Genomic DNA, 72,089 nt, shown 5'->3' on the forward strand with positions numbered 1-72,089 from the left:
CAGAGAATGCCAATGTAAACTTTGGAAAATACTAGTTTACCAGTTATTGAGCAGTGCCAACAATCACATTCTGAAAGCTAATTGCCCAGCTCACATAGCTCATAACGCCTGCAAGAAAGCCTGTGATCAGCTGTCAGTGGATATTGAGACAATTGTTCTACAGCCACTTCTCAATATCTGCTTCCCAAAGAGAGGAACTGCGTTTATTGCTGTTGTCGTTGGGGCCTAGCACCGTGGAGCGGCCTCCAGCCGGAACAACCTGGGGGCTCCAGTCATGGAGCCTGCGGACTTAGCATCATGGGGCTGGCCGGCCTCGGAGCGTGGGGAGCTGTGGTGGCGCGCGGCTGCGACCAGACTTCGGGGCTTTGGAGGATCCAGCTGCAGGCCTGTGGACGGTGACGTCGGGAGCTTGAGGGTCCCTGGAGGGTGGGAGCTCCCGTGGCGGCAGCTTCTCCCGCCTGAGTTGCGAGGCTGAGGGGGACCCGGAGAGGGGCCTGACATCGCCCGGCATGGCTATAATGGCCGCGGGACTTGCCATCGCCCGCCAGGGGCTCCAATGTTAAGACCCGGAGCAGGGCTTGAAATCGCCCGGCACGGCTTTAACGGCCGCGGGACTTACCATCGCTAGCCGGGGGCTTTAACTTCGGGAGAGGATGGAGAGCAGGGGAGAGACAATACTTTGCCTTTCATCGCAGTGAGAAGTAGATTCACTGTGATGGATGTATGTGTGAATTGAGTTGATTGTGTGGCTAGTAAAATTGTTTATTTTTGTTGTATGGCTGCAGAAACCAAAGTTCCTAACGGAAAAATAAAGTTCATTGAATTGAATTGAATTGAATTGATTTCAAAAGTCAAGAGTCAAGCAAATCTTATTATCATGTGTCCCAGATAGGACAATGAAATTCTTGCTTGCTGCAGCACAACAGAATATGTAAACATAATACAGAACAGGAGATAAAAGTTCAGTGTGTCTATATACCATAGACCATATATATACACAATAAATAAACAGATAAAGTGCAATAGACTCTAAATGTTCAGAGTTTGTTTGATGTTGTATTTAGGAGCCTGATGGCTGTGGGGAAGAAGCTGTTCTTGAACCTGGATGTCCCAGATTTCAGGCTCCTGTACCTTCTTCCTGATGGCAATAGAGAGATGTGTGTGTGGCCAGGATAGTGTGGGTCTTTGATAATGCTGGCTGCCTTTTTGAGGCAGCGACTGCGATAGATCCCTTCGATGGTGGGGAGGTCAGAGCCGATGATGGACTGGGCAGTGGTCCCAAATTTCTACGTTCTTTTCCGTTCCTGGACATTCAAGTTGCCGAACCAAGCCACGATGCAGCCAGTCAGAATGCTGTCTACTGTGCACCTGTAGAAGTTCGAGAGAATCCTCCTTGACATACCGACTCTCCGTAATCTTCTCAGGGTGTGTCGAAGCGTTACTTTAAAATTGCATCAGTGTGCTGGGACCAGGAAAGATCTTCGGAAATATGCACGCCCAGGAATTTAAAGTTTTTGATCCTTTCCACCATCGTCCCGTTGATATAAACGGGATTGTGGGTCCGTATCCTACCCCTTCCAAAGTCCACAATCAGTTCCTTGGTTTTGCTGGTGTTGTGAGCCAGGTTGTTGTGCTGGCACCATTTGGTCAATCGGTCGATCTCACTTCTATACTCATCACCATCAGTGATTCGTCCCACAACAGTGGTGTCGTCGGCGAACTTGATGATGGAGTTTGAACTATGTCCGGCTACACAGTCATGAGTATAGAGTGAGTACAGCAGGAGGGTGAGCACGCAGCCTTGAGGTGCTCCCGTGCTGATTGTTATCAAGAATGACACATTTCCACCAATACGGACAGACTGTGGTCTGTGGATGAGGAAGTCGAGGATCCAATTGCAGAGGGATGCGCAGAGACCCAGATCCTTGAGCTTGGTAACCAGCTTGGAGGGGATGATGGTATTAAACGCTGAGCTGTAGTCTATGAACAACAGCCTGACATATGCGTTTTTGTTGTCCAGGTGGTCCAGAGCGGAGTGGAGAGCCAGTGAGATCGCGGTGAGCAAACTGCAGTAGGTCGAGGTTCTTGTCGAGGTAGGAGTTGATATGCGCCATAAGAGAGTGGTGAATCTCTGGACTCTCTGCCCACAGAGGGTAGTTAAGGCAAATTGGCTGCAGTTAGATGGGTCGAGGTTCTTGATCAGAGGGTAGGAGAGAAGGCAGGTACGATATGGATGATCCATATCATCAGGCTCGACCGAATCTCAATTTCTATGTTCACTTTCTATAATCAACCACAGCACTTCATCACCACAGACGTTAGTATCATTTTTTGCCTTTGTTGACATTGAGTGGCGTGAAATTCTGCGTCATGTTTGCACACGATGGCTCTCTCTTCATCCCGCCGTCGAACGTCTCCTACAAAGCTGGCCAGCTCTTCCGTCATACTTTAGGTCCCTTGAGACCTGTCCTGTGGCAATGAAGAGGATTTTTGAGGACGAAGAAAAAACTGGAGCTACTGAAATTCATCTGTGCTTTTTCCACGACATGGGGTGTATTTTTGACCAACTCGTAAAAAAGCTAGAGGAAACAAAGCCCTGCATCACATATGTTTACGAGGAAGTCCGAAAGTTCAAAATGAAGATGCTTCAGCGGAAACAGGACAGCTTTTTTTGGATCCCAGACCAAGCAGCTGATGGACAAACAAGTGCCAACACAAAGGTCCAAACAGCAACAGGACTTTGTGAGGTTCTATCACTCTGTCATTACATACATTGACAAGTGGGTTGATTTCTCACCAGAAAATGTAATGATGAAACTGAAACCGATTGCCCTCTATGAGGAGCTCTCTTTCACTGAGCTGGAGCTGGTGATGGCTGCCCTCGGAGACAATCAATAGGACCAACTCTATGAAGAGTTTTGCGCTAACTGGGAGGAAATACAGAAAACCAGACAGGATACCACAAAATCCACCAGTGAGAAGTGGGTGGCAGTTTTCCAAAACATAGGGAAAGCCAACTTGATTGACATGTTCAGGATTGTATCATTGGTCCTCAGCGGGCCAGCCTCGAATGCCTTTGTACAGAGGATGATCTTCTCTCTGATGACCATTAAATGGTCAGACTCAAGAAACGGATGCAGCACAGAGCTGATCAAAAATTTACTTCAAATATCTGTGAACTGTGACTTGTCATGTAAGGACCTCTCTGGCTGTGCAAAGGACAAAGGACTGCTTGACTCAGTCAAGAGCAGCAAGAAATATCCATGGAAAAAGTAGACTTGGTGAGTTCCCCCCTCCCTCTTTTCCACTTTTGCTGTAATTATATGTCTACTCTCATAGGCACACATAGAGTGGGTTATTTGGTGTTATTTCATGTCTGACTGATCGTCAAATTATGCTCTGTATTATGCTTTGTTATAATTTGGTGTTACATTTCATATATAACACTGAAGATATGTATACATGGTTCATATATTGGATTTGTTTACCTATTCAGGGTTGTTGGGTTTTTTTTCTCTCTCTCTTTTGAGGAAGGTCCCTGTTACCACCTGCTAGCTGCCAGCCCCCTCAGTCACTTCATCCCGGCCCTGCACCATATGCACATCGCCACGGCACGACACCTTTTGTCCCTTGTGTTTAAGAAGGAACTGCAGATGCTGGAAAATCGAAGGTACACAAAAATGCTGGAGAAATTCAGTGGGTGCAGCAGCATATATGGAGTGAAGGAGATAGGCAACGGTTCGGGCCAAAACCCTTCTTCAGACCTTTTGTCCCTTATTTAGGAGTGAGAACGTTGGCAACTCTACCTGTGATGGAGACAGAGAGATAAAGAACTGGGAGAGAGGTGACCAAGATAATCCACGTGAATTTCACAGCAGGATGACAAATAAATGTATCTTGTATCTTGTAATAGTTTATAGTAAAATTGATGAAAATACAGAGAACTGCACACGTGCAGTGGGCAGCACCAATGCAGTTGTCGATGTAGCAGACAAAGAGTTGGGGAATGGTGCTGGGACACAGTTCGAACAAGGACTGTTGAAATGCAACCACTGCTAGTTGCATTTTCAAATGCTGCAGAATGACTTCTTGTTCTTAAATCTTTCCATGATGCTGCCCCTCCCGATCGTTGGCATTCTCCAACCTTACAAGGTTTCCACTGTTTTCCAAATTTTGTTTGACCATACAACATTGATAAAATGCAGTTGGCTCCACAGATGCTGCCTCACCCGCTGAGTTTCTCTGGCATTTTTATCTACCTTTGACTTTGTTGACGATAGTTTGGAAAAAAAAAGTTGTGGCTTTGAATGTCGTTTACGTCAATAAGACTTAGCTCGCCGTTCATTTCAAAGACTCACAGAGCTGGCTGATAAAGCACCACCCACATACCAGGAAGTGTGCACGGTATGGGTCGGCTCAAATTACATGCTGCAAGGCAAGGGTGTGTGCTTTATTTCCAATCAATTCCCTGTCTCCCCTGGACATTTGCAGCATTTGAATGCTGCTTGACAACAATTCTGCGAAGACTTGGACATGGCAAGATTAACAAAGATCGTCATTTTAGCAATCTCAGTTGGCATTTTAGCAGTGTTATGGAGAGATACATTTGAACCTGGTAAGGACTTTTAACATTGTTTGAAACACTTTTACACTTAAAACGTTTGCTCTTAAAGAAATTAGGAGGAACTCAATGAATTATGCAACTCACTTCTATTAGGTTTCTTCCTGGTAAAACACGGCTATGTGTTCTCACATCACTGGTTTGGTTGTTAGTAAAAGATTTTTCATTCAGCCTTTTATTAGCTTCTCATAAATGTACACAGCCTGATAAGAAGCATTATTATCAATATTTATTGACATCTACTGAAACGCAATACTCCACTTTTGGATGGTGTTTTAACAAGGTCTCTGATTGCGTGCAATTTCTTACAACTGACATTTATTGCACTTGTGTCATTTACCGGAACAAGATATTATCTTGAGGAACAGCAGTCGGTGCACAATCTGTGCTGTCAGGCAGTCTGAAGAAGGGTTTCGGCCCGAAATGTCGCCTATTTCCTTCGCTCCATAGATGCTGCTGCACCCGCTGAGTTTCTCCAGCAATTTTGTGTACCTTCGATCTTCCAGCATCTGCAGTTCCTTCTTGAGTGCTTGTCAGGGCTTTGATTGTCCGGGGATAGAGAAGGGTGATTTCACGAAAGGTCACTGGATCATAGATCCTCACCCACCTGGACGCAAAATTTAACTGGGGTACAAACACTTCCGGTACATGTTATTGATGCTAGAAACGTGTACTTTCACACCCGTTAAAAACCCAGAAAACGGCCCGTTTTTGAGCTGTAAATAACTGCCAGTCGGGGTGACCGCGAGGCACAGTTATCTTACTTTACAGTCCAGAAGATAAAGAAAAACGAAGGTAAAGACAAGAGGGAGCTGAAGGGGCAACAACAGCGGAAGTGTTTAGCGGACATTCGCCGTGGAGATATAAAGATAGAAAATATCGGGAATTATCGCGTTTGCTCACTGCATTTCATCAAAAGAAAGGCATTATGTTTTATCTTTATTCATTTGTTATATAAAAAGTTTTAAAAGTGAAAAATCCATCATTAAAATTGCAAAATCTTCCATGGTTCTCAGGTGGGTTTTAACATGCAAAAAGAAAATGCTTCTGAAGCTCCATTTACCATTTAAATAATCGTAAACCATAAATGCGTTTTGAAATGAATTTTACTCAGATGCAAGCTAAGGAATGGGATAATTGTCAGCTGTTAATTGGACAAAATCAGGACATTTTATTATTATTATCCAATTAACAGCCCATGTTCAGAACAAATCAGTGCCGGTACCGACGACCAAGGAAAGGTGGAGCCCACAATGATCCATTGTTGGCTGCGGAAGAGGTGATAAGGAAGGGATTATATGGATGCGACCAGTGGAAGTGGCATTGGAACAGTAGACCAGTAGCAGGACAACTAGGGTGGGGGAGGGAAAGCAAGGATGGCCTGGAAAACTGCAAAGGGGTGGTGTTTAAGAGCCTTTCGGATAAGCGCACTGAATGATATAGTATAGAATGATATGGTACTTTATTTCTCACATGAGGCCACGGGCATATTGGAGGAACAGCATCTCATATTTCGCTCGGGCAGCTTACACCCCAGTGGTATGAACATTCACTTCTCTCCGCCCCTCCCCCACCTCTGTGAACCTCTGCCTCACCTGGACGGAGTCGAGGGGGGAGGTATAGGGACAGGTGTTGCATCTCTTGCAGTTGCAGGGGAAAGTAAATAGGTAGGGGTGGCTTGAGCGGTAAGGGACGAGTTGACCAGGGAGTTGCAGAGGGAACGGTCTCTGCGGAAAGGGGTGGAGATGGGAAGATGTGGCTGGTGGTGGGATCCCGTTGGAGGTGGCGGAAATGTCGGAGGATTACGTGCTGTATGTGACGGCTGATGGGGTGGAAGGTGAGGACTCTGTCCCTGTCATGACTGGAGGAAGGGGGAGCAAGAGAGGAACTGCGGGATATCGAGGTGACCCTAGTGAGAGCCTCTTCTGTAATGGAAGAAGGGAAAGGAGGATCTCCGATGACCTGATATGGATCATTTTATCTTGGGCACAGATGCGGCGTAGACGGAGGAATTGGGAGTAGGGGATCGGGTCTTTACAGGAAGCAGGGTAGTCTAGATAGCTGTGGGAGTCGGTGGGTTTTTATTTGATGTCAGTTGATAGCCTGTCTCCTGTGATGGAGACGGTGAGATCAAGAAACGGTAGGGAGATGTCGGAGATGGTCCAAGTGAATTTGAGTGCAGGATGGAAATTAGTAGTAAAGTTGATGAAGTCAGTGAGTTCTGCATGGGTGCAGGTGGTAGCACCACTGCAGCTAGCGGGATAAGGGATAGAGGGATATGGATCATGTACAGGCAGATGAGATCAGTTTAACTTGACGTCGTGTTTGTCACAAACATGGTGGGCTGAAGGGCTCGATCCTGTGCTGTACAGTTTTACATTCTAATTCTAAAAGCAAGTCTAGCTCTTGCTATCTGGTTGTTGACTTTGTCATCTGTGTAACATGCAGGGGTTAATATCTAATGGTTAAGACGCTTAAGTTAATGTCTAATGCTTTCTTTGTACAATGCTAACATTTCTGCAGGCACTGACAAGTTTGTCTTAAGCATTCCTGCACAGACATTAGCAGTGACAAGGTCCCTTAAGGGCTATTAAGTGGCATATTCAAGAGCAGCCATGGTGGCACAGGAGTAGAGTTGCTGCTTTACAGAGCCAGAGACCCGGGTCCGATCCTGACTACGGGTGCCTGTCTGCAAGGAGTTTGCACGTTCTCCCCGTGTGTTTTCTCTGGGACCTTCGGTTTCCTCCCACACTCCAAAGACGTACTGGTTCATGGGCTAATTGGCTTGGTATAATTGTATAATTGTTAATTGTCCCTAGTGTGTGTAGGATAGTGTTGGTGTGCGGGGATCGCTGGTCGGCGTGGACTCGGTGTACCGAAGGGCCTGTTTCCATGCTGTATAACTAAACTAAAATATGTTTTTTCTTAAATTGTGCAGGAAGGAACTGCAGATGCCGGTTTATGCAAAGTGCTGGAGTGACTCAGCGTGTCAGGCAGCATCTCTGGAGGGAATGGATGGGTGCCATTTCTGGTCAGGACCCTTCCTCAGAATGAAAGTAGAGGGGAGGGAAACTGGAGATAAGGCGAGAACAAAGCAGGGCTGGCAATAGATGACCAAGTATTGTTGGTTGGGGAAGCGGAGATAACAACGGGATACAAGGATACGAACAGTGGAGGGTTAGGGTGGTGGTGGGGGAGGGAGGAGGACGCGAATGCAAGGGTTACTTGAAATTAGAGAAATCAATTTACACCCCAGGGGTAGGAATATTGATTTCTCTAATCTCACGTAACCCCTGCATTCCCTCTTTCCCCCTCCTCCCCCACCCTTGTCATTTTACTAGTTCCACTGTTCGCATTCTTGAATCCTTTAGTCATCACCTCTACTCCAGCCAACAATGGACCATTGTGGGCTCCACCCTTCCCTGGTCATCTAATGCTTGGTTCTGGCCTTTTCTTACCTCCAGTCCCCTCCCCTCTACCCTCAGTCCGTAGAAGGGTCCCGACCAAAGATCCTATTGCAGTCCCGACCTGAAACGCCACCCATCACTTTCCTCCGGAGATACTGCCCGACCCGCTGAGTTACTCCAGCACTTTGTGTCTATCTTCTTCTGCATTGTTTTTTTTACTTCATGAATACATGCCCCTTTATGACACTTTGGTAGCCAATTCAGAATACTGGTGGGGAATGACTGACTGCATTGAATTTGTTCTGCTATTTATGAATAGAAAATTGCTGCACCACTTTCCATACTGCTGGGCGTGTGCCAGTATTATAGCTCAACGAACACAAAGTGACTGCCAGGTCCGGAGCAAGTCCTGAGCATGTTGTTCAACCCATTGGATTTTGCCGTATCCGCTGTTACTTTACATCATGTGAACGGAATCCTGTAAACAGGCAGCCCTGAGGGACAATCCACATGTGGTTTCTGGATTAGAATAGGGCACAAACACTCCAGTGTGTCTTTCATGCAGTTTTTCCGTTCCGCCATCTGCAATGATAATGTTTTGAAATGCTATCTGTCAAGAACTGTTAAATATGGGATTACACTGACAGAGAAAGCATCTATTCGCACAATGATGGTGGCATAGAAGACTGGACACAATATAAACATGGGGGGAAAAAAGGGGCTATGAATTAATTAATAAAACGGAAAATTAATGCTATGCAGATACAGAGCAAGTTCGTCAACTTCCTGGGCCAGGAATGCCCTGAGCCGTGGAGATTCAACAGGACGCAAAATCTCTGATACATTTTTCAAACTAGTACAGGGGTGGCACAATGACACAGTCATAGGGCTGCTGCCTCACAGCGCCAGAGACTCAAGTCCGATCCTCACTATGGGTGCTGTCTGTACGGAGTTTGCACGTTCTTCCTGTGACCGTGTGGGTTTTCTCCGCTCTGGTTTCCTCCAACACTCCAAAGACGTACAGATTTGTTGGTTAATTGCCTTTGTCACAATTATAATAAATCATCCCTAGTGTGTAGGATAGTGCTCGTGTACGGGGTGATCGCTGGTCGGCGCGGACTCATTGGGCCAAAGAGCCTGTTTCTGCTCTGTCTCTCTAAGTCTAAGAGTCCCGATCCTATCCATGTTCTCCAGCGATGCTGCCTGTCCCAAGTCCCACTTGGGCGTCATTTGGGCGACATCCTAAAAAGAAGTTGTCGCTTCGTGACGCGGGCGTGACGCGTGGTGAGGCGAGGTGACGCATGCAGTGACGCGCGGTAACGAACGGTGCTTCCCTGTCGCCCCAGGATTTTGGAATGTTCAAAATCCTGGGGCGGCATTTGGGTATCTCATCATATCATGTGCCCTGTCACACGCTGACGTATGCTATCCTGTGGGTGACGCCCGGTTAGGGTTAGGGTTACGGTTGGGGAAAGGGACCACAGATGGGGTGTAAAATATTCTTCCTTCAATGCATGGATTTTAAACATCAATATATTAAAATTAATACAATAAAATCAATTGTGCAAATGAAAAGTCTGAGTCATTCAGTTTTATTTATAGATGTATTGGTCCGCTTCCAGATCCGATCACTGTCTCTATAACTTTTCACAGGGATGGATTCAGTGTGTGTAGACTGTCCCCTCTACCCCCCCTCCCGCCCCATCCCTCCTCCCATTATCCCCCTACCCCCTCTCTCCCCCCCTCCCCTCTGCCACCCCCTCCCCTCTCCCACCCCCTCCCCATCCTCATCCTCTTTCCCCTTCCCCCCGTGCACTCTTCTCCCCCTTATCCACTACCCCCTCCCCCCCTCACATCCCCTTCTCCCCCTCTCCCCACCCTTCTCCCATTCCACCCCCCCCCCCCCACTTACTTTCCCCGAGGCCCCCCGATTTGTGGACCCAGCCCTGACACCAGCGATCCCCCGCACACTATCCCTCACATGCTACGGACAATTTATACAAAACTGTGCGCCTTTTGAGTGAGGGGGGAAACCCAAACCCTAACCCTAGCCCTAACCCTAACCCTAACCCTAACCCTAACCCTAGCCCCAACCCTAACCCTAACCCTAGCTCTAACCCTAACCCTAGCTCTACCCTAGCTTCTGCCTGCTCTTCATGGGAACTAAACTGTTGGCCACGAGTTGTTAGTGGGATCTAGCTGTCACAGGCTGGGTCCACAAATGGGTGCCTCCCCCCTCTCCTCCCTTCTCCCCGCTCCACTCTTCTCCCCCTTATCCACTACCTCCCTCCCCTCACATCCCCTTCTCCCCCTCTCCTTCCCCTTCTCCCGTTCTCCAACACCCCCCCCCCCCCCCCCCCCACTTTCCCCGATGCCCCCCATTTGTGGACCCAACCTGTGACAGCTCAATCCCACTAATAGTACTGCACAAAGGCCACATCATCTGTTTTAGTAACATTGACTATGGGATAAATGCAGACTTTGGGAACAACCCCCCCCCCCCCCCCCCTTACCTTGCTTCACAATGGGTGGTGGGTATTTAGACTCAGTGGACGGAGCCGGTGGGTGGCACTGGTACATTGCCAACATTGCCTGTACCCAGTTGAAAAGCCCGCTGCATCTGGGGGTTTGGAGAGACCATTGGAAGAGAGATCTGCCTCTGGGCCAACTCGTGGCCAACAGTTTAATTCCCATGAGGAGCAGACAGAACATTGGGGGTTTGAGTCCAAGCCCTGGGGCCCCTGTTTCACATTTAGTTCAGAGATACAGTGCCCTTAGACTCACCGAGTCTGCACCAACAAGCGATCCCCGCACACTATCCCACACACGCTAGGGACAATTTATACTTATAACAAGCCTATCAACCTATAGTTAGGGTTAGGGCAAGGTCTGGGGTTAGGGTTAGGGTTTGGGTTTCCTTCTGCACTCCAAAGGCGCACAGGTTTGTATAAATTGTCCCTAGCGTGTGTGGGATACTTTGTGGGGGATCACAAATGGAGGGGCACTGGGAAAAGTGGGGGGGAGAGGGGGTGGTGATTGGGAGAATGGAGGGAGAGGAGAAGGGGATGTGAGGGGAGTGGGTCGTGGATAAGGGGGAGAAGAATGGAGCGGGGAGAAGGGAGGCAGGGAAGAGGGGGGGGAGAGGGAAGGGAGAAGTGTAGGGGGGAGTGTAGAAGGAGGGATGGGGGCGGGAAGAGGGGAGAAGGGAGTTCAGTCTACACTCACTGAATCCATCCCTGTGAAAAGTTATAGAGACAGTGATCGGATCTGGAAGCGGACCAATACATCTATAAATAAAACTGAATGACTCAGACATCTTTTCACTTGCACTATTGATTTCATTGTATTAAATTTCATATATTAATGCTTAAAATCCAAGCATTGAAGGAAGAATATTTTACAGCCTCAAACCTAAACGGGCGTCACCCACATGACAGCAAACGTCAGCGTGTATGTCGTGCAACTTGACGGGTGTCAGTCACTGACGCTCCACAGTTGCCCAAATGTCGCCCAAGTTGGACAGGCCCATTGCTCCAGCATTTCATATATTTTTAATAATAATAATAGTAAAATGTTTGCTTGTTTTCATTAATGAGTAGTGTTAGGGTGAATATTCTCACCCTGTCCTACAAGGTGAACAGTCACACCCTGGCCACTCCCTCTTCTCCCTGCTCCCTTCAGGCAAGAGGTACAGAAGTGTGAAAATGCACACCTCCAGATTCAGGGACAACTTCTTCCCAGCTATTGTCAGGCAACTGAATTATCATGTCAACAACTAGATTGCAGTCCTGAGCTACTGTCGACCTCACTGGAGACCCTTGGACTATCTTTAATTGGACTTCACTGGACTTTATCTTGCACTAAACGTCATTGCCTTCATCCTGTATATATGTACACTGTGGATGGCTTGATTGTAACCATGTATATCTTATCCACTGACTGGTTAGCACACAACAAAAGCTTTTCACTCTACCTCGGTCAGTGGCGTAGCGTGGTGGGGGCCAGAGGGGCGGTTGCTAAATTTTTAGGGGTGCAAAAGAATTGTTGGATAACATTTTTTTATAAAATTAAGAGGCCCGGGGAGCCGTTGGAGTGAGGTTACCTGGAGCTGTGAGTATAAAAACAGCGCGAGCCAGGCTGCCGCCGCCCCAGCTCTGTGGCCAGGCCGCCTCTGTCGCTGCTGCTGCTGCCGCCGTCCCAGCCACTGCCGGCGCCGTCCCAGCTCTGATGCCGGGCGGCCGCTGTCGCTGTCCCCGCTCCGAGGCCAGGCCACCGCTGTCGCTGTCCCCGCTCCGAGTTCTGGTCACCGCTGCAGCTGTCCCAGCCGCCGCTGCCTCTGCCCCAGCTCCGAGGCCACCAGCTCCGCCATTAGGCCTCGGCACAGGGGGAGACGGGGGATACGACAAAAGAAGTCGCATCCCCCGAAGGAAGAGACCAAAAACGTGTTCCTTGCTCTTCCCCTTTCCCTTCCACTTCCCCTTCCCCTTCCCCTTTCCCCTTTCCCCTTCCTCTTTCCTCTCCGAGTTCCCTTCCCTGGTTTCCCCTTTCCCCCCTTCCCCTTCCCCTTCCCCTTTCCCTTCCCTTCCCCTCTGCCCCAGCTCCCCTCCTCACCAGCTTTCCTCTTTCCTCGGCCTTCCCCTTCCGGGGATACCTTTCTCTTCCTTTTTCCCGACCCCTTTCCCCTTTTCCCCTCTCTTTCCTCTTCCCCTTTCCCCTTTCCCCCTTCCCCTTTCCTCTTTCCCTTCCCCCTTTCCCCTTTCCCCTTCCCCCTTCCCCTTTCCCCTTTCCCCTTACCCCTTCCCCTTCCCCCTTTCCTCTTTCCCTCTTTCCCCTTCCCCTTTCCCTCTTTCCCCTTTCCCCTTTCCCTTTTCCCCTTTCCCTTTCCTCTTTCCTTTTCCCCTTTCCCCTTTCCTCTTTCCCTTTCCCCCTTTTTCCCCTTTTTCCCCCTTCCCCTTTCCCCTTTCCCCTTTCCCCTTCCTCCTTGTTTCCTCTTTCCCCCTTTCCCTTTCCCCTTTCCTTTCCTCTTTCCCCTTTCCCCTTTCCCCTTTCCCCTTCCTCTTTCCTCTTTCCCCTTCCCCTTTCCCCTTTCCCCTTTCCCCTTTCCCCTTTCCTCTTTCCCCTTTCCTCTTTCCCCTTTTCCCCTTCCTCTTTCCTCTTTCCTCTTCTTTTCCCCCTTCCCCCCCCCCTTCCTCTTTCCCCTTTCCCCTTCCTCTTTCCTCTTTCCCCTTTCCTCTTTCCCCTTCCCTCTTTCCCCTTTCCTCTTTCCCCTTCCCTTTCCTCTTTCCCCTTTCCCCTCTTTCCTCTTTCCCCTTTCCCTTCCCCTTTCCCCTTTCCCTTTCCCCTTTCCCCCTTTCCTCTTTCCTTTTCCCCCCTTCCCCTTTCCCCTTTCCCCTTCCCCTCCCCTCCCCTTTCCCTTTCCCCTTTCCTCTTTCCTCCTCTTTCCCCTTCCCCTTCCCCCCCCTTCCCCTTCCCCTTCCCTCTTTCCTTTCCTCTTTCCTCTTTCCTCTTTCCTCTTTCCCTTTCCCTTTTCCCTCTTTCCCTTTCCCCTTTCCCTTCCCCCTTCCCCTTTCCCCTTTCCCTTTTCCTCTTTCCTCTTTCCTTTTCCCCTTTCCCCTCCCCTTCCCCTTGCCCCTTTCCCTTTCCCCTCCCCTTTCCCCTTCCCTTCCCCTTCCCCTTCTTTCCCTCCCTTTTCCCCTTTCCTCTTTCCTTCCCCTTTTTCCCCCTTCCCCTTCCCCTTCCCCTTCCCCTTCCCCTTCCCCTTTCCCTTTCCCTATCCCCTCCCCCTTCCCTTTCCCTTTCCCTTCCCCTTTCCTCTTCCCTTTCCTCTTTCCTCTTTCCTCTTTCCTCTTTCCTCTTTCCCCTTCCCCTTTCCTCTTTCCCCTTCCCCTTTCCCTCCCCCTTCCCCTCCCCCTTTCCTTTCCTCTTTCCTCTTTCCTCCTTCCCCCTTCCCCTTCCCTTTCCCCTTCTCCCCTTCTCCCCCTCTCCCCGGCTAATGAGGAGGCGCAAAACTTTAAACTGCCCCGGGCGCTCAAAACCCACCCTACGCCACTGACCTCGGTACATGCTGAGGGTGGATGGGGAGTGGGTGCTTCGTTTTGTGGAATAATCTAGAAGTGGGATTTACGATTACAAGTGAAGGGTTGTCAAATTTAAGATAGAGAATGAGGTAATTTTGTTTCTGTGGGGGAGTGGGAGGTCTCTGGAAATCTCTTTGAAATTTTGATGGAAAAGAGAACTTTGAATATTTTTAAGGCAGACACTTGAAGAACAAGGGAGGAAAAGGAAAACATTGCCGCAGCTAGACAGGAATGTGGGTTTCAGGTTACTGTGCAGAGCAGCCATGATATTATTGAAAGGGAGGGCAGGTTTGAGGAGCTGAGCTCTGAATTTGTCTGTTCCTAAATCCAGGCAGGATTCAGTTCATCCACGACCAAGTAACATTGCACATTCCACAATTTCAACTCCAGTAAAATGCGTTACGTTGAAAGCTGCATAATCTCCACATGGAGTTTCCCTGTACTGTAAATGTGTCTCCCATTCACCATGTCCTGTCATTATTATCAGTGTAGGCGTGGTTGCATTTGTGATTATGGAATTGCACCTGTTAGGCACACTGTTCCCTATTCTCAACACTTTTCATGCAAAAAGGGTCTGAAGAAGGGGTTCGGCACGAAACGTTGCCTATTTCCTTCGCTCCATAGATGCTGCCGCACCCCCGCTGAGTTTCTCCAGCATTTTTCTCTACTTTTCATGCAAGCTGTACAATTGGGTAGATTACAGAGAATAAAATTGCAATACTGGATGGTAGACCGGTCTTCCTGAGGGTGAACCTGCAGAAAGCAACTAGCCGGGACGGAGAACCTGGCCGTGTACTTAGGAACTGCACAGACCGATTAGCGGGAGTCTACACCATCATCTTTAATCTCTCCCTGCTCCATTCTGAGGTGCTCACCTGCTTCAAGAAGACCACTATCATCCCTGCATCGAAGAAAGACAAGATCTCCAGCCTTAATGATACCGGCCAGTGGATCTGGCATTCACCATCATGAAGTGCTTTGAGAGACTGGTCATGGAACGCATTAAATCCAGCCTGCCAAGCAACCTTGATCCACTGCAGTTTGCCCAGAGGTCCATGGCTGATGCCATTTTCCTGGCCCTATACTCATCCCTGGAACACCTGGAAATGAGAGACACCTACATTAGACTACATTCATGGACTATTTCATGGGCTCTGCTTTCAATACCGTTATCCCATCCAAGCTCATCTCAAAACATGTGGAATTTGGAGTCAGCACTCATCTCTGCAACTGGATCTGTGACTTTCTGACCAACAGACCCCAATCAGTGAGGATAGATGACAATAATCTCAACACTGGTGCTCCGCAAGGATATGTTCTCAGCCCCCTTCTTTATTCCTTGTAGACCTACTACTGTGCAAGCCAAGTACAAATCCAATTCAAGTTACAAATTCGAGGATGGCACCACAGTAGATAGAACAATGATGTGACGGAGTACAGGAAGGAGATTGAGAACCTCGTAACCTGGTGTCAAGACACCAACCTTTCTCTCAATGTCAGCAAGACAAAATAGACTGATTCTTGATCAGCAAGGGTGTCAGGGATTACGGGAAGATGGCAGGAGAATGGAATTGAGAGGGAACGATCGATCTGCAATAATTGAATGGTGGAGTAGACTTGATGGGCCAAATGGCCAAATTCTGCTCCTATGACATGAACATATGAAGAGTTGCAAGAGCTCAGAGATCTCGAGAAGATCGTGGTTGGAGGCAATTACAGAGGTGGAAAGAGATGAGGCTTTGGAGAGGTTTGAGTCATGGATTCATTGAAACATAGAAAATAGGTGCAGTAGTAGGCCATTCAACCCTTCGAGCCAGCACTGCCATTCAATATGATCGCAGCTGATCATCCAAAATCAATAACCCGTTCCTGCTTTTTCCCCATATCCCCTGATTTCAATTTTAAAACATGAGATGTTGCTAGAGATGGGATCGATGTCGGTCGGCAAGAACAGGTATGGGACTTGTTGTGGATTAGAACCTGGAACAGCAGAACCTCAGGTGTCAAGTGATGAGAACGGGGAAGGCTTGTTCTGAATAATGAAGACTACAATTAACAAAGGCTTGCATCATACTATCAACACCACATTCACTAAGTTGAACTTAGTGCCTAGTTCTTCTCGAAAAAACGACGAGCGAACGGGAAATTTTTAACATATTCTGGTCGAGATTTACCCCCTAGAGTCTGAAATCAGCTTACCTGAAAATTTTGTGCGTTATTTCTTGAGTTATTAATAAAAATGTTCACAAATCCGATCAAACTTTGAAATCAAAACGCCTGTTTTTCGCTGATGACGTGACAATGGATCTGCCTGCCTGGCGTATGCTCGCGCTGCGACTGACATCACGTCCCACCTTAGTATTCTCCACACTGATGTCACTGACTGATCTGTCTCCTCCATATCCTTCTCCTTGGTAAAAAACAGATGCAAAGTACTCGTCTAGTACCGATCCTACAGAGCATTCACAAGCCTACAGAACATAATGTGTGCACAGAGTCAGCGTAATCGGGTAACATGGTCAACTATTGTCAATAATTGGCAGAGATTCAATAGTCAAGATCCCAGGTTCTGAACATTAGACTGTTCCTAAATCCAGGGAGGATTCAGTTCATCCACAACCAACTAACATTGCACATTCCACAATTTCAACTCCAGTAAAATGCATTACGTTGAAAGCTGCATAATCTCCACATGGAGTTTCCCTGTACTGTAAATGTGTCTCCCATTCACCATGTCCTGTCATTATTATCAGTGTAGGCGTGGTTGCATTTGTGATTCTGGAATTGCACCTGTTAGGCACACTGTTCCCTATTCTCAACAGTTTTCATGCAAAAAGGGTCTGAAGAAGGGTTTCGGCACGAAACGTTGCCTATTTCCTTCGCTCCATAGATGCTGCCGCACCCGCTGAGTTTCTCCAGCATTTTTCTCTATGGGGCAGCACCGTGGCACAGCAGGAGAGTCGTTGCCTTACAGTGCCAACTCCTCCTCACACCTTGCCTCTTGCAAGGACAACACCCCCGTGCTCTCAATTTCTCTGTCTACCTCACATCATAAGGCGGCACGGTGGCGCAGCAGTAGAGTTGTTGCCTTAGAGCCCCAGAGACCAGTGTTCGACCCTGACTACAGGTGTTGTCTTTACGGAGACTGTTCGTTCACCCCTTGACCTGCATGGGTTTTCTAGGGGTGCTCCAGTTTCATCCCACACTCCAAAGACATAAAGGTTTGAAGGTTAATTGGCTTTGGTAAAGATTATAACTTGTGCCTGGTGTGTGTATGATTGCGTGAGTGTGCGGGGATCGCTGGTTGGTGAGGACTCGGTTGGCCGAAGAGCTTGTTTCCACGCTGTATCTTTAAACTAACCTAAACTTTGTATTCGGTTAGATTCAAACCCTCTTCCTGGCAATTGTCTAAAACTAAACCAGATTGTTTGTAATCTTGGCATTATGCCTGACTGTGAATAAGTTTCAGATCAAGTTGCTAAGATCATCTATTTCTGCCGTTGTTTCCGACACATGACCTTTGCTCCACTTTACGATACGATATGATATGATGGAAAGTTATTAATCCCTGGAGGGAAATTGGTCATAAAACCCAAGATACATGAAACATGAAGTGATGAGTAGAGTCCAGGATTGGGGATGTGCAAAGGTTGGCGGTGAGGGGGAGGGGGGGGAGGAGGTAAGGGGAAGGGGAGTCAGTCTACCCCACAACATAAATCCAGTTTCTGTGTGGTACGTTCTATTGCATTTATGTGAGAAATACCGTTCCCCAACAAAATACTGATTTTCAGACTAGATTCAGATTCAGATTCAAACTTTATTGTTCTGGCCACGAGGGACTTCGAGCTTCGTGCTAGTGATGTGTGCTTGTGTGCTGCGTGCATATTATTTCACAAAAAATTGTTGTAATCCTGTCATGCCACCTCCCCTTTTTGAAAAGCTTCGTACGGGCCTGTCTTGTGGTCGAAAGCCATAACTCCCTGAAAGTAGCAGAACAAGTAGATAGCGTGGTATGCTTAGTTTAGAGATGCAGCACGGAAACAGGCCCTTTGGAATAGGAATAGGAGGAATTTATTGTCACGTTACTAAGCACAGTGAGATTCTTTGCTTGCATTCACAATGTACACATATAGCAGCCACCTACAGCGTTGACAAGGTTACAGAGCACGCCGGCTCCCCCTTTCATCCCCCCGCCCCCCCAACCACAGCGGTTCCCCATGCCGGGTCCGCATTGACCCTTGTCCCCCCCCTGTTGTTCATTGTTCTTCCCCTCTCCCCGCACGGCAGTTCCCCCATGCCCGGTTCTCCATTGTTTTTGCCCTCCCCTCCCCCCTCTTGGTGGTTCTCCACGTTCTCATCAACCGCGGGTCGACAGGGCTCGAAATTAGCAGTTGCCCGGGTGCCACTGACCACCCAAAGTGCCGCCGGCCAACCTAAACGGCGAGTCATTTTGCCCGGCTTGGCAACTTGGTTTATACCGAAGATTGACACAAAAAACTGGAGTAACTCCGCTAACGGCGCTTTCAAAACAAACCCTCCCGCACGCCGAGGCCTCCCCCTCCCTCTCCCCTCCCTGCCTCAGCGTGCGGGACCCGAGGGTTTGTTTTGAAAGCGCCGTTAGCGGATTTGCAAGCAGCGGCCGCTATCAGAGAGGAGGAGGAGATGGAGCCGCTATCGCGGCCGCTGCTGCCACTGTGCAGGACCCGTCATTCGCTCCGACCCTTCTGAAGCAGCTGCACCATAGATCCTATAGCTATAGAATCTTTGAGCTGCACCGCTTGGCCCCGCACCTTGCTGTTGGCTGGCGGAGGAGGGAGGCCTGTTCAGATTGTTCCCCCCGGCTGGGCCCCGACCCGGGCTTCTACGCGGTGAATCGGGAGGCATCAATATCGCGGCGCCTCGAAAAAGGCCTCCAGCCACATTCCCAGTCCACAGGCGCGGCCCGTCGGGAAGCCAACTGAGTCCCAGCACATTTACAGGATCATACACACACTTGGGACAATGTACAATTATACCAAGCCAATTGACCTACAAACCTGTATATCTTTGGAGTGTGGGAGAAATCTGGAACTCCTGGAGAAATCCCATGCAGTTCACAGGGAGAACGTACAAACTCCGCACAGACAAGCACTCATAGTCAGGATTGAACCTGGGTCTCTGGTAGAGCAGTACCGTTGCACCACCATAGCATTCATGTACAGAGCGATCTTGGGGTCTAAAGCCATAACTCCTGAAATTGTCAAAGCAAATAGATAGTGGTATGTTTGTCTTCAAGTGTCAGTGCCTTGAGTATAAAGGTCAGGAAGCCATGATGCAAGTTTATAGGGCATTGGTTGGGTTGCATTTGGAGTATTGCATGCAATACAGGAAGGATGTGGCGGCTTTGGAAAGGTGCAGAAGAGGTTTGCCAGACAATGGCTAGATTGGAGGGTATTAGCTGTGAGCAGAGGATGGACTTGATTGGTTTTCTCTGGAACTTTGTAATTTGAGGGGAGACCCAATGCAAGTAGACAATCCCAATTTTTTTTCTGGGGTGGAAATATCAAAAGTGCAAAGGGGATGTGCCGGGCAAGTTTTGGAGCGTGCTGCCAGTTGCGTTGATGGAGGCAGCTGCAATAGCGGCAATAAAGAGGCTTTCAGATAGATCACGTGCAGAGAGATGCGATTTAACATGTTCAGCACAAACATTGGGTGTTTAAGGGCTTGTTCCTGTGCAGGAAGGAACTGCATGGGTTGAATTACACTGAAGATAGAGACAAAGTGCTGCAGTAATTCGGTGAATCAGGTTGCATCTCTGGAGAAAAGGAATAGGTCTTCTTCTTGCGTATGGCATGCACAGCCTAAAGTTGTAGGACAACTTGTTCTATTTGATCTTATTTGGTTGTGCACGCCGGGTTGATTGCATTCATCGAAACAGGGCGGACCACGTGAAGGTTGCAATCTCCCACCCCAAGGAATAGATGACGTTTTGGGATCGAGACTCTTTTTCAGACTGATGCAATGATAAAGGGAGAGGAAAACGAGAGGTATGAAAAGGCTCATAACAAATCATAGCCGGCACCGATGGCCAAGGAGCCCGCAATGGTCCATTGTTGCCTGTGGAGGAGGTGATAACAAAGGGATACAAACAGTAACGAACAGGTTGACTATGGTGAGGGAAGGATAGAGAGAGAAGAATGCAAGGGTTACATTAAATTAGAAAAATCAAGATTCATACTGCTGGGTTGTAAACTGCCCAAGCGCAATATGAGGTGCTGTTCCTCCAATTTGCATTTGGCCTCATTTTGATAGTGGAGGAGGCCCAGGACAGAAAGGTCAGTATGGCAATAGTCATAAGGACATAAGTGATAGGAGTAGAATTCGGTCACTTGGTCCATCACTCTACTTCACCATTCAAGTTAAGTCAAGAGTGTTTTATTGTCATGTGTCCCAGATAGGACAATGAAATTCTTGCTTGCTGCAGCACAACACAATATTGTAAGCATAATACAGAACAGATCAGTGTGTCTATATACCATAGACCATATATATACACAGTAATAAACAGATAAAGTGCAATAGGCTGTTATTGTTCAGAGTTTGTTTGATGTTGTATTTAATAGCCTGATGGCTGTGGGGAAGAAGCTGTTCTTGAACCTGGATGTTCTAGATTTCATGCTCCTGTACCTTCTTCCCGATGGCAAAGGAGAGATGAGCGTGTGGCCTGGATGGTGTGGGTCTTTGATGATGTTGGCAGCCTTTTTGAGGCAGCGACTGCGATAGATCCCTACTGTGCACCTGTAGAGGTTTGAGAGAGTCCTCCTGGACATACCGACTCTCCGTAATTTTCTCAGGAAGTAGAGGTGCTGATGTGCCTTCTTTATATTGCAACAGTGTGCTGGGACCAGGAAAGATCTTCGGAAATATGCACGCCCAGGAATTTGAAGTTCTTGACCCTATCCACCTTAGTCCCGTTGATGTAAACTGGATTGTGGGTCCCCATCCTACCCCTTCCAAAGTCCACAATCAGTTCCTTGGTTTTGCTGGTTTTGAGAGCCAGGTTGTTGTGCTCGCACCATTTGGTCATAGCTGATATATCTATCCCTCCTAACCCCTTTCTCCTGCCTTCTCCCAATAACCTAGGACACCTGTACTGATCAAGAATCTGTCTTTAAAATATCTCCACAGCCTTCTGTGGCAAAGTATTTTACCACAGAGGTCAGATTCACCACCCTCTGACAAAAGACATTTCTCCTCATCTCCTTCCTAAAAGAACGTCCTTTAATTCTGAGGCTAGCCCTAGACCCTCCCACTAGTGGAAACATCCTCTCCACATCCACTCTATCCAAGCATTTCACTATTCTGTATGTTTCAATGAAGTTCCCCTCATTCTTCTAATCACCAGCGAATACTGTGCCGATAAACGCTCACCATAGGTTAATCGACTCATTCCTGGGATCATTCTTGTAAATGTCCCCTGGACCCTCTCCAGAGCCAGCACATCCTTCCTCAGATATGGTGCCCCAAAGTGCTCACAATTGGAAGGGGAGATTGGATGTCTGGCACCCGGTTTGTTCCTGTACTATTCTGTTCCATGTTCTGTGAAGTATTCAAAAGCAAATGGTTCATGACTTTCTAATTTTTCTAATTTATTTTTTGAACAGAGATACTCTCTGGAGCCCATGTCCTGTTGACTGGAGCTAGTAAAGGGATTGGCGAACAGATGGCATACCACTACGCCCAGTTCGGCAGTGAACTTGTGATAACTGCGCGAAATAAAACTCTACTGGAACAAGTAAGGCAGTAAATAATAAATAATGGTCACACAAACAACACCTTTCTTCAGCGCAGCACTCCACAAAGCATAGACACAAAATGCTGGAGTAACTCAGCGGGACAGGCAGCATCTCCGGAGAGAAGGAATGGGTGACGTTTCCGGTCGAGACCTTTCTTTTCTCCAGAGATGCTGCCTGTCCTGCTGGGTTACTCCAGTATTTTGTGTCTAATTTTGATTTAAACAGCATCTGCAGTTCCTTCCTCCACACCTCAAAGCATTTCAGTCAGTGAAATCTCTCAAGAGTATTTCCTGATGGTGAATCGTGTTTGATGCTCAGTAAAGCCTCAAGAACAGGAGTGAATTTTGATTTTTTTCTTCAAATACAAGTTCCTTGTCATAGTCATACAGTATGGAAACAGGCCCTTCGGCCCATCTCGTCCATGTCGACCAAGATGTCCCATCTATGCTAGTCCCATTTGCCTGCATTTGGCCCGTATCCCTCAAAATCTTTCCTATCCATAAAGAATCACCCAACATTCCCATCAATTCCCCTCCCAATTCTACCACTCACCTACACACAATGGTAACTCACAGTCCAAAATGAACCAGATTTAGCCGCGGGACTGACTTACTTACCATCACCCGGAGGGGTCACAACATCGGAGGCCTGGATCGCCTCAGCGCAGAGGGAGAACAAGGAGGGAAGAGACAAAGACTTTAAGACTTTTGCCTTCCATCACAGTGAGGAGGTGCCTGGTGAACTCACTGTGGTGGATGTTAAATTTGTGTTTATTGTGTGTTTTTGTTATTTTTATTATATGTATGACTGCAAGGCAACGAAATTTCGTTCAGATCGAAAGGTCTGAATGACAATAAAGGATACTTTGACTTGACTTTGAGGCTGAAGAAGGGTCCCGACCCGAAATGTCACCCTTCCCTTTTCTCCAGAGATGCTGCCTGACCCGCTAAGTGTTTGTTGTTGATATAATCAAACGTCTGCAGTCCTTTGTTTTCACATTGAGCCCACTGATCTGATGTGGGAGGAGGCAGGAGATCCCAGAGAAACCCATGCAGTCACTTCCAAAAACATTAATTATTCATGAATTAAACTAATAAATTCTGGGCATGTTAATAGGATGGCACAGTCAATAGTCAATGGTAGACATAAACGCTGGAGAAACTCAGCGGGTGAGGCAGCATCTATGAAGCGAAGGAAATAGGCGACATTTCAGGTCGAGACCTTTCTTCAGTCAATAGACAATGGTGCTTGATTATCACATACACAGACGTACAGTGAAATTCTTTTTATGTACATAGAGTCATTGAGTGATACAGTGTGGACACCAGCCACCTTGTCCCAGCTACACTAATCCTAGCAATGTTACAAAATTTTGAGATTTTAAAAATCAAGTCTTTAATTTATCCCATCAGATAAAGCATAAAAGAAGTTTAATTTGACACCTAATTTACTTTCATATCTTCAGTATTAAAAAAGTTATGGCCATTTTCATACTCGGAAATTGGCATATTGTTCCCTATTTATTTTTCATTGACTTAACACAAAAGCTGTGATCGAGAACATTTAATTTAAATCTTTTTATTTGAATTTTGAATTTCACAGAAATTTGCATTCATACAATGATAACAGACAGTGATAGTCAGGACATAATTGTACAACAGTATGTAAACGACCTTCAAAACCCTTACCCTTACCCACCCTCGATCGAGAACATTTAAAGGCCGATAATTTTCTTAAAATTTAAGAGAACTGAAATAAATTTTCAGTTACTATAGATTGAAGCATTCTGAAACAAATATGAAACAAGCTTACTTAGATGACTTGAAATTAAAGCATATAATTAGTTAGTTACCTAATTGTAGCTAATTACAAAATTCAATTACTAGATCTAAACATCTATCCATTTCTTAAGAATAGATTAACATTTTTAAATAGCCTAAGTGTCCAAATAACATTCATACAATAATTCAGAATATAACATAATTTTTAAATCTCATTGTCATGGGTTTATAGGCCAAATGGAAGGAATTTAATGTTTAATACCTGTAAATTAATGGCCATTTAAATCAGCTTGCGAGTGGGATTTTCTGTAACGGGACCATTTAGAACGTTGAGGATGCGGTGAATTTATATCCCCATATCGGCAGCAAATGGCGGCGCACACAGTTGCAGCGGCTCGATATCCACCTGGTCAGTGCTTCGTGTTTTTTGTGTATGCGTGCGTGTTGTTTTGTGCCCTGTGTACTTACTGTCGGGCGAACAACGTCTACGGCCGGCAGGATCTTCTTAGGATTGGAGCCGGTCGCGAATGGGGGGTTACCGCCGAGTTTGTCCGCTCATACAAGATCCCGGCGGATATAGCGAGGAGCCCCGACTCTCCGTGGATCACCATCCCCGCGGGGAGGAGGCGAAGACGGCGCAGAGAGAGAAGGCAAAAGCGAGGCGGGAGGGCCGGCGCGCTAGCCAGGCTACGGAGGCAGCCACTGAAACCACCGCTCCCCAGCCTGTTCCTAACGAACGCCAGATCCCTCGCTAACAAGATGGATGAACTGAGGCTACAGACTGCAGCTAACAACGCCATGAAGGATAACTGTATCCTGTTGATCACGGAGACCTGGCTTCATTCTTTCATATCGAGCTAGCTAGCAGGCTACACAGCACAGCGTCATGACAGGACAAGAGACTCTGGTAAGAGCAGAGGTGGAGGGCTCTGTGTGTACGTGAACAACACCTGGTGTACAAACACAGTGATTGTGGACAGTCACTGCTCCCCGAACCTGGAGTCTGTGACTGTTAAATGCAGGCCCATTTATCTCCCTAGAGAGTTTACTGTTGCCATGATAACTGCTGTGTACATACCACCGGATGCTAATGCTAACTCGGCTATCGGACATTTGTATGGTAGCACTAGCAGTCAACAGAGCATATATCCTGACGGTGTTCACATCATAGCAGGGGACTTTAATCACGCGGACTTGAAGAAAATGCTGCCCAAATTCTACCAGCATGTTAAATGTGCTACAAGAGGAGCTAACACCCTGGACAAGGTCTACTCCAACATCAAGCTGGGCTACAGGGCTAGACCACTACCACACCTGGGTCAGTCGGACCATATGTCCCTGCTTTTAATTCCTGCATATGCCCCCCTCAGGAAAACCGCTCCTACTATTACAAAGACCATCACAACCTGGCCTGATGGTGCTTCTCAGCAGCTGCAGGACTGCTTCGACAGGACCAACTGGGATGTGTTTGAACACCAGGACCTGGAGGTGTTCACAGACAGTGTACTGTGTTACATTAAAAACTGCATGGACACAGTCACAGTGGACAAACGCATCCGGGTCTACCCCAACCAGAAGCCCTGGATGACCCGGGAGGTCCAGCGGCTGTTAAAAGAGAGGAACACCGCTTTTAGGTCTGGCGACAGGGCTTTATACAGCACGGCCCGAGCTTACCTGAAGAGAGGCATCAGAGAGGCCAAATCAAACTACAGGAGGAAGATAGAGGACCACCTGGACAGTAATAACAGCAGGCAGGTGTGGCAGGGGATCCAGTATCTCACCAACGATAAGACCAACCTTGGAGCTGTTGAAGGTGACGCCTCGCTGGCAGAGGAGCTGAACCACTTCTTTGCTCGCTTTGAAGTGGAGCCACCCGAGACAGTCACATCACAGCACATGGTCCGCAGCAGCCTAACCCTCAAGATAGAGGAGCATGAGGTGAGGCGCACGCTGCGGGCCATCAATCCAAGGAAGGCTACTGGACCTGACGGCGTCTCTGGACGCGTGCTGAAGGACTGCGCAGACCAGCTGGCTGGAGTCTGTATGAGGATTTTCAACCAGTCTCTGGCCCAGTCCACTGTCCCACCCTGTCTGAAGTACTCCACCATAGTCCCCTTGCCCAAAAAACCCCACGTTTCCAGCCTCAACGACTACCGGCCAGTCGCACTCACACCAGTGGTGATGAAGTGTTTTGAAAAACTGGCCCGGGGTCATATCACATCACTCCTGCCCCGACGCTTTGACCCCCACCAGTTTGCGTACAGAGTGAATGGATCTACAGAGGACGCTGTAGCCACAGCCCTCCATGCTGCACTGTCTCACCTGGAGCAGCGGGGGAGCTACGTGCGGATGCTCTTTGTGGACTACAGCTCTGCTTTTAATACCATCCTTCCCCACAAACTGGTGGACAAACTGGGGGACTTGGGACTTCCACACTCCACCTGTACGTGGATAAATAACTTCCTGTCGGGTCGCAGCCAGAGAGTCAGAGTGGGCCATCATACATCCACGGCCCTCAGCCTCAGTACCGTCTCTCCACAGGGCTGCGTACTGAGCCCCCTGCTCTACACCATCTACACACATGACTGCACCCCCGCCCACCACAGCAACACCATTGTCAAATTTGCGGATGACACTACGGTGGTGAGACTCATCTCCGGGGGGGACGAGTACGCCTACCGGGATGAGGCGGAGCAGCTGACAGTGTGGTGTGAAGAAAATAACCTGTTCTTCAACACCTTAAAGACAAAGGAAATAATAATAGACTTCAGGAAGAATAAAACGGACATGGTACCACTGACCATCAGAGGACACTGTGTGGAGAGGGTGGCGGATTTCGGCTTCCTGGGAATCCATATTGAGGAGGACCTGACGTGGAGCGTGAACACCTCTGCGCTGCTGTAAAAGGTCCAGCAGAGACTGCACTTCCTGATGGTGCTCAGGAAGAATAACATCACTCAGAGACTGCTGCTGTCCTTTTATCGGTGCTCCATTGAGAGCATCCTAACATACTGTGTATGCGTATGGTACACCAGCTGCACAGCGGCTCAGAGGAAAGCGCTCCAGAGGGCCATTGACAACGCCCAGAGGATTGTCGGCTGCCCTCTCCTTACCTTGGAGGACTTACGCAGTTCCCGCTACATCAAAAAATCCCAGAGTATTATAAAGGATATTTCCCACCCCGGTCACTCCCTGTTTGAACTGTTGCCGTCAGGCAGACGGTACAGATCTACAAGGACAAGGACGAACAGACTAAAAAACAGTTTTGACCCCACTGCTATAAAGGCACTAAATGTAGCTGCCAAGGAACGCAGGGGCGATACATACTAGAGGACTGTGGAATACTGTGAAATCGACAGAAGGATGGAGGGTTGGTTGTTTATGCGTGCTATTTTCATGATATTTATTTTAGTTGTTTATCTTCTTTTAATATTTAACCTTGTATGTATTGTCGGCATTGACGGCTTCAGAAGCTGCTTTTAAAATCATTCCAGCGGTTAACTTGTCGGGTGAATTTTTTTTTAAAAACACACAGAACGGCCGTAGGAACGATTCTTTAGCAAAATCTTGCACTTCAACAAATATAATTCAGGACCAGGTCGGGGAAGAAACCCCGTTTTAACCCCCCCCCCCCCTCAAACGCGCCAAAATCGCGCACACGGCCAGTGGCAGAATTACAGCGCTGCTGAAGTTTTGTAACATACCTACTAATCCCACTTGCGTGTGTTTGGTCCATATCTCTCCAAACCTGCCCTATCCATGTACCTGTCTAACTGTTTCTTAAACTTTGGGATAGTCCCAGCCTCAACTACCTCCTCTGGCAGCTTGTTCCATACACCCACCCCGGACACTCCCTGTTTGAACTGTTGCCTTCAGGCAGACGGTACAGATCTACAAGGACAAGGACGAACAGACTAAAAAACAGTTTTGACCCCACTGCTATAAAGGCACTAAATGTAGCTGCCAAGGAACGCAGGGGCGATACATACTAGGGGATTGTGGTACACTGTGAAATTGACAGAAGGATGTAGGGTTGGTTGTTTATGCGTACTATTTTCATGATATTTATTTTTGTTGTTTATCTTCTTTTAATATTTAACCTTGTATGTATCGTTAGCTTTTAGAAATGTTTGAATGGTGCACTGACTGGCTGACATTTTAAAATTTCGTTGTACAGGTGCACAACCTTTTATCCGAAAGCCTTGGGACCAGACACTTGTCGGATTTCGGACATTTTCGGATTTCCGAATGGAAGATTTTTAGCGTAGATTAGGAAGGTAGCGCGGGCGGCTTGAAAAGTTTGGAGCGGCTGCCTCCTCCCCGGAGACCGGGGAATCATTGTAAATCATTGCATAAATGTTAGTCAGTTAGTTTGGAGGGATTTTATGTGGTGGTGGTGAAGGGGGAAACTTTAATTCTTAGTCCCCTACCTGGTCGGCAACTCCCAACATCGCGGAGCTGGGGGCTCCGTCCGGCCGCGGGCGGCGCCGGTTGGAGCTCCAACCCCGGCAACTCTACCCCTGGCTGCGAGGCGCTCCAAATCCAGCGCCGCCCGCGGCCGGACGCCCGCAGCCCCAGCTCCGCGAATGTTGGGAGTCGGCGGCCACAGCGCTCCGGAGCTTAGCGCACGGCGACCCGGTAAGGCATTGCCCGCTCCCCGCTGGCATCCCAGCGCTGCGACGCCGCCGACTCCCAACATTCGCGGAGCTGGGGCTGCGGGCGTCCGGCCACGGGCGGCGGTGGATTTGGAGCGCCTCGCAGCCTGGGGTAGAGTTGCCGGGGTCGGAGCTACAACCGGCGCCGCCTGTGGCCGGACGCCCGCAGCCCCAGCGGCCACACTGCTGCGGAGCTTACTGCACGGCGACCCGGTAAGGCATTGACCGCTCCCCGCCTCTCCGGCCAGGTAGGGGACTAAGAATTAAAGTTTACCCCTTCACCCCCCCCCCCCTTCACATAAAAGCCCCCCAAACTAACTGACTAACATTTAAACAATGATTTACAGATGTTTAAGTGTCTCCCCAGTCTCCGGGGAGGAGGCAGCCGCTACAGTAGTACAGACCTGGGTTGACCGTGGATCGTTTCGGGTCAAGTTTGGCGCCAAACGCGAGCTTTGGTGTGCAGAAGACATCCTGGAAAAAATGGTCGGTTTTCGGAGTTTTTCGGTTTCCGGAACACCGGATAAAAGGTTGTGCACCTGTACATGGTTCATGTTACAATGACAATAAAGAAACTATTCTATTCTATTCTAAATACACTGCCGGTTCTTCGGGGGGGGGAAAATCACAGTTCCGCAACTTAAAATATGAATTAAATACATCTTAAGAAACACTTTTATACATAAAAATAAACTACTTTCTTTTGCCTGGTCCTCCATAAAATATGTCCCAGTTGTCGGCATTGACGGCTTCAGAAGCTGCTTTTAAAATCATTCCAGCGGTTAACTTGTCGGGTGAATTTTTTTTTAAAAACACACAGAACGGCCGTAGGAACGATTCTTTAGCAAAATCTTGCACTTCAACAAATATAATTCAGGACCAGGTCCCGTTTTAACGTCCCCCCCAAACGCGCCAAAATCGCGCACACGGCCAGTGGCAGAATTACAGCGCTGCTGAAGTTTTGTAACATACCTACTAATCCCACTTGCGTATGTTTGGTCCATATCTCTCCAAACCTGCCCTATCCATGTACCTGTCTAACTGTTTCTTAAACTTTGGGATAGTCCCAGCCTCAACTACCTCCTCTGGCAGCTTGTTCCATACACCCACTACCCTTTGTGTGAAAAAGTTACCCCTCGGATTCCTATTGAATCTTTTCCCCTTGTACATGTGCCCAAGGACCCAGACTATGGCCATGACCTCTCTGCTCAATGTTTTTTCTCACCTCTGCGCTGGAACTTTATATAGGTGCCCCGTGGCTGTCATGGTGAGAGTCCATTAATATCTGACATTCTCGCTGGTAATAAACTTGGCAGCACAACACAACAGTTCGATAACTCATCCCTTTCCACTCAAACCACCCCCTCCCCAGGTACTTTCCTGTCTATGTATCTGTCACTGTCTATGTATCTTGTTTCCCTTTCCCCTGGCTAGTCTGAAGAAGGGCCTCGACCCGAAACGTCACCGATTCCTTTTCTCCAGAGACATTGTCTGACCTGCCTAGTTACCCCAGCTTTTTGCATCTACCTTCCATGCAAATTCATCTGGAGTTTGAACAGTTCAGTCGAGCTCCCTATCTCAATGATTCTTATGAGAGAGTTTTCCCAGATTTCCTCAGCCTTTGTGTGAAGATCTGGTTCCTGAAATATTCCTTAGATCCGACTTTTTAAGACACTGTCTATTTGTCCTCAGCTGCAAAAAAGCATCTGGTACAGCTGGTCGTGCCACTGCCCCACAGTGCCAGAGATCCGAGTTCAATCCTGACCTCTGTTGCTGTGTGTGGAGATTGTGGGTTTGTGGGTTTCCTCTGGGATCAGATACTGATCTGATTTCCTCCCACATCAGACCTGTAAGTTAAATGTGGAAACAAAGAACTGCAGATGCTGGCTTGTACCAAAGATAAACACAAAATTCTGGAGTAGCTAAGCGGCTAAAGGACCTGTCCCACCTTTACGTTTTTTTCGGCGACTGCGAACGTCAGTGACTGATGCCCTAAAAACCGTCAAGTTGTGTGACATTCCGCGTCACCGACACGTGAAGCACGTCACCTGCCTTCACACTACAGCGAAGTATAATAATCACATTGGAAACCAACACCCGCTTCCTTGTTGGTTTGCCCGCTGCCCGAACAGATTGTGCTCTGGGGTTTTTAAGTATGTCACTCTCTGCGAGGTCTCTGTTTCGACCCAGCAGTATCCTGTTTCTATCTCACCACGCTCCGCTCCCGTACTCCCAGCCGAGTTGGATCTCTGCTGCAGATATCGTTCTGCTTTTAATTCTCACCGTTCGTAATTCCGCCCCGCTCCCTTTCCCCTAGACATACCAAGGCCAATAATCTTTAAGCAATCGGCGCCCAGTCCCAGTCCCCGAGATCGCTGTTTCTAAGCATTCTCCTCCGGCTTCAATCTAAACAAGCAAGCTTGTGTTCATCCTCGTGGATTGCTCAGACCCCCTCGCTAGCTCTTTAAATAGCGATACATTCCATGTGTGTCGATCTTTGTGATTGCAAGAGCAATGAGGACCACCCTCGCTAGTCATTCTGACCTTGTGCCGAGTTGTGTGTGTACATCATAAGAAATAAAACAGCAAAGTTGCAGATGTGGAGCGTCATTGGCCGTTACCCGCAGGACATATACGCCAGCGTGTGACAGGCCGCACGACATGAAAAGACACCCAGATGTCGCCTGAAGATTTTGAACATTCCAAAATCCAGGGGCGACAGGGAGACACGGTGCGTCTCCGTGGGTCACTACATGCGTCACCCTGCGTAACGATGCATCACGCCCCGACCACGCTGCGACAACCTCTTTACAGGCTGTCGCCGAAGGTGTCGCTCAAGTGGGACAGGCCCTTAACCCATGACCACATGAGTTTTCCCCGGGTGCCCCAGGAGAGAAAAGACTTTGCCTTCCATCACAGTGAGGAGGAGATACACTGTGATGGATGTTTGTGTAAACTGTATTGTTTGTATCTCTTGTAGTAATTGTCTCTGGTTCTATGGCTGTGGAAACTAAGTTTTGTTTGAGCCTCACTGAGGTTCAAATGACATGTAATAAATATTCAATTCAATTCAATTCACTTCAATTTCCTCCCACATTCCAAAAGCGTGCAGGTTAATGGGCTTCGGTAAACAATGTAAGTTGTCCCTAGTGTGTAGGATAGCACTAGGGTATGGGGATCGCTGGTTGGCGTAGACTTTGTAGGCCGATAGGCCTGATTCTGTGTTGTATCTGTAAACTAAGCTAAATCTATTTGACTTAGGAAGTTGGTTAAGGACAGCTTAAAAACTTTTAAAAACTTTATAGTGGTGGTTTTTACAACTTCTCAAAGATCTACCTTCGATTAGCCACTAATTTGTCGGAGATGGTTAGAAAAGTACTCACGCTCTCCACAACACATTTGAGAAAGCTAAGATGAGTCTTCTAGGTAGTCTCTTGATTAATATCTTGTTTATTGTAGTAATACCAAACAATGAAATAAGTCATCACCCGTTCTTCATCGCCGTTCCATTCCTGTCATCTAAATCATAAAAAACTCTTCTTGTAAAAGTACATCGTCTGACAACATATATATGTCCCAATCATGCTCGTGGTCATGGTGGAAATCTGTTTCATCCCATGGCCTGACATCAAACTGAAACTAATCACCTGAGAGTCTGTGCCAGAATCCTCTCGCTAAAAACACGCCCCGGACTACGTATAAAATCCCACCCACATTTACACAGGCAGATAATAATTAAAGGTAACTAGACATGACTATAATAAACTTACTTAAGTTAAATGGCTCCAACAAATTTTGTTTTGAAAATGTTCTCCGTTGTAGCGTGGACTTCAGAGGTCAGAGTTGGTCATCCTACAAACAACTCGAGAGCAGTCCTGAGCTACGATCTAGCCTAGTCTGGGAGAGCTTCAGACTATATTTAATCGGACTTTACTGGACTTTGTGTTGCACTAAACGTTATTCACATTATTCCCTTTATCATGTATCTGTACACTGTACATGGCTCGATAGGAATCATGCATTGTCTTTCCACTGACAAGCAACAAAATCTTTGCCCTGTACCTCGGTACACGTGACAATAAACTACGCTAAATTAAACTAAATCAGAAGGTAGACACAAAAAGCTGGAGTAACTCAGCGGGCCAGGCAGCATCTCTGGGCAAAAGGAATGGGAGATGTTTGGGGTTGAGACTGAGAGTCGGGGAAAGGGAAATGAGTGATATAGACAGTGATATAGAATAGAATAGAATAGAATAGAATAGAATAGAATAGAATAGAATAGAATAGTTTCTTTATTGTCATTGTAACATGAACCATGTACAACGAAATTAAAAAATGTCAGCCAGTCAGTGCACCATTCAAACATTTCTAAAAGCTAACGATACATACAAGTTAAAATATTAAAAGATAAACAACTAAAATAAATATCACAAAAATATCACGCATAAACACCCAACCCTCCATCCTTCTGTCGATTTCACAGTGTACCACAGTCCCTTAGTATGTATCGCCCCTGCGTTCCTTGGCGGCTACATTTAGTGCTTTTATAGCAGTGGGGTAAAAACTGTTTTTTAGTCTGTTCGTCCTTGTCCTTGTAGATCTGTACCGTCTGCCTGACGGCAACAGTTCAAACAGGGAGTGTCCGGGGTGGGAAATGTCCTTTATGATACTCTGGGATTTTTTGGTGCAGCGGGAACTGTGTAAGTCCTCCAAGGTAAGGAGAGGGCAGTCGACAATCCTCTGGGCGTTGTCAATGGCCCTCTGGAGCGCTTTCCTCTGAGCCGCTGTGCAGCTGGTGTACCACACGCATACACAGTATGTTAGTATGCTCTCAATGGAGCACCGATAAAAGGACAGCAGCAGTCTCTGAGTGATGTTATTCTTCCTGAGCACCCTCAGGAAGTGCAGTCTCTGCTGGACCTTTTTCAGCAGCGCAGTGGTGTTCACGCCCCACGTCGGGTCCTCCTCAATATGGATTCCCAGGAAGCGGAAATCTGCCACCCTCTCTACACAGTCCCCTCTGATAGTCAATGGTACCATGTCCGTTTTATTCTTCCTGAAGTCTATTATTACTTCCTTTGTCTTTAAGGTGTTGAGGAGCAGGTTATTTTCTTCACACCACACCGTCAGCTGCTCCACCTCATCCCGGTAGGCGTACTCGTCCCCCCCGGAGATGAGTCCCACCACCGTAGTGTCATCCGCAAATTTGACAATGGTGTTGCTGTGGTGGGCGGGGGTGCAGTCATGTGTGTAGATGGTGTAGAGCAGGGGGCTCAGCACGCAGCCCTGTGGAGAGCCGGTACTGAGGCTGAGGGCCGTGGATGTATGATGGCCCACTCTGACTCTCTGGCTGCGACCCGACAGGAAGCTATTTATCCACGTACAGGTGGAGTGTGGAAGTCCCAAGTCCCCCAGTTTGTCCACCAGTTTGTGGGGAAGGATGGTATTAAAAGCAGAGCTGTAGTCCACAAAGAGCATCCGCACGTAGCTCCCCCGCTGCTCCAGGTGAGACAGTGCAGCATGGAGAGCTGTGGCTACAGCGTCCTCTGTAGATCTATTTGCTCTGTACGCAAACTGGTGGGGGTCAAAGCTTCGGGGCAGGAGTGATGTGATATGACCCCGGACCAGTTTTTCAAAACACTTCATCACCACTGGTGTGAGTGCGACTGGCCGGTAGTCGTTGAGGCTGGAGATGTTGGTTTTTTTGGGCAAGGGGACTATGGTGGAGGACTTCAGACAGGGTGGAACAGTGGACTGGGCCAGAGACTGGTTAAAAATCCTCGTCCAGACTCCAGCCAGCTGGTCTGCGCAGTCCTTCAACATGCGTCCAGAGACGCCGTCAGGTCCAGTAGCCTTCCTTGGATTGATGGCCCGCAGCGTGCGCCTCACCTCATGCTCCTCTATCTTGAGGGTTAGGCTGCTGTGGACCATGTGCTGTGATGTGGGTGTCTCGGGTGGCTCCACTTCAAAGCGAGCAAAGAAGTGATTCAGCTCCTCTGTCAGCGAGGCGTCACCTTCAACAGCTCCAAGGTTGGTCTTATAGTTGGTGAGATACTGGATCCCCTGCCACACCTGCCTGCTGTTATTACTGTCCAGGTGGTCCTCTATCTTCCTCCTGTAGTCTGATTTGGCCTCTCTGATGCCTCTCTTCAGGTTAGCTCGGGCCGTGCTGTATAAAGCCCTATCGCCAGACCTAAAAGCGGTGTTCCTATGGAGAGATAGAGAACAAATGAATGAAAGATATCTCTCTATATCTCTCATTTCCTGTCCCTGACTCTCAGTCCTATCCCCAACACTCTTGCTTTCACCGTGATTGACGCATCGTACGTCGACATAAAGAAATAACGACACAAAGTGCTGATGATCGAGGCGGCACGGTGTCGCAGCGGTAGAGTTGTTGCCTCACAGCGCCTGAGACCCGGCTTCAGTCCTGACTACGGGTGCTGTCTGTATGGAGTTTGTACATTCTCCCCGTGACCTGCGTGGGTTTTCTCCGGTTTCCTCCCACACTCCAAAGACGTACAAGTTTCTAGATTAATTGGCTCAGTATAATTGTAAATTGTCCCTAGTGTTAGTGTGGGGGGATTGCTGGTCGGTGTGGACTGGTGGGCCGAAGGGCCTGTTTCCGCTCTGTGTCTCTAAACTAACCTAAACTAAATTAAAATGTATTGTCAAATGTACCTATGTACCTTGGTACAGTGAAATTGTTTGTTTTGCATACAATTAGAGTTGCCAACTGTCCTGTATTAGTCGGGACCTCATTTATTGGGTTAAATTGGTTTGTCCCATACGGGACCGCCCTTGTCCCGTATTTGACGGCTACTGCCAGGTGCTCCTCAACTTACGATGGGGTTACGTTCCGATAAACCCATTGTCAATTACATTTAATACACTGAACCTACCGTCACCAGTGTGTTCAGGCTTGGACTGCCAGGCGCTTGTGGGTTTTCATTCTCCGGGATAAGGGCCTGTCCCACTGTACGAGCTAATTCAAGAGTTCTCCCGAGTTTCCTCTGAATCGAACTCGGAGAATTGCTGCTACGGTAATAGGTACTCGGGGCTCTCATGGACATTTTTCAACATGTCTTCACGAGCTTCCCGAGTACCTGCCGTTAGCGTTACGAGCCGCTAAGAGATGTCCCGAGCACCGAAGTAGCCGCTACGTACATTCCACGTGCTTACCACGACTTTGATTTTTTTAAACTTGGGAAAGCTCTTGAATTACCTCGTACAGTGGGACAAGCCCTTTAGTTAAATCGGGGAGAAAGTGCACAAGCTAGCTTTAGATACTAAAAAGCCAGCTCAGGCGAGCGAGTGCGTCTGTTCCCGCCAAAACACCAAGTTCCAGTAATATCTGGTGTTGTTCGGTTGGTTTGGCATGTGCAAATATGGATAAACCTGCAAAAACGAAAAGACTGTGCAGCGATAACAAGCCGTGAGAAGCAAAAAAGACGTGGGTTTAGCCCGTCAGCGGTGACTCAACGAAGGCCTTCTGTACTTTATGCCATTGGGAATTTGCCCCTTATTTTGACCTTTTGTCCCTTATTTGGGAGTGAGAAAGTTGGCAACCTACATACAATCCAGTAACATCATACTATATAGGTATGTTACAAAACCTACCTGAATCGTCATTGGGAATCTGCCCACAGCCATGTCAGCGATTTTGGCGCTATTTGGAGGGGGTGGGTTTAAAACGCGATTTTTACTAGGCTGTTCTAATCGCAGATGTTCAGCCTAGTACATCATTAACGAAAAATCGCTGCAAGACCCGGTCGCAAAAGGTATTATTAGTTTTATAGGCCTCGATAATATAGTTATAATAGTTTTAAAATTACTCTCTCATTCCGCAACCTCTCGCAGCCCCAGGGTTTTATAAAGCAAACAATTAAAGGTATGTACCTTATTTTTACATTAAATGGGGCATATATATAACCCTGTATATCAAGTTATCTATAGCGAGTAGTTCATTTTGGGCTTTTTATATCCCGCAGTATTTTTCTCGGCATTTGAGGGCACTAATCCAGCGCGATGTGAACGTTCCAAACCAGCGCGTTCACATGAACCCACTAGAAAGCCGATTTAAATGGGCATTTATTTACAGCAATTGAACACTAAATTCCTTCCATTTGGCCTATAAATTAATGTAAATTAGATATAAAAATCATGTTATATTGTGAATTATTTGTGAATAATCTTTGGACACAGGCTATTTAAAAATGTTAATCTTTCCTTAAGAAATGGGCTTTTGACTATCCAAGATCACAGCTTTTTTGTAATGTCCATTGAAAATCAATAGGGAACAAGATGCTAATTTCCGAGTATGAAAATGGCCATAACTTTTTTAATACTTGAGATATGAAAGTGAATTTGGTGTCAAATTAAACTTATTGTTATGCTTTATCTGATGGGATAAATTGCAGACTTGATTTTTAAAATCTCAAAATTTTGTAACATTGCTATACTATAGATAAGCACAATCATAGATAAGCACAAACGTGCAATGAGTGTTGCGTAATTGTAGACTTCAGAGATAGTGCACAAAGAGTCACCACATTTCTGACACCCACAAAGTTTCAAAGTTCTTAAGAGTGCAGTCTTATCTTGGCTGTAAAGGCCCATTGTCATGGTAGCACCGATCTTCTCCTCCATCCGCCGCCATCTTGAAAACAGCCCTTTGTCCAGTGTTTGCCGCCGTCACCGCCTCCCTGCACCCTCCTCCCCGGTTCTTGGTTCCCGGTCTTTGGGTCTCGGGTCGAACAGGAGACGAGCCTCGGACAACTCCGGGTGCGTTCCCGGTTCTACGCAGGCGAACCAGGCTCGTGGTCGAAGTGCGGCCGCAGTTCACCCGGAGCTTCTACAGCCCTGCTGCGGGTGGCTGGAAGCTGGAGTAATTCAGCGGGTCAGGCAGCATCTCTGGAGAACAAGGTTCGGTGACATTTCGGATTGATGCACAAATATCTTGTTGCTGCTTCAGTGTAGCAGTGGGAGTTCACTCAATGGAGGTGCCATCTTTTGATCCCGTGTATTAAAAAGATTTTGTGGGTGATCGATGGTCGACGCGGACTCGATGGGCCAAAGGGCCTGTTTCTGTCCTGTACGTCTAATCCGAAGTAAACCCAGCGGCTACAATCATCGGGAAGTGGTCAAAGGAGCCACACTGCTGCATTGTGTTTGTTTTGGCTGTGAGTCTACATTAACCTACATTTTCAACCATTTTGTTTTGAAAGGTGGAGGAAAAGTGTTTGCGTCTTGGAGCTCGGAAAGTCCACTCCATCTCCGCCGACATGTCTGATCCAAAGAGTGGAAATCAAGTGGTGCAATTCGCTCTGGAAAAACTAGGTTAATGTTTAATTCTTATCAGTGTGTAAATAGATTGGGAGATTTTATTACTTTCCTGCGGAAAGTAATAAAAGAATAAAATAAAGGGGAAAAAGGTTTGATGCTAACTGTCAGAAATGGGAAATCAAAAGTCAAGAGGTGCACAGTGGTGCAGTGGTAAAACTGCTGCCTTACAGCATTAGAGATCCAGTTTCGATCCTGACTACGGGTGCTATCTGTACAGAGTTTGTACATTCTCCCCGTGACCACCTAGGTTTTCACAGGGTGCCTTTATAAATTTCAATAGCCTTTGTAAATTTCCTAGTGTGTAGTACAGAAAGGTTGGTCTGTATTTCGTGGGCCTGTTTCTGCTCTGTGTCTCTGAACTAAACTAAAAAAGTAAAGAGCGTTTAATTGTTTAGTTTAGTTTAGAGACACAATGCGGAAACAGGCCCTTCGGCCGACCGACCAGCGATTCCCGCACACTAACACTATCCTACACACTCTAGGGATACTTTTTACATATATACCAAGCCAATTAACCTACATACCTGCACGTCTTTGGAGTGTGGAAAGAAACTAAAGATCTCGGAGAAAACCCACGCAGGTCACGGGGAGAAAACCCACGCAAGTCACGGGGAGAAGTACAAACCCTGTACAGACAGCACCTGTAGTCAGGATCGAAACCGGATCTCTAGGGCTGTAAAGGGCCTGTCCCACTTGGGCGCCATTTGCGAGTCACGCAGATGGCGCGCGAAGATTTTGTACATCCCAAAATCCTGGGGCGCACCATGCGCGGCGCAACGCGTAGATTACGTGCAAATGACGCCCAAGTGGGACAGGCCCTTAAGGCAGTAGCTCTACCGCTGCGCCAGTGTGCCGCCTTAAATATCATATGTATTGGCAACGGAACGAAAATTCTTCCTTGCTACATCTTACAGGCCCGTTAACACAATAACACATGAATAGATGTACAATAATCAATAATCTAATAAATGAATTACAGTAACACTGGGTAACTATAGTGTTTAAAAAAAACTACTTATAGGGTTATTGAGGAAGAAAAATGATATTGGCACTAATTAGATGGATCTTGCAAAGAGCTCTTGCTAAGGGCGGCACGGTGGTGCAGCGGTAGAGTTGCAGCTTTACAGTGTCAGAGACTCGGGTTCGATCAAAACAACGTGCTGTCAGTACGGAGTTTGTACGTTCTCCCTGTGACTGCGTGGGTTTTCTCCGAGTGCCCCGGTTTACTTCCACACTCCAAAGATGTGCAGATTTATAGGTTAATTGGCTTTGGTAAAATTTGTAAATTGTCGTTAGTTTGTGTAGGATAGTGTTAGTGTTTCGGGGGGATGGCTGGTTGGCATAGACTCAGTGGGCCAAAGGGCCTGTTTCTGCACTATCTCTGTAGTCTATAGTATACAACTGGCTTAGATGTAAGTGGAAGAATGTTACTGTGACTGAGGTGATAGTTAGAAGATTGTTTCTCATGCAACAGATGCCGTTCCAGAGGTAGCAGTGGAGGCAGATTCAATCATGACATTGAAAATAGAGTTGGTTAAGAAATTAATGGTGAGTAGGAAGGGGGGGAGAGATAAGCAATTTTGCAGGAGAAGGAAGGAGAATGGGGTTGAGAGGGAAAGATAAATCAGCCATGATTGAATGGCGGAGTAAACTCGATGAGCCGAATGGCCTACTTCTGCTCCTGTGACTTCTGATCTTATAAACACGCACACGAACACGCACACGCACACGCACACGCACACACACACACACACACCACACACACACACTCACGCACACGCATGCACACAGGCACTGCTATCTGCAGTGTTTGGGTACCCAGCATTTTGCTTGAGTTACTCCAGCATTTTGTTTCTATCTTCAATATAGGGTGGAGGTTTGAATTTAACAAGTATCAGGAGGTGTGTGTAACACTTATGTGTGTGTGTGTGTGTAACATGTCCCGCCATGTGGCAAACGCGACCTAACGTGGTCGCTTGAGCTGTATGGCCTCCTGGGGCCAGGCGCACTTCGATCGCCAGAGCCATATGGAGTTGTGCGGAGCTGGTCCCGACATCGCGCGGGGCTCCGAAAAACTGACCGTGTTCAAAAATTCCGCGCGGCAACGGCCTGCCGGCCCGCAGCCGCCTCAACGCCATACGCACCACCTCGAACGGCGTGCGCAGCATCTCGACGCCGTACGCACATCTTGACGCCGTACATCACACGCGAACTTTCCGTGGACTTCGCTCGAACTTCACGTCACTCACTTGACCTCCGTGCGGGCCCCGCTTCCGGTTTGATCGTGCTCGCCGCATGCAGGTGTATGCTGGTGGGATCGGCCCTATACGGGGATCACTCGACCTCCGCGCGGCCCCCGCTTCCGGTTTGGTCGCGCTTGCTGCATGCAGGTCGCATGCTCGTGGGACAGGCCCTTTACTTCAGCACTTTGTATTGTATTTGGTATCTGGGAGGAAATGGCCGAGTGAGGCAGTGCTTGGAATAAAGTGAACTTTTACTCATTCCATCCTTTCCGCAGGTTCTCTGAACTATTTGGTTTTGAATCACATCGGATATGATCCTTTCCAGATGTGGGGTGGGAACGCTGAGCACACAAGCTGGCTGATGCAAGTAAGGTTTTGGTTCTGTTTAAAATTACTTTATTTCCATAAGTGAGTTTGGCAGCAATGTGGAAGTCGATCCTAATTTGAGGAAGGACATTCTTGCTTTTGAGGGAGTGCAGCGTAGGTTTACAAGGTTAATTCCTGCGATGTCATATGCTGAGAGAATGGAGCAGCAGGGCTTGTCTACTCTGGAATTTAGGAGGATGAGAGGAGTCTTATTGAAACATTTAAGATTGTTAAGGGTTTGGACACGCTAGAGGCAGGAAACATATTCCCGATGTTGGGGGAGTCCAGAACCAGGGCCCACAGTTTAAGAATAAGGGGTAGGCCATTTAGAACGGAGATGAGGAAACACTTTTTCACACAGAGAGTTGTGAGTCTGTGGAATATTCTGCCTCAAAGGGTGGTGGAGGCAGGTTCCAGAACAAGGGGTCACAGTTTAAGGATAAGGGGGAAGTCTTTTAGGACCGAGTTGAGAAAAACATTTTTCACACAGAGAGTGGTGAATCTCTGGAATTCTCTGCCACAGAAGGTAGTTGAGGCCAGTTCATTGGCTGTATTTAAGAAGGAGTTAGATGTGGCCCCTGTGACTAAGGGGATCAGGGGGTATGGAGAGAAGGCAGGTACGGGATACTGAGTTGGATGATCAGTCATGATCATGTTGAATGTCTCGAAAGGCCGAATGGCCTATTCCTCCACCTATTTTCTATGTTTCTATGTTTCTCTGGATATTTTCACGAGAGAGCTAGATAGGGTTCTTAAAGATCGCGTAGTCAGGGGAAATGGGGAGAAGGCAGGAACGGGGTGCTGATTGGGGATGATCAGCCATGATCACATTGAATGGCGGTGCTGGCTCTCCTGTACCTATTGTCTTTTGTCTATTGTGTATTGTCTATATCCTGTGCACATTTGAACAGAGCAACCACTGGACAAATTCCCTTGCCTTCTAAATAAGGAATGAAACTCTTTCTCTGGAGACAAGGAACTGCAGATGCTGCTTGACAAACAAAGACACAAAGTGCTGGAGTAACGCAATGGGTCAGGCTCCCTGGGATCACATGGGATTTCTCCAGGTGCTCTGGTTTCTTCCCACGCACCAAAGACGTACAGGTTTGTAGGCTAATTGGCTTTGGTAAAAATGGTAAATGGTCCTCAGGACAGTGCTAGTGCACGGGGTGATTGCTGGTCGGCACGGACTCGGTGGTCTGAAGGGCCATTGTCTGCACTGTATTTCTAATGTATAAAGTCTAATATTTGGAGAACATGGAGAAGTGTCGTATCCTGAAACATCACCTATTCACGTTCTCCAGAGAGGCTGACTTACCCATTGAGTTACTCCACAGCATTTAACAATTTCTCTAGCATTTTTCACAGCTTCACATCATCATAAATGCTTTGCATCCAGAAATGTGTATATGGTGTATAATGAAGAACGCAGCACGGTGGCACAGCGGTAGAGTTGCTGCCTTACAGCACCAGAGACCCAGGTTTGATCCTGACTACGAGTGCTGTCTTTACGGAGTTTGTACGTTCTTTCCATGACTTGCCTGGGTTTTCTCCGAGATCTTCGGTATCCTCCCACACTCCAAGGACGTGCAGGTTTGTAGGTTAATTGGCTTGGTTATAAATGTAAAATTATTCCTAGTGTGCGTAGGATAGTGTTAATGTGTGGGGATCACTGGTTGGTGGACTCGGGCCGAGGAGCCTGTTTCTGCGCTGTATCTCTAAACTAAAACAAAACTAAGCCTATTCACTTAGCAAGCTTCCAGCAAATAGGCCACATACAGACTATAAGAACAGCAGCTCATATACCGCTTGGGTAGCTTACTACCTAACATAGGAATATTGACCTGCAATTTTATATAACTAACCAACAGCAACCATTCCTCTGTCCCATTCCACCTATATCCCTTCCACTGACTCACATTTCTCTCCTTATCGTCTATCTCACAGTCTTTTGGCTTCTACCCAGAGCTGGCCATGGTCCACCCGTCTGCCAATCAAACCTCCCTCATTGGTACCCACCTATCACTTGCCTGGCTTTCCCCCTCCCCCATCTCTCTTCCAGCTTTCTCCCCCCTATCTGTCTGAAGAAGGATCCCAGCCAGGAATGTCCTCCATGTTTTTAGTTTAGTTTAGTTTAGACATACAGCATGGAAACATGCCCATCGGCCCACCATGTCTGCGCCGGCCAGCGATCCCCGTACACTAGCACTGCCTTACACACTAGGTCCAATTTACAATCTTTACCGAAGCCAATTAACCTACAAACCTGATAATTTTTGGAATGGGGGAGGAAACCGGAGCACCTGGAGAAAACCCACACGGCGAGGGGGAGAACGTACAAACTCCATACAGATAACACCCGTAGTCAGGATCGAACCCAGGTCTCTGGTGCTGTAAAGGAGCAACTCTACCACTGCACCACCGTGCAGCCCCAGAGCCATTCTCCAGATATGGTTCCTGGGCTGTTGAGGTACTCCAGCACTTTGTGTCTTTTTTTTGTAAACCAGCATTACCAGTTGCTTCTATTTAGAAAAATATTACCGACTGGATCATGATTTATTTTTTGACTGAGGGATAAAGATTGGCCAAGACCTCTGGGTATTGTCCTGGTCTTGTACGAGACAGCATCAATGAAACATTAAAGCCGAGCTTTTTGCCCAAATTTCACCGGGTCCTGATTCTTGGTGACTTTAACGTTCATGTCTGCTCTCCTACTAAGCCTCTTGTGAGTGAATTTATGAACCTGGTTGAGTCCTTCAATCTGTCTCTACTCACCACTGGACCCACGCACAAGCTTGGCCATACACTCGACCTGGTGCTATCGTCTGGTCTCCCAATTTGTAATATCGACATTATTGATGCTTGTCTGTCAGATCATAGCGCAATCATATTTGATGTATCTCTGCCTTTCTCCCTCAAAATCCCATCTCCCTGTCGCTACTCGCGCTACATAAACTCTTCGACTGCCAGTAAGTTCTCTGAGGCTCTCATAGCTGCTCCCGACATCTGCACTATCGAGGCTTCTCCCCCCCCCCTCCCATCTCAGCACTGACGACCTCATGTTTTTATTCAATACCACTTGCTCGTCCATCCTGGATTCTGTTGCTCCTCTTAAAATGGAAAAGCCTAAGCTTAAAGGCCCAATGACACCACCAGAGCCCTAATAAGAGAATGCAGAAAATCAGTATGAATCTGATAAGCTTCAAATTTCCTTTGAACTTCTGAGAAACAATCTTCTCAAATACCAGGAAGCAGTAAAGTCTGCGAGAACACAATACTTTTACGACCTTATTTCCAAAAACGCCCAGAGTTCCAAGGTCCTATCTAGTACCATTACCTCTGTCATATGTCCTGCCCCCAGTACCAGCTTAGCTGGGACCCCTGCTAAGAGCGAAGAATTTACTTCATTTTTCACCAGCAAAGTTGAGAACATTAGAATGAATATTTCCCCTCCCACCCATGACCTATCTGTCTCGTTGGTCTGTTCTTCTAAATTAGACTGTTTCCAACCCGTTACTCTACCCTCCCTTGTAAAGCTGGCCTCCACTATGAAACCTGCAACCTGCCCCCTCGACATTGTCCCCACTGCCCTTCTGAAGGATGTCATTACAATAGCCGGTCCCAGCATCCTCTCTATCATCAACAGTTCTCTGGCCACTGGCACTGTTCTTACCTGTTTCAAGCACGCGGTGGATCAGCCCCTCCTGACAAAACCCAACCTAGACCGCACCTTGCCTAGCAACTACAGACCTATTTCCAAACTACCTTTCCTCTCAAAAGTCCTTGAAAAGGTAATTCTAAACCAACTAGTGCCTTATCTATACCAAAATACCATCCTGGAAAGTTTCCAATCAGGTTTCAGGGCCCACCACAGCACAGAGTCTGCCTTGTTGAAGGTACACAACGACCTGCTTCTCACCATCGACTCCGGCGACTGTGCAATCCTGCTCCTTCTTGACCTCAGCGCAGCATTTGATACTGTCGACCACACCATCCTAATATTTTTCTAAATAGCACCATCCTAATTGACCGTCTCCGGTACGGGGTTGGTATTGATGGCACTGCCCTGAGCTGGTTCATCTCCTACCTCAAAGGTAGGAGTTTCTCTACAAACATAGGCAACTCTTACTCTTCCCCAGCCAACCTTTGCTGCGGGGTTCCACAAGGCTCCATCCTAGGCCCCATTCTCTTCTCCCTGTATATGCTCCCCTGGCCCTGTAAGGCAGCAACTCTACCGCTGCACCACTGTGCCACCATTGATAAACAATATATATTTTTGATATTTTTTGGGGCATTATTGTGTAAATTCAGCAGCACACTGCCTACAGTGAAAGAGAGATAGTGGAAAATATATAGGTCCTTTAAGGACTTTATAAATGTCGCAATCCAGAATGTTGAAAAATGTGATTACTTGCCAATTCAGCATAGGGTGGGAGTGGGATCCACAGCCAACCGCACAGTAAAACTGCAGTATTACACTGACTAATTCATCTCTATTTTACATGTTAGTTGGAGGACACATTTTGGCCGGGATATTGGGGAGATCTTCCCTTTTAAAGTCATACAGTGTGGAAACAGGCACTTCGGCCCAACTTGCCCATGCCAACCAACTCCACTAGTCCCACCTGCCCGCATTTAGCCCATTTCCCTCAAGACCTATCCTATCCATGTACCTGTCTAAATGTTTCTTAATCTCTTTCTTCAAAAATGGCCTTCATCAGTCAGGGAAGTTGGAAGGTTATGTTGCAGTTGTATAAGTTGTTGGTCAGCCCACATTTAGAGTATTGTGTTCAGTTCTGGGCACCATGTTATAGGAAAGATGTTGTCAAGCTGGAAAGTGTACAGAGAAGATTAACGAGGATGTTACCAGGACTCGAGCTATAGGGAGAGGTTGAGCAGGCTGGCAATCTATTCCTTAAAACCCATGAGGATTAGAGGTGATCTGATAGAGGTGTACAAAATCATGAGCGAAATAGATCAGGTAGACGCACAGTCTCTTGCCCAGAGTAGGGGAATTGAGAACCAGCCAACATAGGTTTAAGGTGAACGTGTAGAAGTTTACCGAGCTGAACGAATAACATAATTAAAAAAAATACAAGTTTCAAAGTAAAAAGGTCTTTACTTGAAATGGCACCCGGGCAGAGAATACAGATGGTCGCATGCACCTAGGTCCACACATAAAGTCTGGCGCTATTCTCTCTCAGCAATTCAAGGAAATACACCCATATTTATGTAGCAAAAACAGGTTGCAGAACAATGGAGCACAGTTGGAATGATCCATGAAATACAGTTCTCAACATATTAGTAAACCATGCGAATGTAAGGGAGATTGGGGAGTCTGGGGGGAGTTACAAGGCTTCTATTGTTCTGTAGCCATCATACTGCAGGACACCAGCTTTGAGAACTTCCCTTATCTTAGCTCCCGCAGACAGAACAAGGTCGCTTCATGCGTGCCTTAGCGAAAAGATTATTGCAGATCTCAGCATTTTAAATTAGCATCCATACAAAATGGAGGCTTCAGTTAAATGGCTAAAATTGTTAGCATCTATATAAAATGGTGGTTACAGCTTGAATAGCTAGAATTAGTTATATAAAATGGCGCCTATCGCGTTCTCTTACAAAGGGGTAAAAATCTAGTAGGAATCTGAGGGGTAACTTTTTCACACAAAGGATGGTGGGTGTATGGAACGAGCTGCCAGAGGAGGTAGTTGAGGCATGGACAATCGCAACATTTTAGAAGCAATTAGGTACATGGATTGTACAGGTTTAGCGGGATATGGGACTAGTGTAGATGGGACATGTTGGTTGGTGTCGGCAAATTGGGCCGAAGGGCCTGCTCTACGAATCTATGACTAAAGAGTGATTGTCCTCTTGTTATGGTTTATGGGGCCTCATTCTAAAGTCTCATATAAAAGGTACTTGCTACTAAGCTGTACCACAGACCAACCAGCGTTCCCTCAGTATTACACTATGACTGTCAGCTGAGTTATCCCTCATGCCTTGATGTGTAGCATGACCTCACCACCTTCTGAGCCAAGCAAGCTCCAATATACAGCAAGATCATTGTCCCTCTTTTTATGGGTTTGATGATGAAAGTTGACGTGCGTGTTTGGATTTGAAGAGTTCCGTGTCACTGAAGACTCGTTGGAGATCTCCACCTGAATGTGGAGGCTTTTGTGTTTGCTGTCCTCCGTGGTCAGAGTTATTTCATTTTGAGTGAGTTATCCCTTCTTCAACATTTCAGGTCAATTTCCTGAGCTACGTGCAAATGACTGCCGCGGCGCTGCCTTCGTTAATCGAAACCAAAGGATCCATCATTGTCGTCTCCTCTCTTTGCGGTAGGGTATTATCTGGAATTATCTTCTCATTGCTATCTGGCACGGTGCCAGGGTGGCATGGTGGCGCAGCATAGAGACATAGAAGAAACATAGAACAATAGGTGCAGGAGTAGGCCAATCGGCCCTTCGAGCCAGCACCGCCATTCAATATGTTCATGGCTGATCATCCTCAGTAAGTATTTAAGTTCCTGCTTTTCCCCCATAATCCCTTAATTACTTTAGCTGTAAGAGCTAAGTCTAACTCTCTCTTGAAAACATCCAGTGAATTGGCCTCCACTGGCTTCTGTGGCAGAAAATTCCACATACTGTATTCACAACTCTCTGGGTGAAAAGAAAATTCTTCATCTCAGTCCTAAATAGCCTACGCCTTATTCTTAAACTGTAACCTCTTGTTCTGGACTCTCCCAACTTCAGGAATTTTTTTCCTGTATTTAGCTTGTCCAATCCTTTAAGAATTTTATGTTTCTATAGGATCCCCTCTCCTTCTAAGTTTCAGTGAATACAAGCCCAGTCAACCCATTCTTTCATCGATAGAGTTGCCTCCAGTGATCAGGGTTCGATCCCAACTACGAGGGCTGTCTGTACGGAGTTTGTACGTTCTCCCCATGATCGTCACTAACCAATGACCTGAATGAGTTGTACTGCAGGTTCGATAGAAAGAAACCCATCCCTTCCTCCCCCATCCACTCCTCCCCAATCACCACTTCACACCCACTTACAGCCTGACTCCGATCTGCAAAGACTGGGCCCTCGTCCACTACCCACCCCCTCCTTGCTGCCCAACATCAATCTGGCCACTTCTCCATCACTAACAATAGAAATTGAGGAGATGGAGAAGCTATTTAGGAGACAGAAAAGCCGTAAATCTCCAGGACCGGACAATGTTTCCCCCTCTACCCTCAAGCTCTGTGCCGAACAACTGGCAACGGTCTACACAGATGTTTTCAGTCGGTCCCTGCAAACCTGCACAGTCCCTGCCTGCCTCAGAGTCTCCACTATTGTTCCTGTACTCAAAAAGCCAAGGATTACTGGTCTTAATGACTGTCGCACTGACCTCTATAGTCAAGAAGACCCTTGAAAGACATGTTGGCCCACCTGAAAAATATCACAAACCCCTGCTGGAGCCTCTGTAGTTTGCATACTGGGCCAATAGATAGAGTGGATGTGGAAAGGATGTTTCCACTGGTGGGAACGTCTAGGACCAGAGGTCACAGCCTCAAAATTAAACGGCGGTCTTTTAGAAAGGAGTTGAGGAGGAACTTCTTTAGTCAGATGGTAGTTAATCTGTGGAACTCATTGCTACAGAGGGCTGTTGAGGTCAAATCAGCGAATATTTTTAAGGCAGAGATAGACAAATTCTTGATTAGAACGGGTGTCAAGGATCATGGGGAGAAGGCAGGAAAATGGGATTAGGAGGCAGAGATCAGCTATGATTGAATGGCAGTGCTCGATGGGCCGAATGGCCTAATTGTACTACTATAACATGAACGTGGCTATTTCAAACAAAGCCTTGGACAAGGGTATGGGATGTTACACAAAAAAGCTGGAGAAACTCAGCGGGTGCAGCAGCATCTATGGAGCGAAGGAAATAGGCAACGTTTCGGGCCGAAACCCTTCTTCAGAGTATGGGATGGTTTGGTTCAGCTCTTCATTCTTGTCTGACTTTCAACAACATTTGGGGCAAATGGTCTCCATTCTAACATTCCCCCCAGTGTGAGTTTCCACTTGTTCAGTCACGTACAGAGCCCCTGCCTCTGGATAATTAGTTCTGATCTGGGGAATGCTAGTTACATAGCAGGGAAATGGAATTGCAGACGCTGGTTCACACAAAAAGAGACAAAGTGCTGGAGTAACGCAGTGGGTCAGGCAGCATCTCTGGAGAACATGGATAAGGTGATGTTTCGGGTCTGAAGGGTCCTGATCCAAAACGTCACCCTATCCATGTTCTCCAGAGATGCTTCCTGACCCATTGAGTTACTCCAACATTCTTGTGTGCTTTTGCTGGTAACGTGCATGTACCACTGTTGTTTATTATTGGGACAATGTGCATGTGAACAAATAGCAAGTTCAACTTTGATGGCGTTTCACCACCCTCATGCCATTTCATAGTAATGAAATAACCCAACATCTAGGATGCCAACATCTGAATGGTTATAGTCAGAGACAGAGGGCAACCAGAACCATGGGATGAAACTGAAGTGTGTAATTGAGACAGAGAGTCATAGAGTCATACAACATGGAAAAAGGCCCTTCAGACCACCGTGCCCACATTGACCAACATGTCCCATCTACACTAGTCCTACTTACCCACATTTGGCCCATATCCCTATAAACCTATCCTATCCATGCACCTGTCCAAATGTCTCTTAAATTTTATGATAGTACCTGCCTCAACTTCCTCATCCGGCAGCTCATTCCATATACCCACCACCCTTTGTGTGATAAAGCTGCCCTTCAGGTTCCTATTAACTATTTCCCAATCACCTTAAATCTATATCCTCTGGTTCTTCATGCAACTACTATGAGCAAATGCCTGTGTTCATTTACCCGATCTATTCCTCGCATGATTTTATACACCTCGATACGATCACCCCTCATGCTCCTCTGCTCCAAGGAATAGAGTCCCAGCCTACTCAACCTTTGCTTATTTTGGGCAGCACGTGGCACAGCAGTAGAGTTGCTGCCTTACAGCGCCAGAGACCTGGGTTCGATCCTGACTACAGGTGCTGTCTGTATGGAGTGCTCCGATTTCCTCCCACACTCCAAAGACGTCCAGATTTGTAGCTTTAATAGGCTTCGGTAAAGATTGTAAATTGTACCCAGTGTGTAGGATAGTGCTGGTGTACTGGGTGATTGCAGGTCGGCGCGGACCTGGGGCTGTTTCCCCGCTATATCTCTAAAACAAAAAAAAACATAGCTCAAGCCCTCGAGTCCTGGCAATATCCTCGTAAATCTTCTCCCTGTATCCAACATGCAGTTCGCTTTCTCAACAGGCAAGGTTGCCATCCCATACGCCGCTTCTTACTCCGCATCAAAGTCTGCTTTGGAGGGATTCTTCAATTCCCTGCGGCACGAGCTGGTAATACAGAAGAGGGAAGTGTCAGTCACGCTGTGCATCCTTGGACTGATCGACACTCAGACAGCATTGGAGAAAATGAGGTGGGTTTGTTACTGACTGTAGAATAGTTTCTTTATTGTCATTGTAACATGAACCATGTACAACGAAATTTAAAATCTCAGCCAGTCAGTGCAGCATTCAAACATTTCTAAAAGCTAACGATACATACAAGGTAAAATATTAAAAGATAAACAACTAAATAAATATCACGAACAAAGCACGCATACACACCCAACCCTCCATCCTTCTGTCGATTTCACAGTGTACCACAGTCCCTTAGTCTGTATCGCCCCTGCGTTCCTTGGCGGCTACATTTAGTGCTTTTATAGCAGTGGGGTAAAAACTGTTTTTTAGTCTATTTGTCCTTGTCCTTGTAGATCTGTACCGTCTGCCTGACGGCAACAGTTCAAACAGGGAGTGTCCGGGGTGGGAAATGTCCTTTATGATATTCTGGGATTTTTTGGTGCAGCGGGAACTGTGTAAGTCCTCCAAGGTAAGGAGAGGGCAGCCGACAATCCTCTGGGCGTTGTCAATGGCCCTCTGGAGCGCTTTCCCCTGTGCCGCTGTGCAGCTGGTGTACCACACGCATACACAGTATGTTAGTATGCTCTCAATGGAGCACCGATAAAAGGACAGCAGCAGTCTCTGAGTGATGTTATTCTTCCTGAGCACCCTCAGGAAGTGCAGTCTCTGCTGGACCTTTTTCAGCAGCGCAGTGGTGTTCACGCTCCACGTCAGGTCCTCCTCAATATGGATTCCCAGGAAGCGGAAATCCGCCACCCTCTCTACACAGTCCCCTCTGATAGTCAATGGTACCATGTCCGTTTTATTCTTCCTGAAATCTATTATTACTTCCTTTGTCTTTAAGGTGTTGAGGACTGGCTAATCGATCGATTGATGGCTTGATAGATGGAGCAATTGATTGGTTGGTTGGTGGTTGGTTGGATGGTGGATACTTCTTGTCACGTGTATTTAGTGCAGTGAGATTCTTTATTTTTCCACAATACACAGGTTTGCAAAGAGTCGCCACATAAAGGCGCCATCAAAGTGGCAAAAGTGTTCAATGGAGTCCAGATGTTCCCTCTTCCTTCTTGCGGCCCCTCTGATTCCCTCGTTGTTCTCGGGTCACCCCCCCCCCCCACCACGCTGGGTCCCTCTTTGTTCTTGCTGGCCCATCTGGGGAATGAAGGAAGGCAGAGAGAAAATCACTGGACCACAGGGCTGGTTGGTAGCATTGAGGGTGGCACAGTGGCGCAGCTGGTAGAGCTGCTGCCTCACAGCATCAGAGACCCGGGTTCAATCCCGACTTTCGTTGGTGAATTGACCCCCAGAATGGTTGCCAATCTAATTGGATGTAAACGTAGATGGGTTGGTTGGTGAGTTCGCAGACGACACTAAGATTGCTGGAGTTGCAGAATGTGAGAAACTCTGCCAAACAATACATTGGGATTTCGATCACAGAAATGGGCAGATGGAGTTTCACCCGAGTCAGTGTGGGATGTTGCACTTGGGGATATGCTTCTGGTTGAGGCTTTGATCATACGAGGCAGGAAGTCTCTCTCATGTAGGAAGGAACTGCAGATGCTGGTTTATACTGAAGATAGACACAAAGTGCTGGAGTAACTCAGTGGGTCAGGCAGCATCTCTGGAGAAAAATGATGGGTGACGTTTCTGGTCAGAACCCTCAGGATATCTCTCTTGTTGGTTAAGCTACATTTGTAGCATTGCGTGCAATTCTGGTCGCCTCATTACAGTAAGGGTGTGGAGGCTTAGGAGAGGGAGCAGTGGAGGTTTACCATAACCTGCCTGGATTAGAGGGTATTAGCTATAAGGGAAGGTTGGACAGACCTTGATTGTTTTCTCTAAAAAGCCAGTGATTAAGGGGAGAGGGGTGAAGTTTATGGCTGTGAGCCGTTGCCAGTAGAAGCAGAAACTTTGGGTGGCACAGTGGCGCAGATGTTAGAGCTGCTGCCTCATGGCCCCGGAGACGACGGTTCGATCCTGACGTCGGATACTGTCTGCATGGAGTTTTCACATTCACCCTGCATCCATGTGGGTTTCCTCTGGGTGCTTCTGTAGGTTAATTAAACCTCTGTAAATTCCCCATAGTATGTGGGGGTGTCTGAGAAAGTGGGTCGTGGGGGAGGTGAGGAGGGAGAGTGGGGGAGGAGGAGGGATAGAGGGAGAGGAGGGGGGTAGGGAGGGGAGGGGGGTTATGGAGGGATGGAAGGAGTGACTGAGGGTAGGGGAGAGGAGTGGGAGGGAGAGGTGGGGGAGGTAGTGGAGGAGAGGAGGGGAGAGAGTGCTGGCGGATGGGGGGTTGGAGGAGGATAGGTGTAGCACGAGGGATGGCGATGTAATGGAGGAGGGGAGGGGAAGAGAGAGCAGGGGAGGGAGGGGGTGAGGGGCGGAAGTGGAGGAGGGTTGGTGGAGGGTGGGGAGAAGGAGGATAATGGAGGAAGGGAATAGGGGACTGAAGAGGGAGAATGAGATGCATTCACATTGATCTTATATTTTACAAGTTATTGCCATTTTAAACCTGTCAGCTGCCTGCGCAGTTGGGGGCCTTGGGTGAGTGGTGGAATATTGCGTTGGGGGAATGGGACCCAATGGGTCCGCACTTGGTCTAATATAATATATAATATAACTTCTATTCTATTCTATTAATAATACAATATATTTAGAATATAACAGAACAGTGCAGCCCACGAACAGGCCTTTCAGCCTATTATATTATATATTATATTATATGATGTTATTAATAATGCAGTATAGCATTATATTAGACTGAAAGCCTGTATGTTTTATTGTAAAATGGGTCACGTTCCAGTGGTCTGCCATATTAAGAGTTTATATTATTTATATAAACCACTAGACCAAGTGGGACCCGTCACATGGGAGGCCTGGTCCCCCAACGCAACCCATTCCCCAAGGCAATATTCGACCACTCACCCATAGCCCCTAACTGCGCAGGCACGGCTGATCGGTTCCCATTGTGACGCCGTTGATACCCCCCCACTCTTGCCTCTTGCCTCTTGCCCCCACCCCCCATGCACTCACTCCATCGCTCCTCAACCCCACACCTGCCATCCACTCTTAGCGGCTCTCCGGTGACGCAGCCATTCCCGCCCATTGGGATCTCATTGTGATGTAAAACACGCAGGTATTACTGCGCAGGTGCAGCTGACGGGCACAGCAAGTGGAAGTGGGATTTATTAAAGCTTAAAATGTGAATCTCTTAACATACAACAACAGTTTAAATGTTGAAGATAAGATTTATTCAGTCCATTCTTTCTTGCTGCGACCCTTGTTGCATTCTGCAGCCGGGGGAGGGGGGGGGGCTTCAGGCGGGGGCTGTTGGGAGCCGGTGGGGAGGGGGGGAGCGCTAGTGTGGCCTGCCGCTACCTACACCTGCCGCTACCTACACCTGCCGCTGCCCACCTGCACCTGCCGCTGCCTACCCCTGCCGCTGCCTACACCTGCCGCTGCTACAAAACACCTGCCGCTACCTACACCTGCCGCTACCTACACCTGCCGCTACCTACACCTGCCGCTACCTACACCTGCCGATACCTCCAGCTGCCACTACCTACACCTGCCGCTGCCTACACCTACTGCCGCTACCTACACCTGCCCCTACCTTTACCTGCCGCTAGCTACACCTGCCGCTACCTACACCTGCCGCTGCCTACACCTGCCGCTAGCTACACCTGCCGCTACCTACACCTGCCTCTACCTACACCTGCCGCTACCTACACCTGCCGCTGCCTACACCTGCCGCTACCTACACCTGCCGCTGCCTACCTACCGCTACCTACACCTGCCGCTACTACCGCTACCTACACCTGCCGCTACCCTACACCTACACCTGCCGCTGCCTACACCTGCCGCTACCTACACCTGCCGCTACCTACACCTGCCGCTACCTACACCTGCCGCTGCCTACATACTACACCTGCCGCTACCTACACCTGCCGCTACCTACACCTGCCTGCTTGCTACACCTGCACCTGCTACCTACACCTGCCGCTACCTACACCTGCCGCTACCTACACCTGCCTGCCTACACCTGCCGCTGCCTACACCTGCCGCTGCCTACACCTGCCCTGCCGCTACTACACCTGCCGCTACCTACACCTGCCGCTGCCTACACCTGCCGCTGCCTATCGCTGTTGTGGCTACACCTGCCGCTACCTACCTGCCTACACCTGCCTGCTACACCTGCCGCTGCCTACACCTACACCTGCCGCTACCTACACCTGCCTGCCTACACTGCCGCTGCCTACACCTGCCGCTGCCTACACCTGCCGCTCCCCACCTGCATCAGGCGCGGACTGGTGGGGGGGAGCGTCCTGCAGCGGGGGAGGGGGCCGGCTTCCTGAGGGGGCTGTTGGGGGCAGGGGGGGATGCGTCCTATAGCTGAGGGGAGGGAGGTGTATGGGCAGGGGAGGGGGAGTGGGCGGTTGTTGGGGGAGGGGGGATGTGGGCAGTGGGGAGGGAGGTTGTGGGGGGGCTGCCTAGGGGGGGGTGGAGTGTGGGTTGTGGGGGGGGGGGATGTGTGAGCTTTGGGGGGTTGTGTGAGGCGGGGGGGTATGTGGGGGGGATGTTGACGGGGGTGGTGGTGTCAGGTGGGTATGGTGTGGGGGCGGGGGGGTATGTGGGGGGCGGGTGGGTGTTAGTGGGGGATGGGGGGTGTGTGGGCATGGGGGGAAGGGTGGGTTGTGGGGTGTGTGGGGGGGGGGGTGTGTGGGGGTGGGGGGTGTGGGGCGGGGGGGAGAGAGCTCAGAGAAAAGACGGGGGTAGAGAGCCAATGGGGGAGTGTGTGGTATTACGGGGAGGGGGGCAGGAGCCTGCGAGGGGGACCAGAGGGGAAGGGGCTGGAACGGACTCACAGCGGGCGCTGGTTGCTGGTCGTTCTCCGCCGCCGGGATCAGATTTTCCGCTTTCCGTTTGGCAACATTTCCCGCACCGGACCGGGCCGTTTCCAGTCCCTCTGAAAATTGTGTCTGGTTGGAAACCTCTGCCGGCCAACCTCAACTCCAGTAAAGACGCGATGGTGCAGGAAGGGGCGGGCTGTCCCGCGGAATGTCAGGAGAAAAGACTAATCCACGCGGCACTGAACGGCAGGAGAGATCGATCTGCGCACGCGCTGTATTTAAGATTTTTAAACCTCACTAACTCTTAAATTAGACCACCGATCGGAACGAAACTTGGTGCAATCGCAGCACATGAGAACGGTGAGTAAGCTGGCGAAAAATCATAGCACTATCGCATACTGTTTTTGTCACAAATAGAATGCCCGCGCAAACTGGAAGATAACAAAATCAAAGGTTTAGTTATGTAAAATATATAGATAATAATGATATAGAGATAGTAAGTACAGATGTGTTAAATTTATGAATGAGGCACGGTAACACGCACACTGACCATTTCCTTCTCTGTTTCCGTTCAGAGCCAGGGGGCTGGCGATAGTGAGCCCCCACCCTGCTGCCGAGGCAGCGCTGGACATTATCCGAGGAGGAGCGATCAGGGCAAAGGAGATCTACAGCCCTTGGTGGGTGGTGGGGATGGCGCGTACACGTGACTGGTTCACCGACTTGCAGGACATGCTCATGCACAGATATTTTCAGCCAAAGGATGGGCAATAAGCATCAGTGTGGTGTGGTCCTGGGCAGCTGTCAATCCTGCCACACGGAAATAAATGGAAAACAACACGGAACTGGGACAACTACTTTATTTAGTTTAGATTAGGGATACAGCGTGGAAATGGGCCCTTCGGCCCAACGAGTCTGTGCCGACCAGCGACCCCTGCGCATCAACGCTATCCCTACACACACTAGGGACAATTTTACATTCATACCAAGCCAATTAACCTACATACCTGCACATCTCTGGAGTGTGTGAGGAAACTGATGATCTTGGAGAAAACACGCAGGTCACGGGGAGAACGTACAAACTCCGTATGGACAGCGGCTGTAGTCAGGATTGAACCCGGTTCTCTGGCGCTCTAATGCTATGCCACTGTGCCGCCCATTCTGTATTCTGTACTTCAAATGTAAACAAATACTCCACAGATAATTTTATTTTGATTTGTATTTTTCCCAACAGGTTTATCCTCTTTTCTAATAGTTTGACCTTAATTTCTGGTAGTTGGAATCTATAACGATACGATATTTCAGGGACTTTTGCGTAGGAACATGGATGTGCATGGAATGGAGGGTCAATGATTATGTGCAGAGTTGGTCCTGGCATCGTGTTCAGCACGGACATTGTGGGCTGAAAGGCCTGTTCCTGTGCTGTACTGTTCTATGTTCAATTCTATTCTAGAATAGGTTAGTTGAGTTACAATACAATACAATACAATTTATTTGTCATTTGGACCCCGTTGAGGTCCAAACGAAATGTCGTTTCTGCAGCCATACATTACAAAACGAAAAAGACCCGAGACACAACACAATTTACACATACATCCATCACATTGCTGTGATGGAAGGCAAATAAACTTATCTCTCCCCTGCACTCCCCCCCGATGTCAGAGCCAAAGTCAAAGCCCCCCCGGCTGGCGATGGTGATTGTCCCGCGGCCATTAAAGCCACACCGGGTGATGCAAGGCCGCGCGCTGGGTCTTGTTGTTGGAGCCCCCGGCGTGCGCTCGCAAAGTCCCGCGGCCATTCCAAGCCGCGCGGGGCGGTGATGTAAGGCCCCGCTCCAGGTGCTCTTCAACCCCGCAACTCGGGCAGGAGAAGATGCCGCTGCGGAAGCCCCGAAAAGCGATCTCCCACCAGGGCCCCGCGGGCTCCCGGTGTTGCCGTCCACCAGACCCGCAGCTGCAGCCTCCGAATCTCCGGGGGTCGGGTCGCAGCAGCGCGCCACCACAACTCCACCCACTCGGACTCGGCCAGCTCCACGAAGGTGAGTAGGACCGCAGCTCCGCGACTGGAGCCCCAGGTCGTTCCTGTTGGAGGCCGCTCCACGTTGCAGCCCCAACGACAACGGAGTCCCGACAAAGAAAAGGTCGGGTCTCCCGTGCAGGGGAAAGATTTTAAAGTCCCCCCACCCCACACACACCCCGACAAAAAAATAAAATAAAAACTACATAGAAACGAGACAAAAATAATAAAAAGACAGACGGACTGCAGAGGCCGCTGCTGACAAGAGTCGCGCCACCCACAGTTCATTTTCTTCACCTTCTCCTGATTCAGATTCTTCTTCAATGTTTTGTAGCCACTGGATAAATGTCTTCATCTGTTTAAGAAAGACGCTTTTGCCCTTTGCAATATGTACTTCCTCATATGGCATTCCTTAGGATGGCATCTTCACTCAGAACGTCAGCCGCACATTGCTGCTGCCTTACAGCACCAGAGACCGGGTTAGATCCTGATGATGGGCGCTGTCTGTACGAGGTTTGTACGTTCTCCTCGTGATCTCCATGGGTTACCTCCAGGTACTCCAGTTTCCTCCCACACTCCAAATATGTACAGGTTTGAAGTCGAATTGACTTGGTGAAATAATAAATTGTCCCTAGTGTGTGTAGGATAGTGTTAGTGTGCGGGATGATCACCGATCGGCTGTATCTCTAAACTAAACTAAACTAAACTATAGGTTGGGCCACATTTCAGTGGTTTGCCGTATTATGGCCATCATAATCATAGTCATACTTTATTAGCCAAGTATGTTTTGCAACATACGAGGAACTTCATTTGCCAGTCATACCAATAAAAAGCAACAAGCCACACTAAATACATTTTAACATAAACATCCTCCACAGTGACTCCTCCACATTCCTCACTGTGATGGAAGGTGAAAAAAAGTTCAATCTCTTCCCTTCTTGGTTCTCCTCGAGCCTTCCGTTGGCGGGGTGATCTTGACTCCCGCAGCCGGCGGTCGGGCCCTCCATGTCGGGGCGATTAAGCTCCCACTTAGGGGGGGATCTCAGCTCCCCCGCGCTGGGCGATCGGACGCCTTGCAACTTTGGAGCTTACCGACATCAGTCTCTACACGAGACTGCGAGCTCCTCGATGGTGAAATCCGCAGGCAAGGGATCACAGGCACCAATGGTAAGTCCACGGCCCCGCTGTGGGGCTCAGTCGAGTAAGGCCGCCAGCTCCATGATGTTAGGCCGCAGTGTGACCGGAGATGTGGCAGATGAAGTTTAATGCGGATAAATGTGGGGTTATCCACTTTGGTAGCAGAAACAGGAAGGCAGATTACTATCTAAATGGCGTCAAGTTGGGAAAAGGAGAAGTACAACGGGATCTGGGGGTCCTTGTACATCTGTCTATGAAAGTAAGCATGCAGGTACAGCAGGCAATGAAGAAAGTGAATAGCATGTTGGCCTTTATAACAAGAGGAATCAAATATAGGAGCAAAGAGGTCCTTCTGCAGTTGCACAGAGCCCTCGTGAGACCACACCTGGAGTATTGTGTGCAGTTTTGGTCCCCTAATTTGAGGAAGGACATTCTTGCTATTGATGGAGTACAGTGTTTACAAGGTTAATTCCCGGGATGGCGGGACTGTCATATGCTGAGAGAATGGAGCAGTTGGGCTTGTACACTCTGGAGTTTAGAAGGATGAGAGGATATCTCATTGAAACATGTAAGATTGTTAAGGGCTTGGAGGCAGGAAAAATGTTCCTGACGTTGGGGGAGTCCAGAACCAGGGGCCACAGTTTAAGAATAAGGAGTAAGCCATTTAGAACGGAGTAAGCCATTTAGAACAAACACTTTCTCTCATTGAGAGTGGTGAGTGTGTGGAATTCTCTGCCTCAGAGGGCGATGGAGGTATGTTCTCTGGATGCTGTCAAGAGAGAGCTAGATAGGGCTCTTTAAAATAGCGGAGTCAGGGGATATGGGGAGAAGGCAGGAACGGAGTATTGATTGGGGATGATCAGCCATGATCACATTGAATGGTGGTGCTGGCTCGAAGGGCCGAATGGCCTACTCCTGCACCAATTGTCTATTGTCTATTGATCCGTAAAACAATCGCATCTCCGGTAAGGTAAGAGATTGAGATAAAAGTCCCCCCCCCAACCCCACATAAAACAAACCAGAGAACATTAAACATAGTTTAAAAAAACCCAAAAAGATGAAAAGGCAGGCAGTCAGCGAGGCTGCCATATCTGACGGCACCACATGGTGTTGAAATATCACCAGGATGAAGTCCCAGGAGGATGTGGATTCGAACCCTATCCCACTGCTGTTCCAGGGTATGTCATGTTTGATTGGAACATCTAGAGCTTTGGTTTTACCCACATGTAATTTTCATGAGATAAATTAGTAAGATTAAACGAGAACTTACCAGTTTGAAGTTTGATCTTTATTTTATGAGGAGGAACGTTGAGGGAATACGTGAAGAACCCCGCTACGACGCATGCGTGTCATCCTTCAAAGCAGCGGTGTGAGGTCACAGATACACTATAATGACCTAAAATAGTAAGATTATTAAAGAGATACCAGTTTAAGATATGACCATTCGAGGGTGGGAGCGGAGGGCACGTATTCCCTCAACGTTCCTCCTCATAAAATAAAGATCAAACTTCAAACTGGTAAGTTCTCGTTTAATCTTACTATTTTACTTCGGAGTCACGTGAGTGACTACATGAAGATTTCAAAGCTCTGTGACCTCATGCCGTGGAACGAGTCCATGCTTCACAACTGCCTTGGTAGTTTGGGAGAAATTGTTAATGATATTCAAAACATTCATACCAATTATTTAATGGAAATGATAAAATAATATCTAATTAATTCAAATCATAACCCTCTATTCTTCATGGATAAATTATCATACAGAACTTAAAATGTTCCCCGAAAAACGTTCCCATATTGCTAACTGGTTTGTTATAACATTTCTGAAAACGTTTTCTCCGACAACCATCCTGCAATCCTGAGGATTTGGTCCATGGATACATCAAGGCGTTTTGCTGCGGATGTAGCTGCAGCCCTGGTGGAGTGAGATTTAAATATGTTAGTGTCCACTCCCGCCTATCTTAACCCATATTTCAGCCACCGCGAAATGGTCTGAGTTTACACTCTACGGTACGGTTTCTTATAGCTGATTAAACACCATTTCCTTGCCTCTGATAGCCTTTGTCCTTTCACTGTGTAACAAAACGTGCTTCACTATACAGAGGCGTTTGTCCTCCGGGTAGGCCATCAATTCTATGACCTGCCCCGCTGATCCTGGTCTATTTTGTTTAATAATACGGTCCTGGATCACAAACCCCAAACTTCCTGCCGCCATAGTGAAGCCATCCAGTCTTACTTTTTGCAATAACTGGACCCTATGCGCTGTGACTAGCGCCATCAGCATTACCATTTCTTAGTTAGTTTATCCAGATTTAATGCTGTAGCCGGCGACCAATTCCTTAGCATGGTCCAGACCACACTTACATCCCAGATTTTGTTGTATCTTATTTTGGGTGGCTTGGTGTTAACATTGCCTCTTAAAAGTTTAACTACCAGAGGATGTGATCCCACAGACTGTCTTTCTGTTCCTTGCCACCAATAACTTGACAATGCACTTCTGGCACTATTCACAGTGCTGTAACTCAGTCCTCCATAGTGCAGGCTGGTGAGAAACTCTAGCACCGCCGGAACATCCTTATTTCTGTGGTCCAGAAGGTTATTATGGCAGTAATTAGTCCATTTTTAATATGACCTAAATACTGTTTTTGTGTAGACCTTCTTTGTGCTGCTGTGATCATGTCCACAGTTCTTTTTGATAGCCCCATGTCCCGTAGCGGTCTTTTAGAGTCTACAACCTACTAAATCAATAGTTCCTATGGCATGGATAGCTATCCTGAGTTACTGGATGCACCAGTAACTTAGGACTATGTCTTAAAGTTATACATGGTTCCAGCACCATGTCCTGTACCCCGGAAAACCATAGTTGGGTAAGCCAATCAGGTACTAAGAAATCCCAGATTCCTGTTGAATTTCCCTTAGTACTCGATTGATAAGGTATAAAAAAAGGAGGAAATACATAAATGAAATCTTCCCCCACCCCCCCTAGTGCAGTGAAAATGCATCTGTAGCTTCTGCCTCAGGATCTGGTTCCAATGATACATACCTCGGTAACTGGTGATTTAAACCTGGATGCAAATCTAATATCCGGCCTTACATACTTTACTGTGATTTCAGCAAATACCGTTCTATCCAACATCCATTCAGTACTTTCAATAAATTTTTGTGACCTGGTGTCTGCCACTGAATTAGTATCCCTGGTAGATACGTAGCCCATAACCAAATAGTCCTTTGGACACACCATTGCCAAATTGAATTTGCCAATTCATCACAAGATGTTGATATATTTCCACCCATATGACTTATATATGCCACCACCGAGGTATTATCTATCTACAATCTAACATGCTGCAGTTTCATTCCTGAGCAATAAGATTTTAGCCCATGAAATGCACTTAACATTTCTAAGTACTTATACCCTTAGTGTTAAGTAGGTTAGCTTCTTGTATATTCCATCTCCCCCATAGCTCGAGATGGTATCAGTTGTACCCTAACCAATTGCACTGGCATCTGTTTGTAATAGCACAGACAGGTTGTGAATGACTATTGGGTCCCTTTTCGTAAGCATGTATATTCTGTCCGGTGTATGTTGTGCTGGAGGGTTATGTTTGTGTAGAAACTCTATCAGATATCCCTTAATGCTGCTAAGGATATATCTGTCCATAGTTATATTACACCATGCTTCCAAATGAAGTTGCAATGTCCCTCCAACTTCCGTGCTCCCTATTAATGCTGGAGCCCCAGATTCACCTACCTCCATGGTTATCGGTGGTAACCAAGTTATTTTCTTGGTTTCATTCGTGGTTGTGGAGGGCCTTGAGGTTTAGGTTAGGGTAGATGCTGAAGTAGAGGCTTTTGCATCTTCCACAGTGGTCGTCCCGGGCCAAACCCTAAACAGGACGCTGCTGCTGGGTACCTCTGCCCAATTCTTTGTAGTATTATTACAAAAAACTACCTCTCTTAGGATGCCCATAAGGTTTATGTCTTCCCCAGATATCCTTTGGATGCTCTAATCAGCCCCAAAGTCTAGCCTCCTCATCCAAATCTTTAACCTGTTTGGACAGGTGTCCCCCCAAATAACAGGGTCTATAGCCCTTGCTTACATAGTATAGCGAACTTAGGGTCTAGAGCTGGCTGAATGGCCCTGTTTCTAATATATTTAGTTCAAACTGCACATTGCAAAAATAGTGCAATAGCATCCTTGTGGTCACTAATTATGTCCACCTTTTCTTACCATGTGGGCCAAAGTTGTTATGCCCGCCATGAGACCTTTCAGAGTATTTTGGATTTTAATATCCCGACTCCTAATGGCCTGCCCAACATGTCTGCAAGTGCACCTGTAACACTGGCTACATTAAGAGCACCACAATTTCCCGGGGTATAAATGCCTTGCCAACACTTCAGCAAAAGTATTAGCTTGAAGTTGATGGGTGGACATATATTCAATACTCACAGCCATCATTCTCGAGATCATTCTCAGTGTGTTCCTGCTGGCAGTACTGGCTCATCATGTTCAGCAGGTTGTTTTTTCCCACCCTTCAATAGGGGAAAGGTGGCTCCATCACCTGCTCAGATTTTACCCCGTCAGACCTTCAATACCCTCCTCAGAGGCGTCTGATATTTCATGCAGCCCTTATGGGAAACTGCTGTGGGACTTATATTTTTTGCCCACTGTGGCTATCCTCCAATCCCGGAGCCTGCCACTGTGGAGAAATTTACTCCAGCAACCGCTCCAGCCGACTTACATGCTCTCGGGCACTAGTCGATCGCGGGTGCTTTAATATATCGGACCGCTCCTGCCGACCTTGGTGCTCTCGGGCACTAGTCGCACGCGGTTTTTCCCGCAGCCGGTCCCCATGCCTACAGGCACTGGTCGCTCCCGGCCTCCCGATATACTCATGCCGCTCCTCATGGTCCCGGTACTCACGGGCACCTCTACCCATTTAGGGTGAAGTTTGGCACTTGCTCCCTTATGGGAGATGCTGGTGCCGACATTCATTGCTGCCTGCTGCTGGTCATTAAACAGCAGCGATATCTGTGTGGCGGCGACTTCAGTTCTGTACTGACATCCGTAGCTGGCTGCCTGCTGTTCAGAACACAGCAGCAACGTCTGTGGCTCTGCCCTGACGTCCATAGCTGGCTGCCTGCTGCTCTTCAGAATACGGCAGCGACGTCTGTAAAGAACAAAAGGTAAGGAAAAATTGTTCTTACCTGTGCTGGTTCTCAGCCTGCCGTTTGGGAGGAACGTCCTTCCTCCCGCAGCCCCACGGACCCCGTAGCGTAGGTCCTTGGGCTGTTGTCCGAGATGTCGGCTGACGGCTACGGAGTACTCACGGTACTGGTCGCTCGTCCCGGTCCTCCAATCGGCTCCAATGCCGCTAGCGACTGTATCCAACCCGGGACTTGTTGCTTCGCTTCCCGCCCGGCAGCAGTGAATCTTGCCGGTGCGGGGAGCGACGTCGGGCACAGCTGTTTCCTCTCCGGAGGATTCGCGTGCCGTCGGCTGCTGCTGGCTGCTGGCTGCCCGCTGTCTCCGCGGTTCTCCCCTCCAGCTTTCCCGCAGCTTCTTCCTACCTGCAAGGTAAGTGGGAAAAATTTTGCAGTCTCTTACCTGCTTCTTTCCATTTACCTCTAGGGAGACGTCGTCTCCCATGTCTGACTCGTACAATGCGTGTATGCGATATGACACGCATGCGTCGTAGCGGGCTTCTTCACGTAGTCACTCACGTGACTACGAAGTAAAATTGCCCATACTCCACATTGCCAACTTCACCAGAGATAATCGCCACAGCATCTTCTGAGGCAAAGGGGAACTTGACATGGGGACCCTTCTGTGGCCAGGGGTCATTGTGGGACAGTGCTCTGTGCCTGTAATGTTTGACACAAGTTCTGGATGGCAGTAATAAAAAATCTTGATATAGTTGGCAGCGCAGCAGGTCGAGCCGCTGCCTCACAGAGCCAGAAACCCAGGATCTATCTTGACTTCCGCTGTGGATTTTGCACGTTCTCCCTGGGACTGCGTGGGTTTCCTCCGGGTGCTCTGGTTTCCCCTCGCATCCCAACGATGTGCGGGTTTGGAGGTTCTTCTTCTTCTTCTTGCGATTGAAACATAAACCAAAGGAATAGTTAGATCTTAAGCCGGATGTTGAGCAGCCAGGTTGGTGTCCCTGCGTCAATGTCTGCCAGGCCCTGAGCTCCATTCGGTGGGTGGTAGAGCGGGCACCCAGAGATGACATGGTTGGCTATAGGTTCATTGGCCGTCTGTAAATTGCCCCTAGTGTGTAGGGAGTGGATACAAAAGTGGGATAACACGGAACTAGTGTGAGGCAGCATCTCTGGAGAAAAGGAATAGGTGACATTTCTTGTCCAGGCCCTTCTTCAGACATCTGGACCCGAAACATCACCTATTCCTATTCTCCAGAAATGCTGTCTGACTCGCTGAGTTACTCCAGCTTTTTGTGTCTATCTTTGGTAAACCAGCATTTGCAGTTCCTTCCTACACATATGGTGTGAAGGTTGGCATGGACTCAATGGGCTGAAGGGCCTGTTTCCATGCTGCAACTCTAAACTAAAGTCAAATAAACTAAACTCGTTTTCATTGCAATTCTGTCATTTGAACGATTCCCACATTTGTGCACAATGATTCCCATGTAATCAGTACTCACAAAACACTGTAGATGCTGGAATCTGGAGCAAATGATGAACTGCTGGATAAGCTCAGTGGGTCAGGCAGCATCGTGGAGGCAAAGGAATGGTCAACATTTTGGTCGAGACCCTGCCAAATGTGTACGCTTTGTTAAATATACGATTATTGCCTGGTGCTTGATGTGGTGATGGTGTATGATGTATGACATGTGGTTTCTGTTAACAGTTACTGGGGTGAATGCATGGGTGGCAAAGTAAGTTGTAACAAGGAACGGCTGGTTTACAAGGTAGGCACAAAATGCTGGAGTAATTCAGCTTGTCAGGCTGCATCTCGGGAGAACATGGATGGATGACATTTTAGTTTGGGACCCTCATCTTCAGAATGATTGGGGGGGTATAAAAGAATAATGGAAGGAAGTGAGGAGGGGCAGGACAAGTCTAGAGAGAGGTCTGAGGGGTCTATTTTTTTGTAAATGAGCATCTGCAGTTCATTGTTTCTACGGGGGGGGGGGGGGGGGGGGGTGGGGTGGGTGGTGTTAGACGTTATCTTAATAATGAAGGCTAGAATACAAAACACGGATGTAATGCTGAGGCTCTATGAGGCACTGATCGGCTTGCATTTGGAGTATTGTGAGAAATTTTGAGCACTGCACCTGAGGACGGATGTGCTGGCTCTGGAAAGGTTGCAGAGGAGGTTTATACGAATAATCCCAGGCATTGAGTGGATTAAAACATGATGAGCGTTTGAACGAACTGGGCCTATACTCGCCGGAGTTTAGCAGAATGAGGGGGGAGCTCATTGAAACATACAGAATAGTGAAAGGCTTGGATAGAGTGGATGTGGAGAATATGTTTTCACTGGCGGGAGAGTCTATGACTAGAGGTCACAGCCTTGGAATAAAAGGACGTTCCTTTAAGAAGATGAGGAGGAATTTCTTTAGTGAGACGGTGGTGAATGTGTGGAATTCTTTGCCACGGAAGGCTGTGGAGGCCAGTCAATGGATATTTTTTTTTTTTTAATTTTATTTTTTATTAGCAGTACAGTAAATCACATTAATACATCGCATATATCTTATTACATTATGTTGTACCACTTCATTTTTTGAGCTTTAAAAGAGAGAGAAATAAAAGAAGTAAGAAAAGTAAGCAAGAATCGTGAAGGTGCAGGAAAGTGTTGGGAGAAGAGAACCCCTTAGGTGTTCTAAAAATTGATATTTTTAGAGCAGAGATATAGATAGATTCTTGATTAGTCAAGTCAAGTCAAGTGAGTTTATTGTCATGTGTCCCTGTATAGGACAATGAAATTCTTGAAAAATAGTGCGGGTGTGACAGGCTATAGGGAGAAGGTTTCAAGGTCAGTTTATTGTCACATGTACCAGTTAAGGTACAGTGAAATTTGAGTTACCATACATAAGTGAAAAGCAACATGAAACCACATAAAAGTCAACATAAACATCCACCACAGTGGATTGCACATTCCTCACTGTGATGGAAGGCAATAGAGTTCAATCTTCTTCTTCTTTGTTCTCCCGCGGTCTAGGCAGTCAAACTATCCGCAGTCGGGGCGATCAAAGCCCCCGCAGCCGACGATCTAAGCCCATTGGGGTGATCGAAACTCCCGCATCGGGGCGGTTGAAACTCACTCCACAGCATGGAGCTCCCGTGTCGGCCTCTTCTTACCAGAGACCGCAGGCTCCACGGTGTTAAAGTCCACAGGCCCCGCGGTTGGAGCTTCGATCCCTGGCAAAGGGATTGCAAGCTCCACTATGTTAAATTCCCACACTCCCGCGGCTTGGAGCGCCCGTCGTTCTCCAGGTAAGGCCGCCAATTCCACAATGTGAGGCCGCAGTGGGGACGGAGATACCATATGGAAAAAATCGCATCTTCGTCGAGGTAAGAGATTGAAAAAAAGATTCCCCCCACCCCACCACCCTCCACATAAAACAAACCAAGAAATACCAAAACATACTTTTAAAAACATAACAAATAGAAGAAAGGACAGACAGACTGTTGGCGAGGCAGCCACTGCAGGTAGCGCCACCCGGTGTTTTTATTTGTTCTTTGGAGTTAGCAGGGAAAGATAGATCATCTGTGGTTGAATGACGGTGTAGACTTAATGGGCCAAATGGCCTAGTTCTGCTCCTATCACTTCTGACCTTAAAGGGAAGGCGGTTATCCAGAGAAGTTTATTTGAGTCAAGTATACTGACTTCACCTCATTTTGGAATTAATATTTTTCACTTTTCGAGACCAAAGTTTATTTTCAAAGGATGAGTTTTCGGTCTGAAGAAGAGTCCGACTCGAAAATGTCCTCCATCCTTTTTCTCCAGAGAACCTGCCTGACCCGCTGGGTTACCTCGGCACTTTGTGTCTATCTTTGGCAGAATCTGTTATTCTTATTTTCCTATTCTGTGTATCTGAAGGTTTACTGCAGTGAGGTGACAGGTGTGTGTAGAGGTGCCCAGCGCTGTACAGTATTCATCTGGGTATTCATCTACAGTATTCATTGACAGCAGAGTGGCCAGTGCACCACTTTCAAGAAGGAAATCTGTATTGTTCTGGTCAACAATTACTGCAACTCGTCCAGTGTTGGTTGAAGAGACAATTTAGCGTCAGACAATAAGAAGCAACGTTACCATTCACATCCACATACTGTGAACATAATGAATACCTAACTCAGTGATGAATTCTCCAACCACCGATAACATATCTACTCCATCTGTATCAGAACTGGAATTGCCGCCTGTGATTTAGGTTCCATCTTCTCTCATTCTCTATTAGTTTCATTTATTAGTGTAGAGATACAAGGCGGAAACGGGCCCTTCGGCCCACCAAGTCCGCGCCAAGCAGCAATCCCCGCACACTAACACTAACCTCCACACACGAGGGAGAATTTACAATTATACCAAACCAACTAGTCTACAAACCAGTATGTTTTTGGAGTGTGGGAGGAAACTGGAGTACCCGGAGAAAGCCCATGCAGGTCACGGTGAGAATGGACAAACTCTGTACAGACTGTACTTGTCGTCAGGATCGAACCCGGGTGTCTGCCACTGTAAGGCAGCAGCTCTACCCCCCGAGAATTTTACTTTGGAGATGTTTGGGGGATTACAATGCTGTGCAGTTCTGTGAACAGAACCAGTTGATGCCATAAAACCATAAGACATAACGTTTAAAGGTGGGTTGAAGTAGAAATTAGCCATTCAGCCCATCGAGTCTGCTCTGCTATTCAATCATGGCTGATCTATTTTTCCCTCTCAACCTCATTCTCCTGCCTTTTGCTGGTAATCGTTGATGCCTGTACTAATCGAGAACCTAACAATCTGCGCTTTAAAAATACCCAATGCTTTGTTCTTCACGGTCATGAATAAATGGCAATAAATTCAACAGATTCACCACCCTCTAGCTAAAGAAATGTCTTCTCATCTCCATTCTAATGGCATGGACTTTGATTTTGGACATAGAAAATAGGTGCAGGAGTAAGTCATTCAGCCCTCTTGCCAGCACCACCATTCTAGACTCTCCCGTTACTGGAATCATCCTTTCCATGCCCACTCTATCTTGTATATATAATATCAAAATAGGGAGTATCTTTCTGTTTGATTTAACTCCATCAACATGGACTACTTCCTTTCTCCCCCACCTTCCTAGAGCTTAAGATAGACACAAAATGCTGGAGTAACTCAGCGGGACAAGCAACTTGACACTAAATACTGGGACTGACTTCTTTATTTCCCACTGTGCATGTGGTATGATCCACTGATCACCATGATGCATATAAAATTTCAAAAATAAATAAAGAATCATTATGTCCGTATCACTGTCAAATAAAGAGATCTGATATTCCTCTAGTTAATATTTATCCCTCTGGCAATGTCATTCATATCAAACGATTCTCCATCCATCTATCTTATTATTGCCTGAGGGAACAAGAATCTCTTCACAGGGAATTAACTAATTGATTTACCATCTGATTGAGTCCATGAACTGAACTATATGCAATGTGCTACATGAATGCCATATTCTTCATTTTCACCTGGAGTACATAGACGCATAGAAACATAGAAAAGAGGTGCAGGAGGAGACCATTCGGCCCTTTGAGCCAGCACCGCCATTCAATGTGATCTTGGCTGATCATTCAAAATCAGTGTCCTGTTCCTGCTTTCTCCCCATATCCCTTGATTCCGTTAGCCCAAAGAGCTACAGTATATCCAACTCTCTCTTGAAAACATCCAGTGCCTTCTGTGGCAGAAAATTCCACAGATTCGCAACTCTCTGGATGAAAACGTTTTGTTCTCATCTCATAGAAACATAGAAACATAGAAATTAGGTGCAGGAGTAGGCCATTCCGCCCTTCGAGCCTGCACCGCCATTCAATATGATCATGGCTGATCATCCAACTCAGTATCCCATACCTGCCTTCTCTCCATACCCTCTGATCCCCTTAGCCACAAGGGCCACATCTAACTCCCTCTTAAATATAGCCAATGAACAGGCCTCGACTACCCTCTGCGGCAGAGAGTTCCAGAGATTCACAACTCTCTGTGTGAAAAAAGTTCTTCTCATCTCGGTTTTAAAGGATTTCCCCCTTATCCTTAAGCTGTGACCCCTTGTCCTGGACTTCCCCAACATCGGGTACAATCTTCCTGCATCTAGCCTGTCCAACCCCTTAAGAATTTTGTAAGTTTCTATAAGATCCCCTCTCAATCTCCTAAATTCTAGAGAGTATAAACCAAGTCTATCCAGTCTTTCTTCATAAGACAGTCCTGACATCCCAGGAATCAGTCTGGTGAACCTTCTCTGCACTCCCTCTATGGCAATAATGTCCTTCCTCAGATTTGGAGACCAAAACTTTACGCAATACACCAGGTGTGGTCTCACCAAGACCCTGTACAACTGCAGTAGAACCTCCCTGCTCCTATACTCAAATCCTTTTGCTATGAAATTGCTATCCTATTGCTATCTCAATCCTAAATGGCCTACCCCTTATTCTTAAACTGTTACCCCTGGTTCAGGATTCCCCCAGCATTGAGAACATTTTTCCTGCATCTAGCCTGTCCAATCCCTTAAGAATGTTATATGTTTCTATAAGAAACCCTCTCATCCTTCTAGATTCCAGTGAATATAAGCCCAATCGATCCCTTCTTTCATCATATGTCAGTCCTGCCTTCCTGGAAATTAACCTGGCGAACCTAGGCTGCACTCCCTCAAAAGCAAGAATGTCCTTCCGTAAATTAGGATGTCAAAACTGCACACTATACTCCAGGTGTGGTCTTACCAGGGCCCTGTACAACTGCAGTAGGACCTTCTTGCTCCTTCTTGCTCCTCTACATAGAACATAGAACAGTACAGCACTGGAACAGGCCCTTTGTCCAACAATACCTGTGTCGAACATGATGGCAAGACCAACTCGGCCCTGCTTGCACATAATCTATTCCCCGCATGCCCATGTGTCTATCCAAAAGTCTCTTAAAACACCGCTGTCCTATCTGCCTTAACCACCATCCTCACAGCGAGTTCCAGGCACTCACCACCCTCTGTGTCAAAATAAAACTTGCTCTGCACATCCTCTTCAAACTTTGCCCATCTCACCTTAAAGCTATCCCCTCTTGTATTTGATTTCTCTACGCTGGGAAAATGGTTTTGATTGTCTACTCTGTCTTTCCTTTCATTATTTAACTGAGGGGTAACCTTTTTTACACAGAGGGTGGTAGATGTATGGAACGAGCTGCCAGAGGATGTAGTTGAGACAGGTATCATCATAACATTTAAGAAACATTTGGATAGGTACATGGCTAGGATGGGTTTAGAGGGCCACGGGCCTAGTGCAGGCAGGTGGGACTAATGTAGATGAGGCATGTTGCTTGGCGTTGGCAAGCTGGGCTATATGAATCAATGATTTTATGATTATGATTCTATGCCACAGACGGCTGTGGAGGCCAAGTCCATGGATATTTTTAAGGCAGAGATTGACAGATTCTTCATTAGTGCGGGTGACAGAGGTTATGGGGAGAAGGCAGGAGAACGGGGGGTTGAGGGGAGAGATAAATCAGCCATGATTAAATGGCGGAGTAGAGTTGATGCGCTGATTTCATGTGTTCATAAGTAATAGTCTTCTGCCCAGAGTAGGGGATTAAGAACTAGAGGACATACCTGTAGGTTTTAGGTGAGAGGGGAAAAGATTTTATAGAAACTGTATTTAATAAACCAGATTTATTAGGCAACTTTCCTTGAAGCCCTTGGTCAGGTAGACAGATAGCACTTGGTCACCTGTGGATGGACAATCACAGGCATGTTCCCCCTGGCCTACTTTGCTTCCAAATCCCCCAGTATCTCCACAGTAAAATTCTCATCCTCACATTTTAACGTTGGGTGCATTGCTTCAGCTAATCACCACCAAAATAACAAGTTTTACCTCATTTTTGAATGAATGTTGTTTCTCATTTTAAAAACAAAACGGATTTATTCTGGGTAGTGAAGGTCTGAAGTAGGGTCTCGACCCGAAACGCCACCTATTGCTTTTCCCCAGAGATGCTGCCTGACCCGCTGAGTTACTCCAGCACTTTGTGTCTATCTTCGGTGTAAACCAGTATCTGCAGTTCTTTCCGACACATGATTTATTAAGTACCGTTTTGATCACCCTGCTGTGGGAAAGATGTTATTAGGCTGGATAGGGTACAGAGGAGATTTATGAGCAAAGACACAAAATGTTGGAGCAACTCAGCGGGACAGGCAGCCTCTCTGGAAAGAAGGAATTTAAACCAGCATCTGCTGTTCTTTCTTACACAGATTTATGAGCATATTTTGTATATTTCTCAAGACTTGAGGGCTTGTGCTTTAGCGAGAAGTTGGGCAGGCTAGAACTTCATTTCTTGATTTCTTGGAGTGCAGGAGGATGAGGGGTTATCATATAGAGGTGTATAAAATAATGAATGAGTGAATGAATGATTCATTTATTGACACACGTGGCAAATCACAATGAAATTCTTTACTTGATTACCCAAGGCGTGCATATAGTCGCCACATAAGAGCGCTGACAAAGTTTACAAAGTAGACACAGTATCCGCGCCGTCCCCCTTTGTTCTCCCCCCCCCCCCCCCCCCCCCACCAGGTCCTCCATTGTCCATTGTAATAGATAAAGTAGATGCACAGAGCCTTTTACCCAGAGGAAGGGAATCAAGAACCAGTGAACATAGGTTGAATGTAAGGTGGGAAAGATTTAATAGGAACCTTGGGACAACTTTTCACACAGAGGGTAGTGGGTGCATGGAACAAGCTGTCGGAGGAGATAGTTGAGGCAGGTACCATCACAGCATTTCAGAAACATTTGGACAGGTACATGGATAGGAAAGGTTTGGAGGGTTATGGGCCAAATGTAGGCAGGTGGGACAAGTGTGGATGGGCTGCATGGGCTAGTTGGGCTGAAGGTCCCGTTTCCCTGCTGTATAACTCGCTGACTATGACTATGAATGAATGAATAAGAGTATTGGCCAAGTATATACACATACAAGGAATTTGCCTTGGTACTCTGCTCACAACAACACGACATACAGTAAACAATTAAGAATAAAACATAAAACTTTGAAACATTAAGAATAAAACTGTAAAGTTTAAACATGTGAAGAATGAAATAAAATACCAGATCAAAAGGAGGCTACAGACTTTTGGTTATTGAGTAGAGCTACCACTCGTGGCAAA

The 72,089-nt window shown here is 47.4% G+C and overlaps 1 protein-coding gene across 1 annotated transcript; it reads left to right on the forward strand.

Annotated features, from left to right (window-relative positions):
* The first annotated feature begins 4,436 nt into the window (after positions 1-4,436).
* Positions 4,437-55,804, forward strand: hsd11b1la (hydroxysteroid (11-beta) dehydrogenase 1-like a). The gene is made up of 7 exons (XM_055658981.1): positions 4,437-4,615; positions 21,749-21,879; positions 37,544-37,655; positions 40,180-40,271; positions 46,515-46,608; positions 49,602-49,767; positions 55,179-55,804. The coding sequence occupies exons 1-7, from the start codon at positions 4,534-4,536 to the stop codon at positions 55,372-55,374; spliced, it is 873 nt and encodes a 290-aa protein (XP_055514956.1). The 5' UTR covers positions 4,437-4,533; the 3' UTR covers positions 55,375-55,804.
* The last annotated feature ends 16,285 nt before the right edge of the window (positions 55,805-72,089 follow it).

The sequence above is a fragment of the Leucoraja erinacea genome, chromosome 29 (assembly GCF_028641065.1).
Source record: "Leucoraja erinacea ecotype New England chromosome 29, Leri_hhj_1, whole genome shotgun sequence".
In the NCBI taxonomy this organism is placed as follows: domain Eukaryota; kingdom Metazoa; phylum Chordata; class Chondrichthyes; order Rajiformes; family Rajidae; genus Leucoraja; species Leucoraja erinaceus.

Coding starts and splice junctions, on each gene's coding strand:
- hsd11b1la (XM_055658981.1), top strand. CDS start 4,534: ATGGCAAGATTAACAAAGATCGTCATTTTAGCAATCTCAGTTGGCATT. Junction 4,616..21,748: donor GAGAGATACATTTGAACCTG/GTAAGGACTTTT, acceptor TTTTTTGAACAG/AGATACTCTCTGGAGCCCAT. Junction 49,768..55,178: donor ACAGCATTGGAGAAAATGAG/GTGGGTTTGTTA, acceptor GTTTCCGTTCAG/AGCCAGGGGGCTGGCGATAG.